This window comes from Macrotis lagotis, chromosome 4 (genome assembly GCF_037893015.1).
Source record: "Macrotis lagotis isolate mMagLag1 chromosome 4, bilby.v1.9.chrom.fasta, whole genome shotgun sequence".
Taxonomy (NCBI): Eukaryota; Metazoa; Chordata; class Mammalia; order Peramelemorphia; family Peramelidae; genus Macrotis; species Macrotis lagotis.
The window spans coordinates 91990612-92062700 of record NC_133661.1 but is presented as its reverse complement, the minus strand read 5'-3'; positions in this window follow the sequence as shown (position 1 = coordinate 92062700).

The following is a 72089-nucleotide window of genomic DNA, read 5'->3' as shown; positions in this document are numbered from 1 at the left end:
GTCAACAGATGGATAATGGTAACACCTGAAGCACTTCAAGAACGAGAGGGAGGCTGATATCTTTCCAGAGGGATTTTCTTTGGGTATTAATCAACCAAAAACATTATTAAGAGTTTATTATATTCCAGGAACCAGATTGGAATTATAAGGTAAAGCCAGCTTTGCTCTTGGGGTGCTTACATACTAATTGAAAAGAAAAATAAAAAAGTAGATATATACAAGAAACTTTAAAATGGAGGTTAATCTTACAAAGTAAATCTCTAGCAACTGGGGAATCTGAGAAAGACTTCATTTAAGGGATGAGATTTGAATGTAGTATTGAAAGATGCCAGAAATTTCAAGAAATGAAGATGAAGAGCAAGAATATGTGGAACATCCACTCATGGAAACGAAGATGGAATGGAAGGCACAAGCCAGGGTAAACTGGAACCTTTTCATACTGACCTTGAACTGATTGTTAAATGCCTCAGAAACCAGCAAATGCAACAAATTAGGGTTCATTTTCTTGTTCATCTAGTTTTAAGAAAGCTGATGAATTAATAACAGATTAAACCAAATATATGTTATGCACACTTTTTTTTAGAGAGCTGGTTGTTAAATGTTTATTACCATACCATTGTGTACAAGGAACAAAAGCAAGTCAAATTGGAAGTATTGTAGAATGTGTGGAAGAAATTATAGTGTAAGTAGACAAAAGGAAGAAAGGAACAGGCAATAGAGATAAGGAAGTGTTAAGGCTTTACAAAATGCAAATAAATGTCTTTCTTTCTTTGGCCTATTGTAAAACTTAAAGACTTGATCTAATTGGTTCTGTTTTGCCCATTTTATATTATTTTGTGGAGCTCCTACTGGATTTATTGACAAAATTTCATATCTAAATTATGAGTAAAATGTCAGCTTGGAGTCAATCTGGAGTATCATTTCCCCTGACCTGGCCTCCTATATGATGGAAACTTCAGTTTGGGAGGGATTGTTTATACCTAGAAGTGCATACAGAACATCCTTTTTCTGACATACCTTTATTTTCTTACTATTACCAGAAGGTAGCTGGCAAAGTTGCACACCGTAAAAGTACAGAGAGATTAGACAAATTTCTTATAATCAGCCTCTGTTTAAATTGTGGCTACTTCAAGCCAAGATTTTTGCAATGGTCCCCTCCCTCAAATTCATTCCTCTCTTTCCTCAAAGCACTATGTCCTGAATCTTAGTTTCTCTGCCTATAGCTCCACAGAAGGTTGGAACTGGAAGGGACTATAATATATCATGGAATCCAAACTCCTCATTTTTGCAAAGGCATGTCAGATGATAAACATTTATTAAACACTTACTATTGATAAGGTACTGACCTATATATTGGGAGTTTCAAAGAAAGGTGAAACCAATTCTTGCCCTCAAATAAAATGAAAAGGAAAAAGCTAAAGGGAGTCCAAGCACCTTAAATTATTTACTCATAATCATAAAACTAGTATGTGATAATATCAAGTTTGACTTCAAGTTTTTATAGATAGATGTTCTCTCCATTATACAATTTAACTTTCCTACATTTAGGGATTACTCATGTGTGTGTGTGTGTGTGTGTGTGTGTGTGTGTGTGTGTGTGTATGGGGGGTTATCTTGGTGGAGAGAATTCATCTGGATATTTGACTCTATAGATACATCCTCTCATCCTATCCCTCATTGCGGCCTAAAAAGCCAAACAACTCCTGAAAAAGTACAAAGAAAATCAAATCCCTTTGTTTCATGGTGTTTAAGATTTCATTACTGTACTCTGCCTGGAATTATCTCTGCAGCTATACTCCTTAGTTCAGAGAATTACTGTCATTCTGCAATCGAATTGTTCTTAGAGAAGCCCTTAATGCATTTCTTAACAGGTTACCTAGCGATGAAAATCTTATTTGGAAAATAATTTCAGTACAATATAAGGCTTAATGTTCATTGGAATTATCTATTGAGTTTTATTCTACACTGATCATATTTTCTGCAGGCTTTATAATCAAGCTAAAAGTGATTATTTAGCTAAATGTTCTCTTTCCTTCCCTTTAGTAGAAATATGATTTAAATTGTTTACTATTTGCATCTATATGGTTATTAGTTTTAAATGTTTCTTGATGTTCAGATAATTTACCAACTGCACACTTGAGTGCTGTTTCTCTGAAAGATAAAAAATGAATGTATTTTAGGCAGTTACCTGCTTTTTGTGGTGTGACAGTATCTTGTGTTCAGACTGGCCCAGGGCAAGTGTGTTCTTTGGGATCAATGTGACTATAGAGCTCAAAACACATTTAGGAGCCTGTACAACATAGCAGTAAGAACTCTCAATGTGGTGTCAAACACCTGGGCTCCTATGTAATGGGGGGGGTAATAAGATATTATTAAAAAATAAAGACCTGAGTTCAATTCCAGACTCTGTTCCTCATTTATTAACATCTCTTAACTAATAAAGAGTTTAATCTTCTTGAGGGCAGGAACTATTAAACTGTCTTGTAATTCTTTAGCATCTAGATGGTACAGTGGTTATGATGTCCATACAGGAGTTAGGAAGTTATTTAGTTGTTTTAGTTGTATCTGACTCTGTGACCCCATTTGGGATTTTCTTGGCAAAAGTATTGGGATGGTTTGACATTTCCTTCTCTAGTTCATTTTATAGTTAAGGAAACTGAGGCAAATAGGGTTAAGTGACTTGCCCAGGGTCACAGAACTAGTAAGTGTCTGAGGCTAGATTTGAACTTAGGAATATGAATCAGGAACACAAGTTCAAATCTGACTTCAGACACTTACTAGATGTATGACCCTGGGCAAATCAGTTAACCCTATTTGTCATTATTTTCTTGTGTGTCAAATGAGTTGGAGAAGAAAATGACAAAATCACTATAGTATCTTTTCCAAGAAAACCCTGAATTGGGATCATCTATAAGAATAAACATGAGTCTTCCATAGACACTTGCTGAAATTAAATGAATAAAGATAATGGTGTAAAAAGACTTAAGACTCTTTGGGAGTTTATAAAGAAGATCAAGTCAGTCAATACTTCAAGAATTTAATTCAGTCTATTCATTGGAAGGACAAATATTGAAACTGTCACTTCAATACTCTGATCATATAATGAGAGGATAATGCTGTTGTTAGAAAATGTTGAAGGCAAAAGGAAAAGGGGATGTCAGAGAATGAAATACATAGGTATTGCCATGGAAGCAATGAACATGAGCTTGAATAGGTCTCATAGAGATAGTAGAAGATAGAAAGACCTGATATGTTGTGGTCCCTGGGGTCATCAAGAGTCAGACATGACTGAATTCTTCATCATCATCATCATCATCATCATCATCACCACCACCACCCCCACAACCACTGATAATACCACCAACAACAGCAGCTCACATTTGCAGAGTGCTTTATCATTTTTAAAAGTATTTTTCACAACAAGCTTCTGAGATAAAGAGTCTAGTTATGTGGGTGAGTTGACTGACTTATGAATGTCATTTTCCTCATCTGTAAAATAATTAATCAATTAACAAGTATTTATTAAGGACCTATGGTGTTCAGTTACAAGTACAAAGTATGAAAAAATTAAACTCTAATCATAATGAGCAGGAGAGACAAGTGCATATAACATTTTGTGCAGAATGAATACAAAATTTATAAATACAGATGTATACAAAATAGTTAAAAGCAAGATAGTTTGGGAGGATAGCTGTAGGATCAGGAAAGGCTTTCATGCAGAAGAAGAAGAAGCTACCTAGGCGTCACCTTAAAGAAAAAGCGGGCCTTTAGGAGTGGAGATAAGAATAAGCAAATATTCTAGACAGGCGAGACAGACAGGGCAAAAATATGGAAACTGGAGCCAGTGGTTAAGTGGGAGGACTAGAGAGATGGCCAGTTCAGCTTTGTTGAAAGGGATGAGAGGAATAATGTCCACTAAGGCTGGAAAGATAACCTGGGATAAGTTGTACAGAACTTTAAAAAGTTCAGCAGAGGGGTTTGTATTTTATCTTCGAGGAAATAGAGAGCCATGGAAATTGGTTGAAGAGAGAGAGCTTCAGTGCAACATGAACTGCCTAAGGGTAGTAACGATTTCATTATTGGCCCCTAGAATGGTGTTTTGCACTTAGAATATACTTCACAGATGTTTGGTTGAATTAAATTAGTTTAGGCAACAAGCCAAAAACAAACTTGAAAAATTAAATTCAAAATCAATTTTCTTATAGGCTAAATTACTCTTTTTTTTATAAAACATTATCTGAGGTTTTTATAATTCATAGCCAGATTTCACTTCTGTTAAATTATCCCATTTTATGGTTATTACTGAATCATTATTACTTGTTTAAAATTATTTAAAAAATTATTTCAGTTCATTGTAGCTTTCATTACATTTTAAAAATTGATTTAGAATGTGTATGTCTGGCTCATATGGGAATTGAGCAATTATTCAGTTAACATGATGTTTGCAGAAACTGTCATATGAACAATCTTATATACTATGAGGTTTGATAGATTATGGCCTATATCACTGTAATGAGAACCTACAAAGTGTAAAGAGTGTTAGACCTAGTGCCAGAAAGATCTGTTTTCAAATTCTGTCTCTGAAACTTAATAGTCATGACTCTGGGCAAGTCATTTAAGCTCTTTGGTCTGAAAAAGGTTTTTCATTTATGAAAGGAAGATAATTAGAGCACCCACCTTTCAGGCTTATTGTGAGGTTCACATGAGATAATGGTTATAAAGTACTTTGTAAATCTCAAGGGTCTTTTAAACATCAGTTATTATTAATAAGAAAAGAGACAGAAATTGGTTTGGTACCTGTGCTAATTGGGGAGAATTTCATTCTGGGGTCCTCCTTCTTGCCACATTCCCTTAGGCTTGAGTTGGAGTTCTCTGGAACTGGCAGAATGAACATAAGGAGTTTCTTGGGTGACCCAGATGTCTGAAAATTAGTATCTTTAAGGAATGTTTTGAATTCTTTTAATCCTGATTCTGCTTTCTCAGTTTCTTTGACTCTCAAATTTCCCAATCTCCCACCTTGCTGAATTCTTTTTTTATTTGAGCCATCCTGGTCTTTATCTGTCTACCTACTCTCTTAACAACCACTTGCCAAGACCTTCAGTCCCTCTCCACCTCTTTGCTTCTGTTTGCACATTTTGACCCAATACTTTGCTCTGATCTTTTGTATCTATTCATTACTTAATTCAAAATCAATTATTAAGTGTCTGCTGTGTGCAAGACATCATGCCTACTCTCAAGGAGCATCACTGGTTGGGCTGAGTGAGGGTTGGCATCTTATGCCCGGTTGCTGATCTGTAGTCATGATATTGGTTACTCTCACTGTCCTGTCTTTATGTACCACTCACTCCTTCTGCCCTCAGATCTATAGTGAGACCAAGAGTGGGAGCCGAGCAGCCAGTTAAAGTTGCAATTCAAGACCTGTGCAGGGCTGGGTCATTGGAGTTGGAGTCAAGAAGACCTGAATTCAAATATTTCCTTAGATACCAGCTATCTGACCCTGGGCAAGTCACTTAAGATTTTTGCCTCAGTTTCCTTATCTGTTAAAAACATCACTCAGAAGACTGTGAGGATCAATGAAATAATATGTGTAAACAATAAAGTGCTATGTAAGTTTTGTTGGTTATTTTTCTATAGTATTTTTACTACTGCAGTTAAGGCTCCTTCAAGGCTGCAGTCTTTGTTTGCAGAACCTGTTCCTCTTCAGGTCTTTCCCCTTTTGCCTCTTGGATTTCATGAAGGGTACCCAGCTCTCTCTGGTTGCTTTCTTCCTGGTGACTTTATTACTTTAGATATAACCCACATTTAAATCCCTGAGTCCCACTATGTCCCCAAAGTGACACTGGCATGTCCTCATTCTGTCCAACACAAGACTAGAAGCCCTGAGCTTGTTTTTTCTTTGAGTATACATGCTTCATTTCTGCTCCAACTCAAACACTGTATGTTTTACAAACTCAAGCTTAATGGCAAATGCAAATCTGAACTTCAACTTTAAGAAAATGTGTGTTGTAACTCTTTCACAATTGATGGTTATGGAATACTTGCTGAATGCTAAATGCAAGAATGAATTGGAACATTTGTTGGGTCTGCTACAATAGCGCTGATTCAATTGAAGATAGATGAGATTTTTGTTAGACCCCAGAGAGACTCCTCTCCTCTACTAAGAACATTTTGAGGTGATTAAGAAGATATCAATCAATCAGTCAGACAGTCAACATTTTTTAACTGGGATCTTTGGAAAAGAATGAAGGACACATCAGTTTGATAATTTGCTAGTAGCAGGGAATGTGTGAAACTATTGTTTTTCATATTTTTTTTTAAAATTGGCAATCAGTGCCATTCATACTAGAGGTGTCATTCATTTCAAAAAAGTACCTCCTTGTTCAGGACCAGGTATAGAACTAAGTTCTAGGATACACCCTGTCCCCAAGAAGCTTACCACAAATTAAGAGTCCTGCACCTGAGACAAAATCAATTGTGTATGTATGCATGATGTGTGTGTTATACACATGTGTGCACATGTATGGGGGACCATCCCTTAGGCCAAATTGTGTTCCCTCAAGGATTGCATTTTGGAAAAGGGAAGTAGGATGTAGGAGAGTTTGTCAAACTAGAAGTGAGGCTATTATGGGAGAGGGATATCTGGCCCACTCCTATGACCTCTGCCAGCATATGACTTTGCTCCTTTGCCTTCTTCAAAAGTCTGTTTCTTCCCTCAGCTCCTTTAGGGGTGGAAGACTCCAAGGTTTGAAGATGCTTTTACTAGAATGCCTACTATGTGTCTGACATCTCTCTGGAAGCCACTCACTTTATTTGTTAAAAAAATGTAAATCAGGCTAAATGATCTCTTTTAGGTCTTTTCTAGCTTGAAGGTTCTATGAATCTACTCAACTGGAGGCTGGTGGATTAGATCAAATGGGTTTCAAACTAGATGTGGAGGGAGGAAAGTGGGGAACTGCACATACAAGCCTCTGAACTACATATTACAATATATATGTGATAGAAGCAGTAGATAAAGTAGATAGAGTATCAGATATGATAGAGTACCAGAAATTCCTGAGTTTGAATCCTGCCTCAGATACTTACTAGCTTTGTGACTCTGGGCAAGTCACTTAGCTCTATTTGCTTCAGTTTCCTCATTTGTAAAATGGAGATAATAAAGGTACCTGCTCCTCATAGAGGACATTGTGAGGATCAAATAAAATAATGAATATAAAGTGCTTTGCAAAATTAATGCTATATAAATACTAGCTATAATCATTGCCATTATTATAAAAGTGGTTATATCTAGTCATTAACAAAAATATTTAAGAAGAGAGTAATAATTATCATCATCATCATCATCAACTTGGCTTTAGATTTTTTTATTAATGCACAGAATATGGGAAACAAAGTTAACTAAAGATTTTTAGTTCAAGGAGATTGATATGACCTCATAAAGTGAAACCAGGACCTGGCAGAGGTGATATATGACTAGACTATGGCAATGGAAAAGTTCAAGAGGAATAGATTAGATAAAAGGGGTGTTGAAACGGCAGCTTCTATCAAGAAGATATATTCCTATAGAAAGCCCAGGAGTTGGGCTGCAGAGGGCAGAGTGGAGAGTGGGTGAAGACTAAGAAGAGGATAATCAGAATTGATTTTGTGGTGGGAGTACATCATAGCTATTCTGGTCACCAAGAGAAATTAAATGATGAGTTCAAGTTGCAGATCAAAAAGCTGGCTAAGAGACAGGATATAGCAGACAAAAGGAGCTCCATCTATCTAAGTGGGCACCTGCTGACATTTGTTCATGACTCCAAGGAGAGCAGCTGAGAAATTCTCAATTTAATGCAATTTCCTAATTCATAAGACAGAAAAAATAAAAAGAGGGCACTGTCTTTTTTCACAGAAGAGATTTTCATTATGCCAAGGTCAATGAGTATTTATGAAGTATTAATTAACATAGAGCCTGGCTCATAGTAGGTACAAATGTGTTAATAAAGTCTGGGGATACAAAAAAAGGCAAAATCAGGAAAGACTGACACTAAGGGAGGAATAATAGCCTTCTAACTAGCCTTTCTGCCTCAAATCTCCTCTCGCTCCAATCTCTCCTCCAATGAGTTGTGAAATGATTTCTCTAAAGTACGGTTCTGATCATGTCACCTTCCCCATTGCCTTCCTATTAATTGCACAGGCTATTTATTATTTCTGATCTAATAAAAGCCATTTTGTTTGGCATTATTTGGAGAAGAGATGGATTTTGAGCTAGGTTTTGTAGAAGGGGGTAGGATTTCAAAAGAAGGAGGAAGAAAGCATGGAAAGGACATCCTAGATGGGTCCTTGGAATCCGAATCGCAGGAGAAGTATACAGATGACAATTCATTGTCAAATTTATGATTTTATATATATATATAATATATTCATATGAGTGTGTGTGTGTGTGTGTTTGTGTGTGTGTTTGTGTGTGTGTATGTATGTGTTGGGGGGGTATTTAGTGTTTCAAGTTGTCTGGGCTCAGGGCCATCATGTACCTGTTCCTAGCCAGCACACTCATTTGAGTGCTGAATCAAATTTGAGTCCAATTTACTGGTTATGTGACTCTGGGCAAGTCACTTAACCCTATTTTCCTCAGTTTCCTAAACTGTAAAATGTAGATAATAATAACACTTATATCTTAGGGTTGTTATGAAGACCAAATGAGATATTTATAAATTACACATATTAGATACCTAATAATTGCTGTCCACCTTCATAACCAAAGTTCTTTCTGCCTTTCCAGTTCTCTTGCCATACCCCTCTCCATGTTCTTTATGATCAAATTGCACTGGTTTGTCTACATTTCCTAGAATATGATACTCCACTCCCCCATCTCTGGGTCTTTACTCTGGTTTTCCACCATGCCTAGAATAACTTGAAGCCTGGCCTCTTGTTTCCTTCAAGGCCCACAGATCCTACCTTCTATAGGAGGTCTTTTCCTAGGGTCATCAGTTGCTTTCAGATTGCCTTAATCTAGTCATTTTATATGTAACTATTTATTTACACATCTCTTCATTAGAATGGATGGTTCTTGAAGGTAAAACTTTTTTGAACTTTTTTTTGGGTATCTATAATCTCTAATATAATACTTTTAATATAAGATAATAAATTATTAATTAACCTTTATTGATTGATTAATGAAGTGACTATGCCATTTTAGAGTTTGTGATTAGAGAATGTGTATAGTTTGAATTATAAGACTGTGGAAAACTAGGTTTACAAGAAAGAATTTCATGGCCTAAGATCCTTTAGGGAAAGTTGGTTCAAGAGAGAGATAAGATATTTTAAGGAAGACATTGTAATAATTCAAAGGACCATAGTTTTAGAGCTGAAAAAGACCTTGGAGATCTCTAATTTACTTCCCTCCTTTTGGAGATGAGGAACTGAGACCTAGAGAGATCAAGAGACCTGTCCCATAGGCAATTAAGTAGCAAAGACAGGATTTGATTCAAAAACTCACCTTTGATACTCTTAGAGATTATCTGGGTCAACTCTTTCCTTACATAAATGAAGGAAATGAAGAGTGGAGAAGTGTAATGGCTGGTGATGATGATGCTGATGTTCATCCTTTGAAATTAAAGAGGACCATGTTGTCATATATATGATGACTTGATTTGTACAATTATGTTTATTATAGTGAAGGGAGTATTATGAAAAGACATTCTTCTCACTTCTCTTTATCAATTTTAGAGAAGACAGGATTTTGGTGAATTTTTTTGGGTAACATCATCCAGATAGAAGCTCCCAAAAACCAGGATTTCAATTTAATTCCTTTGACTCCAAATACTATTGTATTCTTTCTACCATAATTAATTTTTACTGATAAAAGAAACTATCTAGTGAGATAAATAGGTCTATGTAGGAATCACAGTCAGCTATATCATAGTATGGAGAGAGTATTGGGCTTTGGGCTCAAGAAGTACTGAGTTCAAATTTGGTTTCAGTCACATATTAACTGTGTGACCTTAGGCAAGTCACATAATGATCTCAGTTTCCTAATCATTAATAATAATAGAACCTACTTTTCAAGGTTTTGTGAGGATCAAATAAAAAGATAATTGTAAAGTGATTAAGGTAGTGCTTCATACTCATATTCATAGAAATGTATCATATCAATATACTATATCAATAGCCATTATTATTATTATTATTATTTACACATATATAAATATATATTTATATACATATAGTATTTTGTAAATCTTGAAGCTATTGTCATTAGTATATTTAAAAGGAATTTTTCAACAGATGGAAGCAAACAGCTATCTCAGAGTATAAGTAAGATAGTTGGACATTCTTGTAAGAATGTAAGGCTAATTGGGTGGCTAGGTGGTGGGGCGGCTAGGTGGCATAGTGGATAAAGCACTGGCCCTGGAGTCAGGAGTACCTGGGTTCAAATCTGGTCTCAGACACTTAATAATTACCTAGCTATGTGACCTTGGGCAAGCCACTTAACCCCATTTGCTTTGCAAAAACCTAAAAACAAAAACAAAACAAACAAACAAAAAGAATGTAAGGCTAAAACCCCAGACAATGTGAGTTATTCAATTAAATTAATTCAATTAAAAATGAACATTTTAAACCACATCATAGATAAGAAACTCAAAGAAAGGATGTCATGTCTGCTTAGAATAGTTATGATGGGTCAGCTAGATGGTGCATAGAGCACCAGTCCTGGAGTCAGGAGGACCTGAGTTCAAATTTGGTCTCAGGCATTTAATAATTACCTAGCTGTATGACTCTGGGCAAGTCACTTAACCCCATTGCCTTGCAAAAACCAAAAAGAAAAAAAAGACAAATAATAGATTGGATGAGGAAGGAGGCAGGAAGACTTAACCACAATTCAGTTTTTCATTTCTCTACCAAGGAAAGAGAGTTTTAAATTTAGCAGTATAGACCAAAATTGTTTAAAGTGGAATTGAAGCCCAAAATCAATAAGAAAGTGCCCAGATGTCCTTGGTGAGTACAAACTATCCATACCTGGACAAACTATCCATACCTTGCAAGTATCCCTATTGAGTTAGTATTGGAGACCAGTGAAAAACTGTGGAAAATGGAATTGATGTCACAGAAACTGGGATGGGCTCTGTTGTAGTTTTCACAGATGAGAAGAAGGCAATTTCTTTAAACTCCAGACAAGATAGTTTGACCTCTTCACAAATTTCTAGAACTCATTATTAAAAGAGGTTATTTGTGAATACTTTGAAAGGGAAGTAGCAATCACTAAAGTCATCATGAATTCCTTAAGCACAAATCCTTTGAGATTAATTTATAAGAATGGGATTATTGGTTTAGTAGATCAGAGGAATGATTTGGACATTTCAGAAAGGGATTGGATGGAATCTTTCATGAGATCTTTGTGGATAGAATGAATAGATGTGGATTGGATTTTATTATAGTTAGATAAATTCAGAACTAGTTGAATGACCAGAACCAAATTACTGATATTATCAAGGATCAATGATAAACTCCTGAGAAATCTTTAATAGTGACTGTTCTTAGCTCTGTTCTGCTCAACAGTTTTAATCAGTGACTCAGATGGAATTTAATAAACTTAGAACCTTTCAATGACACAAAACTGAAAGTAAGGGCTAATATGTTAGGTAACATTTTTTTTTCTCTGCTATCACTTTAATATTATAGTGTGACCCTTTGTGACTCTACAGAAACTTTTTTCATTAACATTTTATTTTATTTCCAATTATATACAATAGTATTTTCTACCTATCATTTTTTGTAAGGTTTTGAATTTTACAATTTTCCCCCTCTTCCCTCCCCACCACAGAAGGCTGTCTGATAGTCTTTACATTGTTCCCATGCTATACATTGATCAAAATTGAATGTGTTATAAGAATAAACATAAGAGTAAACATAATCCTCCCCCCCAAAAGATGAGAAACCTCAAGAATAGAGAGAGAGAGAAAGAGAGAGAGAGAGAGAGAGAGAGAGAGAGAGAGATACTTCAGTCTGTGTTCAGATTCCAGTGGCTCTGTCTCTGGGTGAATTGCTTTCTTTCTCATAAGTCCACCAGAGAAGTTACTTCAATATTTTCCCTTAGTTGCTATTACTAGCTGTACCACTCTATTCCTCCCCACTCTCATTTATTGTATTTTCTCTCTCCTTTTATTCTGGCCCTGTCCAAAAGTGTGTTGTATCTGAGTACCCTCTCCCTCAATCTTCCCTATCTTCTATCATCTATTCCCCCCCTTTCCTCCCCCCCATTCCCCCTTATCCCATCCCTTTCTTCTCATTTTTCTCTAGCTTAAGATAGATTTCCTCATTCTATTAAGTGTGTATGATATTTCCTCTCTGAGTCATTTCTGATGAGAATGAAGGCTTACTCATTCCCCCTTGCCTCCCCCCCTTTCCACTCCATTTAAAAAGCTTTTTCTTGACTCTTACATGAAATTTCTTAGCTTCTTCTTCATCTCTTTTCCCTTTCTCCCAGTACTTTCCTTTATCACCCAGTGACTCCATCTTTTTTACTATATTATACCATTATATTCTGCTCCTTCCTATGTCCTGTCTATATAAGCTCCTTCTAACAGCTCTTATAAATGAGAAAGTTCATATGAGTTATCAATATCTTCTTCCCATGCAGGAATACAAACAGTTCAATATCATTAAGTTCCTCATAGTTAGTCCTTCTCTTTCACCCCCCCCCCCCCACCATGGTTCACCAGAGTCCTGTACTTAGAAATCAAACTTTCTGTTCAGCTCTGGTTGTTTCAAGAGAAAAAGTTTAAAAGTCCCCCTTTTCATTGGAAACCTATCTTTTCCCCCTGAAAGAGGATATTCAATTTTGCTCTCAGTTGTAAACCAAGATCTTTTGCCTTCCAGAATATCATATTCCAATCTTTATGAGCCCTTAATGTAGATGCTGCCAGATCCTCTGTAATGCTGACTATGGAGCCTCAGTAGTTGAATTGTTTGTTTCTGGCAGCTTTTAGAATTTTCTCTTTGATTTGGGAGTTTCGGAATTTGGCTATAATATACCTGGAAGTTTGTCTTTTGGGATCTCTTTCAGAGAATGATTAATGAACTCCCTCAATTTCTATTTTACCCTCTGCTTCTAGGATCTCAGGGCAATTTTGCTGTATTATTTCTTGAAAAATGAAGTCTAGGTTCTTCTCCTGATCGTGGCTTTCAGTTAGCCCAATAATTTTTAATTTATTTCTTCTGGATCTTTCAAGGTTGGCTGCTTTTCCAATGAGATATTTCAATTTTCTTCTAAGTTTTGGTTTTTTGGGAAGAGTTTTATTTCTACCTGATTTCTTGCAGTCATCAGCTTCCTTTAGTTCTATTGTGTATTTGAAGGAGTTATTTTCTTCAGAGAGCTTTTTGATCCCTTTTCCCAGCTGGTCAATTCTGCTTTTTAAGGCATTCATCTCCTCATTTGCCTTTTGTGTTGCTTTTTCCATTTGGCCTCAACTGTTTTTTTTAATGATTCTTTTTTTTAGGTTTTTTTTTTTGTAAGGCAAATAGGGTTAAGTGGCTTGCCCAAGGCCACACAGCTAGGTAATTATTAAGTGTCTGAGACTGGATTTGAACCCAGGTAGTCCTGACTCTAGGGCTGGTGCTTTATCTACTACGCCACCTAGCCACCCCCTCAACCGGTTTTTAACATATTATTTTCTTCAGTTTTTTTTTTGTATTTTATTCACCAAGCTTTTGATTTGGATTTCATGTTTTTTCTGCATTACTGTCATTTCTCCTTCCAATTTTTCCTCCACCTCCCTTAATTGATTTTTAAAGTCTTTTTTAAGCTCATCCATAGTCTGAGCCCATTTTCTATTTCTCTTGGAGGTTTTGGATTTTGTCATCATCTGAGTATGTGTTTTGATCTTCTATGGGACTAAAATAATTCTCTATGGTCAGATTCTTCTTTTTCTGTTGTTTACTACTCATTTCTTCATCCCAAGACAGCACTTCCAAGACTTTGGGGGGTTTTTGGGACACCCCACTGGGACCTTTATTCCTCCAAGGTCTTATGCTCTCTTGCCTGTGCTTTGATATGTAGATGCCCACAGCACTTCTCTCTGCCCTGAAGCTGTAAGGAAGAGGTCCTGTTTGGCTATCTTAGGTCCGGCAACCTGGATCTGAGTGTGAGCAAACAGCAGAGTCCTACCCTGAGGTAGAGCAGAGAAATTTCTGCAGTTTTCCCTGACTCCCTTACTGTCTCTGGGGGTGTAGGCTGCTTCCTCCAGATTCTCGATGCAGGTTCTGTGGCTGGTGCTCCCTCACTACACACTCATTCTGGTGTGGCAGAATTCTCTCCCTGCCCCTTCAAGCTGTGCTGGGGCTGTGCTGAGACTGGGGTTTTTCCAACTCCGGGTCCTGGTGAAACACACCTTTCCTGTTGAACTTTTAAGTTATCTTGGACTGGGAAAATGTATTATTCAGTCTTTCTGTGGGCTCTGCCCTACTAAATTTTGGCTAGAGTCATAATCTTTTGGCTTTTGGAGTTTTGGTGGGGAGGAGTTCCTGGGAAATGCTGCCTTCAAGCTGCCATCTTGGCTCCACCCCCAGGTAACACCATTTGAATTCAGTGGGTGGTATAATGGACCAAGTTTAATAAAATGAAACTTAATAGACTTAAATATTACATGCTGTCTGTGAGTTTAAAAAAAGTCATCTCTACAAGTACAGGATGAAGGAAATTTTGGCTAGGCAGCAGTTCAGGTGCTAAAGGTACCTGGGAATATGAGTGGATCACAAGATGAATCAATTAATTGGGTGTGCCTTCAATAACACTCTTATAGACCCATAATTTCAATGATATGAATTCTCCCTTTGTTAACTGTCCATATAGCATATCTGTACCTTATCCTGTTTGGTTTTTATCCTTGAATTTTCATAAGGTTACTGCCCATTTTGTTAGGGAGATTCCTCATTCTATTATTTTGTGGATAATATTCAGGATGCTCATTGTTGGTACTTGTTTCTGACATATGATGAAGTATGACAAGACAGTTGAAAATCCTGATGCAATTTTAGGTTGTATTAATAGAAAAACAGTCCAGAACAAGAGAGGTAATCATTTTGTTTTAGATAACATCTAAAGCACTATATTCCATCATGGATACCATATTTTAGGCAAGACAAGGCAATGTGTATTTAATAAGTGTTTATTATCACTTTTTATAATTAGAATATAACAATACTTATTATTATATAATATGAAATAAATTATTATCACATAATGTGAAATAATGTGAAAGAGTAAAAATATAAACCAAAAGAGAATTCCTTCCTTCAAGGAGTTTATGTCTAAAGTAATAATGATGATGATAATAATAATAATAATAATAATAATAAAATATTTATATATACAAAATATTTAAAAGTGAACTGAAAGCAGAGGAATAGGGAGAAGTTTCCCCTTGGAGGACATAGGTGTTGAATTATAGAAAGTCAGAGAACAATCAGGAAGGAAATGAAGGAATGCCTCCCTCCCTAAAATGCACAAAAACAAACTAGACCATATCCAAGGGAGGGTGATCGGGATGGTGAAGGGGCTTGACATAAAAGGATTGCTTGAAGAAAATGTGAAAGTTTAATCTAGAGAAGAGCCTTAGAAGGGACCTGATCGATACCTTCAAGTATTTCAAGGGCTATATTGTGAAAGAAGGATGAGATCTGTTTTGGTTGGCCCTAGACTCTACAACTAGGAGTCATGTGTAGAAGTTCCAAAGATGCAGATTCAGGTAAAGAAAAGCAATTCTAACCATTAGAATTGTCCCAAAGTGGAATGGATTGACTTTGGAGATAGATCAGTATCAATGGGTGACTGCAAGCAGAGATTGGAAGACCATTTACTGGGACATAGAAGAGGGGACTTTTTTATTTCGGTTTGAGTTGAATTTACATTCCTAAGTCAGCTTAGGCCTAAACAATTGGGTGGTCTAGAGGGGCTTATTGGTAATGTTGAAGATAGTCTGACCTTGGATACAGTTGAACAAGGAAAAGGTGATCTAGCCCTCACTTTTAAAAAAATTAAATATTTTATATATTTATTTTTCTAAGTACATACAGTGGTAATTGTCAATAATCAATTTTTGGCAAGGTTTTGAGTTTATTATTTTTCTTCCTCCTATCCCCCTTCTTGAGAGAAAGCAATCTAATATAAGCTATACATATATAACCATGCTAAACATAGATGTCCAGCCCTCACTTTTGTGGAGGCTTGGTGAAACCTACCTTTCATGGAAAAGAAGAACAATAAAGCCAGGTGGAGGAGAAGAGGCTGATGGTGTTCCTTCCATATTCTATATCCCAACTCTGGGGGCAAAGGACAATGGCTTCTCTTATACTTGTTGATTTGTGACATACTAATTCAGATATTTCTTTGGTGTTTCAAAGTATATTTTCTCCTTGTATGCTCTCAACTACTAGTAATTTATATTCGATATGTTTTGTGAATCCCTATAAATCTTAAATTATATTCTTTAAATATATCTTTGAATGTAGGTTATTGCATTTATCCTATTCTCCCTCTATTCTTTTGGATGTTGGGAGGATAGGGGACCAGGGATTATGCTTCCCAGTTGCCTCCTCTCCATGTCTGAGTGCTTCCACTTGTTGTATGGGCATGAGATTGTTTCTAGCTTATCCCCATCAGCATTTATAGCCTTAGAAGAAGTAATCATCCATGTTAAGAGATTCTCAGGTAAAAATCTTCCCTTTTGAATGAATCATACACTTGCCTCTCTATGTAGTCTTTACCCTCATGAAATTTCCAGTCATCCTACCTATAATAAGTTAGATGGAGATTGGATATATGTATACCAGACTTGGTTATATCTATAGTCTTGCATTTCTGTAATTTTTTCTAATTGTGAATGGGTATCTGCCAAGTTCCATGCATAATAGCATGGATTATGCTAATTAGAACTGTGATCAAAATAATTCCTTTGACCTATCTCTCCACCCATTTGTAAGGCTGAGCAACAGAGAGGTGATATCATACAGTGGATGAAGAGCTAATCTTGAAGCCGGGAAGATCTGAGTTTAAGTGTTGGACTCTGGAACAAATTAGCTGTGTGACTGGGCAGTGCTCTAGGCAAGTATTTAATATTATAAGTTGCAGAGAAGGTGCCAGCTTGATTGGGAGAAAGTGTTTCCTCACCTAGAACTTCCTTATAGTAATGAAATTACCAGGCTAGTCCATATACTATTTCTTTCCCCTCTGGCTTGATGCAGTTTCCTTGAACTAAGAGTTGGATTTCCTTATAGTCTTTTCTTTCATACTTTATTGGATTTAGTTCTTTTCCTCCCACTTCTCTTTGCCAATTCCCACAGATCTTTCTCCTAAACTCCTTGGTAGTAAGAATCATTTCATTTTTTATATTTGGAACCCTACACCTAGAACAATACCTGATGTATCATAGCCACTTGTTTGTTCAGCAGATCTATCTTGGGCTAACTATGCAGAAGGAAGCAATGGTCATTTCTGTACTGTTTGGATCCATCACTATCTGATTACATTATATAAACCAGTATTCCAACACTTCCAATGGGTGCTCTCCTATAAATCTTTAAGGTAATAATTAAAGTACTTCTATCAATTCCTAGTTTACCCAAACAGCTTCATCATATTGTATAGAAAATTACAATTTTGGTTTTTCTGAATACTTGTAAGTTAAGAAAAGTTACAAAATATTCATTTAATAAAAGAAATGAGAGTACAATAGAACATAATTTCCTTTCCTTTGAAATAAAAAAATAGATCCTTGAATTTAATTTCTTTTGTGTGGCTATAGAATCAGTGAGGGAAAAATAAATGTTTTCATTAACTTGAGTCAACTTAATAACTAGAATGATAGATTCTTGCTACTTGTACCTAATTGCTTTTTCCTTAAAAAGCACAACTTCCCATAATCAGATAAATCACTAAATTCTAAAGTTCTAACTTTTGACATTTTTGAAGGTGACATAATTATCTTTATCCTAACTAACTTGACCTGATTGTCTTTCCCAGTGATTTTGGGAAAAAAAATCAGAAATGAGGCCCAAGCCAGATGTAAGGAAGTAAAGATGAAAAATGAATTTCAGAAAGTACAGCTTGACGGATGATGAGAAATTGGTTATTGCCATTTCCTTGTCTCCAAATTTAAAATGAATAATGAATGTACTTAATTCTCAGTTCCCAGTTTTGGTTAATTTGGAGCCTACTTCTTCCATGAGAAAAATCTTCACTTTCTTCCCTATCACCTTTTGTCAGATGTTTATTAATTATTTAATAAAGAGGCAAATAATTAGTAGAAGGCCCCAATAGTTGACAACTTTGATTAATTACTGTAGGATATGTTTGTGATGTACTAGTTGAAAAGAGATGCTTTGATTAATTGAAATTAGAATGTGTGTTTGTGTGTGTGTGTGTGTGTGTGTGTGTGTGTGTGTGAGAGAGAGAGAGAGAGAGAGAGAGAGAGACAGAGAGAGTATTCCCTTCCTCTACCCTCTCCTAATCTTACTGTTTTATAGCATTTTAAATCTAGAAGTGAATTTAGAGAACATTTAGTTTCCTCCCTCCTCTTTATAGAAGAGGAAACTGAGACCTGGAAAATTAGATAAATGTGGCTAAAGGTACACAGTTAATTGTGAGTACAGCCAAGACCCAGTGGTCTGGATATTTCAGACCTCACACTATGCCTTGTATAATTCTGATACCAGAAATACCTGTTCTGACAGATTTTCTCTGTGTATTGAATATGACTGACCACTGAAAATGAAAAGAGAGGCACATATTTCACAAAAAGGATTGCTTTTCCTGGAGGCATTTCTTGTTAGAAGAACAACACAGTCTTTCTACATTCTCTGTATAATGGGGGAAAAGGAGATTTTTTGTAACTATGGTTGTAACAGGAAGTGAAGATGATGCTTCTGATTAAGACATTAATATTATTACAGATTATTACGGAGCTTTTTTTTTTATAAAATTACACATTCATGGGATGAAGAGGTGCCTAACTTTATGTGAAGCACACTGCGACATGTCTTAAGCATGAAACTAAGAAAAGTGGAACTAGATTTCTGCCCCAGTAATTGGGGCATGGAAACACTGACTGCAGATGAACTAGACAAAATCAATTTTAATCTGTCAATTACATTGAATAATCTCTTCCTGCATATAGCACTGAGTATTATGAATCTTGACTAACAGAGAATAACTACACAATTCAAGGTTATTTTTATCTTCTTTCCCCCACTCCCTCCCCCTACCACATCCCTCCCCCTCTCTGCTCACTAGCACAAGATACTGAATATTTTTCCCTTTATTTTGGGTGGGATCTGGATGTGATTTTATTTTATCAATCTGGCAAACTCCTCCACACTGGGAGAGTAGGGTGGACTACTCTTGAGCAGACACTTCCCTAGAAAATAATGGGTTAAAGACCATAAAAGTAGCTTCACAATTATCTATTAAAACCCAATCATCATGAATCATGCCCACCTTTTAGGATCTCTCTACCCAGTATTGTGAAGAATGTGGAAGTTACTGGCTTGGGTTTTTCAGTGTCAATAAATACCTCATTCAGGTTTTGCCTGAAGCTCTCTAATGAGGAAGAACCCAGAATTTCCTAAGAGCCTGTATATAGCTTTAATTACTTGTACCGTTGTGCCTACATTAAACCTACATTTATTTCTTTGAACTTTTCATCCTTTGTTCCTATTTCTGCCTCCTAAGGTCAAACAGAATAAATCTACCTGTGAAAGCTTGACCATGGCATTCTCTTCTAATACCTCAGTTGATCCTCTGTAAGATGAGGGGATTGCACTAGATTGTCTTCAAGATACCATCTAGTTAAAATTCATAACTAGTGTTCTTCCCACAACTCTATATTATCTCTCATTTAATTTAACTGTGTGTAGTGTGCTCTATATCATCATTGTAAGAAACAATAGTAGAACATTTTGAAAAATCCATGCAAATAGTTATATTTCCCAAAGCTAAACATATTATTTATGTATTACAAAGTTCAAGTTCATGGAATCTATGGAAGCAAGGAAGGTGAGGACTACTAAGTGTTATTAGATTGCTGCTTACCATTTAAAAAAAGTCAAAGGAGCAAATAGGAGTTCTTACTCATTTTTTCCTTGGATCTAAGTATTCTTGGAAGTGATCCTTTTCAGATGAATTCACACCTAAACCAAAAAAAAGAGCAATGGACAGGCCACGAGGTATGACTGAATGGAATGAGACTCTATTTAACACTATCCAAAGCTCTAGTTTTTGACAGGAGTCAGTCTATAGTAGGGTTGTGGGAAGATAGTAGGAAAAGAAGAATCAGAAGCATAGATCAGTTTCAGAACTTTGCAATGAGGAATGGTATCAGTCCATAAGATTAAAGGTGTACCAAAGGAACATAGAGGAAGGTGCTAAGAAGACAAGGTGTGAGCTGATTATCTGAGCAGGAATCCTTACATAGATGAACAATGGAGAGAGGTAGTGGTGGTACCCTAGGGAGTTTATGAAGCTAGAAATACCTAGAAGACTTTAATTTGTCTTGTAATGTCCCAGTCCAATATTCCTATTGATCGTATCTCTCAGTAACAGCAAGAACTCCTAATTGTCTCTCAGAGAAAACCATAGTGAACAGAGTACTGGGTCTGGGTTAGGAAAACTCACTTTCCTGAGTTTGGCCTCAGACACTTCCAAGTATATCCTACCTATCTGTAGCTGATTTGTTCATAAAATAGTTTTGTATTAATATAAGTAAAACTGGAGCAGTGAGCACTGGGTATAGAGTCAAGAATTCAGATCTGACTTCAGACAGATTTGTGACCCTGAGCAAGTCATTTATCCTTGTTTCCTCAGTTTTCTCATCTGTAAAAAAGCAGCAGGAGGAGGAAATGGAAAGTCACTCTCTTTTCCAAGAAAATCCTAAATGGGGGCATGAAGAATTAGACACAAGTGAAAAATGACTGAGATAAAATTAAGAATCAGGAAGCATTTAGTCTTTCAAGCCTATAGTCTCTACTTCCTTCCTTTTTTAGTCTTTATTTCAAACCACTTCACTGACACTCCTCAAGCCATTAATCTCTATAATTGTTAAATCAGAATCACAATCTTAGAACTAAAAGAAACCTAATATGACCTTTAATATCCAACTCTTTTTTTTTTACAAATGAGAAAACTGAGATACAGAGAGCCATCAGTGGCTTTTTTTCCCTGAATTTTCATTCTTCTTCATCCTCTGTCTCACTTGACATTGATGACCACCCTCTCTATCTGGCTACTCTCTCCTGCCTGTGTTTTCATGACTGATTTTCCTTCCCTTCTGTTCACTACATCTGTCTTAAGATAGCCCAAGATGCATTAGCCATCTTATATCCTCTTGGAAATTAGTAGTTACATCTCTTTTGATAAATCTATGTGCCATTCCCTATATGTGAATGTTCCAGAGGATTCTATTCTAGTCCTTTTTTCCTCTCTGCACCCTCTATCTTGATGATTTCATTAACTCCTTTGGATTCAAAGTAAATATATCACCTTTCCCAAGAGTACTTGCATTTTAAATCTCATCTCTCATGTTGTAATGAAAGACTATTTTTATCCTGAGCACTCCCAGATCAAGGAACAAATGGGGGAAGATTTTTTGGGGCCCTCTAAACTAGTGGTGGCCTCTTCTACCAACAAAATCAGAGTAAAATGCAGATTTCCAAATGTCTTTGTATGTGCCCTTATAAGAAGACTCAAAATGCCTTTACTTATCTGTATGAGTTGTCACGTGAACTCCAATGGAATCCATTTACCTAATCATTAAATGATTTCTTCCTACCTTCCCCTTCCCTGAAGTAGATCTGAGTTCATTTTAGACTGATCATTTAGATCTTCTAGCATCTAATCAGTGCTTCTTGTGATACACACCTTAGACAATCCCTAGCAGTGGAAAGTATTTTTGGAGGGCTGATTGCCAGCAGCTGAGCTCTCATTCCCTTGCTTGTCCCCTTCATGGTGGTTGATCAGCATGGCTGCAAAAAAAAATGAAAATAGAACTGCCTTAAGAGTCAGCCAGTCAGCCACAAACTAGCTGTATGACTTTGTCTATGTCACTTTCCTTTTCTGTGAATCATTCCATTTTTGTGACCCATTTCCTCTTTCTGTGAATCAGTCTGTGACTCAGTCATTTTCTATGACTCATAAAAAATGAATAAAAATAATAGTAGTTGACACATAGTGCTTTGTTTATAAAGCACTTTATTCTTCTCCTAATACATCTAAAAAGAACACATTACAAGTTTTACTTACTCCTCATTTTATAGAAGAGGAAACTGAGAAATAGAGAGATTAAGTCACTTGCCCACATCATACAGTATCTAAGGGTGGATTCAATCTTGGGTCTCTCTTGCATCTCTAGGTCCAATATTCCTATTGATCATGTCTCTCAGTAACTGGAAGAACTCTTTATTGCCTCTCAGAGAAAACCATAGTGAACAGAGTACTGGGTCTGAGTTAGGAAAACTTATTTTCCCGAGTTTGGCCTCAGACACTTCCTAGCTATGTTACCCTGGGCAAATCAATCAGCCCTGCTTGCCTCAGTTTCCTCATCTGGTAATATGAGCTGGAGAAGGAAATAGCAAACCACTCCAGTACCCTTGCCAGGAAAACCCCACATGGGTCACAAAGAGTTGGATATGACTGAAATGACTTAACAACAATTTGGAATCCATTTCAATTTGGTCACAGTTTTATTATAAATATCTCTCATCTTCCATATGTCCAATATGACTTTCTTATTGTTCCTTATTCAGGATGCTTCATTTTCCTTCTACATGCCCTTTTATTGACCAGTTTTCATTTTCATTTTTATCTCTTAAATTTTTCAATTTTTTTCTCATGTTCATCTCAACTTCCACCTCATGCATGAAAAGTTTCTTAATTATTCCAGCTTCTATGGCTCTCCTTGTAAAATAATCTTGTACTGTATCTATTTTGTATATACCATATATAGGTATATTTATGTATGTATCTATATGTATATCTATCTATATTGATTTATCATTCTAATTATGTATATCCATATCTCTAGCAATCTATTTCTCAATTTCTCTCTGTGGAACAGTGCAAAGTCCAATTAAGTCAAAAGAGTATTTGACAGCCACTATGCTACATTCTGGAGATACAAAGAAAAAATAATCCTTGTCCTTGAGGAGCTCATTAGTCCACTGGAGGAGCCAACATGCAAATAAGTATGTATGTACAAGGCATACACAGGGTCAGTTGGAGATAATTAGCATTGAAGAAGACTGGAAAAGGTCTCTTAGAGACCTAGGGTGTTTTTTTTTTCTTTTTTTAAGGATTTTGCAAGGCAAATGGGGTTAAGTGGCTTACCCAAGGCCACACAGCTAGGTAATTATTAAGTGTCTGAGCCTGGATTTGAACCCAGGTACTCCTGACTCCAGGGCGGGTGCTTTATCCACTGCGCCACCTAGCCACCCGAGACCTAGGTTTTAAGGAAGTCAGGGGAGCAAGGACAGTCAGTGAAGAGACCTGGACTTGGAATCAGGACTTCTCTTTTAAAGTTTTTATTAATCACTTATAACTTGCCAGGCACTATGTTAAATACTAGAAATATAAACAGTCATAAGCAAAAAAAGAGACAGTCCCTATCCTCAATGGGTTTATAGTCTAATGTAAGGAGGGAACAACTTTTAACTAAGGTAGAAAAATTAGACTTTGTTTCATGTTCTAAATTTGTGCTGATGTGCTGATAACACAGTTCTTAGTGACTTGGAAACAACAGTATTTAGCATCTAGCTATTAAGAATAAATAATTAAAATAGATGCCCCTTATTGTAGTGTCTCCTCCATCCCCTTCCTTGCTAATCCCCTCCCCTTGTGGGGTTTCTCCTGTATTCTCCATCATTGATACCCAAGAATTGTGCCTGATTGTTGCACTGATGGAATGAGCAAGTCCGTTAAAGTTGACCATCACCCCCATGTCGCTGTTAGGGTGTACAGTGTTCTTCTGGTTCTACTCAACTAGCTCAGCATCAGCTCAAGCAAATCCTTCCAGGCTTCCTTGAAATCCTTCCAGGCTTCCTTGAATTCCCATCCCTCCTGGTTTCTAATAGAATAATAGTGTTCCATCACATACATATACCGCAGTTTATTAAGCCATTCCCCAATTGAAGGACATTCATTTAATTTCCAATTTTTTGCTACCACAAACAGGGCTGCTATGAACATTTTTTGTACAAGTGATGTTTTTACCCTTTTTCATAATCTCTTCAGGATAAACACCCAGTAGTGGTACTGCTGGATCAAAACATTTCTGTTGCCCTTCAGGCATAGTTCCAAACTGCTCAGCAGAAAGGTTGGATGAGTTCACAGCTCCACCAACAATACATTAGTGTCCCAGATTTCCCACATCCCTTCCAAAATTGATCATTGTCCTTTCTGGTCATATTGGCCAGTCTGAGAGGTGTGAGGTGGTATTTCAGAGATGCTTTAATTTACTTTTCTCTAATAAATAATGATTTAGAGCAGTTTTTCATGTGACTATGGATCACTTTGATTTCGTCAACTGTAAATTGCCTTTGCATATCCTTTGACAATTTGTCAATTGGGGAATGGTATGTTTTTTGAAAATTTGACTCAGTTCTCTATATATTTTAGAAATGAATCCTTTGTCAGAAATACTAGCTGTAAAAATTGTTTCCCATTGTACTACATTTTTTTTTGATCTTGGTTACAGTGGTTTGTCTGTACAAAAGCTTTTTAATTTAATGTAATCAAAATTTATCTAGTTTTTTTTTTAAATGATGTTCTACATCTCTTCCTTGGTCATAAACTGTTTCCCTTTCCATATATCTGACAGGTATACTACTCCTTGATTTTCTAGTTTCCTTATAATGTTGTATTTTATGTCTTAATCCTGTATCCATTTGGATCTTGTCTTGGTATAGGGTGTGAGGTGTTGGTCTAATCTCAGTTTCTCCCATACTAACTTCCAATTTTCCCAATAGTTTTTGTTGAAGAGAGAGTTTTTATCCCAGTAGCTGGGCTCTTTGGGTTTATCAAACAGCAGATTACTATAATCATTTCCTGCTATTGCACCTAGTCTATTCCATTGATCCACCACTCTATTTCTTAGCCAATACTAGTTTTGAAGACTGATGCTTTATAATATAATTTTAGCTCTGGTAGAGCTAAGACACTTTTTTTGCACTTTTTTCATTGAATCCTTGAAAATTCTTGACTTTTTATTTCTCCACATGAATTTACTTATAATTTTTTTCTAACTCATTAAAGTAATTTTTTGGAATTTTAATTGGTAGGACACTAAACAAATAGTTTAATTTTTGGCAGAATTGTTTGAGGTTTCTTTGAATGGGATTTCTCTTTCTGGCTCTTTCTGATGTATTTTGCTATTCATATATAGAAATGTTGAGCATTTATGAAGGTTTGTTTTATATCCTGTAACTTTGTTAAAGTTGCTAATTATTTCTAGTAGTTTTTTTAGATGATTTTTTGAGATTCTCTAGGTATACCATCATGTTATCTGCAAAGAGTGAAAGTTTTGTCTCTTCCTTTCTAATTCCTTCAACTTCTTTTTCTTCTCTTATTGTTCTCTTATTTCTAGTACAATATTGAATAGTAGTGGTGATAATAGGCATCCTTGTTTCACCACTCATCTTATTGGGAATGCCTCTAGCCTATCCCTGTTGCATATAATGCTTGTTGATGGTTTCAGATAGAGATTATTTATTATTCTAAGAAACAATCCATTTATTCTTCCACTCTCTAGTGTTTTTAGTAGGAATGGGTGTTGTATTTTGTCAAAAGCTTTTTCAGCATCTATTGATATAATCATATGATTTCTGATAGGTTGTTATTGATATAATTAATTATACTAACAGTTTTTCTAATATTGAACCAACTCTGCATTCCTGGGATAAATCCTACTTGATCATAATGTATTATCCTAGTGATAACTTGTAATTGTTTTGCTAAGATTTTATTTAAGCTTTTTGCATCTATTTTCATCAGGGAGATAGGTCTATAATTTTATTTCTCTGTTTTAACTCTTCCTGCTTTAGGTATCAGCACCATATTGGTGTCATAGAAAGAGTTAGGCAGAGTTCCATCTTCACCTATTTTTCCAAAGAGTTTATATAGAATTGGAACCAATTGTTCCTTAAATGTTTGATAGAATTCACTTGTGAATCCATCTGGCCCTGGAGATTTTTTCCTGGGGAGTTCAATAATGGTTTGTTGACTTTCTTTTTCTGAGATAGGGTTATTTAGATATTTAATTTCTTCATTTAATCTGGGCAATTTATATTTTTGAAAATATTCATTCATTTCGCTTAGATTGTCAAATTTATTGGCATAGAGTTGGGCAAAATAATTCTGAATTATTACTTTAATTTCCTCCTTATTGGTAGTAAGTTTACCTTTTTCATTTATGATAATAGCAATTTAGCTTTCTTATTTCTTTTTTATTCAAATTGACCAGAGGTTTATCAATTTTATTGTTTTTTTTTCATAAAACCAACTCTTGGGTTTATTTATTAGTTCAATTGTTGCTTTTGATTTTATTAATTTCTCCTTTAATTTTTAGAATTCTGAACTTGTTATTTAATTGTGGGTTTTTAATTTGTTCTTTCTCTAGTTTTTAGTTGCATATTTAATTCATTGATTTCCTTTTTCTCTAATTTATTCATTTAAGCATTTAAAGATATAATATATACCCTGACAGCTGCCTTGAGTGTATCCCATAGATTTTGGTATGTTGTTTCATTATTGTCATTATCTAGGATGAAATAACTAATTCTTTCTATAATTTGTTGTTTGATCCACTCATTTTTTAAAATGAGGTTATTTAGTTTCCAATTAGTTCTGGGTCTATATCTCCCTGGCCCAATATTGCATGTGATTTTTATTGCATTATGATCTGAGAAAGGTGTATTCACTATTTCTGCCTTTCTGCAATTGAACATTAGGTTTTTATGTCATAGTACGTGGTCAATTTTTATATAAGTGCCATGTACTGCAGAAAAAAAGTATATTCCTTTCTATCCCCATTCCAATTTCTCCATAAGTCTATCATATCTAGGTTTTCTAACAATCTATTTACCTCCTTAACTTCCTTCTTGTTTATTTTATGATTAGATTTATCTGAATCTGAGAGTAGAAGGTTGAGGACTCCCACTAGTAGAGTTTTGCTGTCTATGTCTTCTAATAACTCATTCAGTTTCTCCTCTAAGAATTTGGATGCTATACCATTGGGTGCATACATATTTAGTATTGAAATTGCTTTATTGTCCTTTTAAGAGGACGTAGTTTCCTTCCTGATCTATTTTTGTAGCTGCTTTGTCTGAGATAAGGATTGCTACCCCTGCTTTTTTCACTTCAGCTGAAGCAAAATATAATATGCTCCAACCTTTTACTTTTACTCTATATGTATCTCTCTGCTTCAATTGAGTTTCTTGTAAGCAGCATCTTGTAGGATTCCGTTTTTTAATCCTCTCAGCTATTCACTTATGTTTTAAAGGAGAGTTCATCCCATTCACATTCAAAGTTAAAATATTAATTCTTCATTGCCCTCCATGCTATCTTCCCTCTTTTTGTACTTTCCCCCCTTTTTCCCTTTATCCATAATCCCCAGAATTTTGTTTCTGAATATCACCACCTTCAGTGTTTGCCCTCCGATATCAACCCCTCACCCCTTTCTTTTCCTTTCCCTTTTCTCTTCCTCTTTCCCTTCCTTTTGTTAGTTCCCCTTTTTCTCCTCCTCCGCATCCCCCCTCCCTCTTTACCCTTTTAATACTTGAAAGATAAGATAAATTTCTTAACTTAACTGAGTGTAAGTTAACTTTAAGCCAAGTCTGATGAGATGAAGATTCAGGTGGTCCTCACCTCCTCTCTTCTTCCCCTCTATTATAATAAGCTTTTTGTACCTCTTAATGTAATGAGATTTACCCCATTCAATCTCTTCCATCCTCCCTTACTGTCCCCCTTTTTAAGGAAGTGTTGTTTTTAAATCATTCTATCTGAATGACAGAAAAGTCATGAATGCTCATCACTTCTGGTTAAGTATATTCTCTCTAATAGACTTACAATTTTTGAGAGTTATTAGAGTCTTTCTCCCAGGTAGGAATATAGCCAGTTTCATCTCATTGGATAGCAGTCTCACAGATAAGTCACTAGTGTCCATCACTTCTGGCTAAGTATATTCTTTCTAATAGAGTTACAATTCTTAAGAATTATGAGAAGGGCAGCTAGGTGGCCCAGTGGATAGAGCACCGACCCTGGAGTCAGGAGTACCTGAGTTCAAATCCGGCCTCAGACACTTAATAATTACCTAGCTGTGTGGCCTTGGGCAAGTCACTTAACCCCATTGCCTTGCAAAAATAAAAACTAAAAAAAAAAGTTATGAGGATCTTTCTCCCAGGTGGGGTTATAGCTAGTTTCATCTTTTTGGATAGCATTCTTTTTTTCTTTACCTCCCCCTCCATTTTTTTATCTTTTCATGTGTCTTTTGAACTTCCTTTTTGATGTGCAAATTTTCTATTTAGCTCTGGTTTTTTCATCAGGAAATTTTGGAAGTCTCCTATTTTGTTAAATGTCCATCTTTCCCCCTGGAAGAGAAGGCTCAGCTTTGCCTGATAATGGATTCTTGATCTTATTCCAAGTTCCTTTGCTCTTCACAATATGTCATACCAGGCCCTTCAATCCCTTTAATGTTGATGCAGTCAGTTTCTGCCTAATCCTTACTGTGGTTCCTTGGTATTTAAATTGTTTCTTTTTGGCAACTTGCAGGATTTTGTCTTTTATCTGATAGTTCTTGAATTTGGCCATAACATTCCTTGGTGTTTGCATTTTAGGATTTCTTTCAGGAGGGGATTGATATATTCTTTCAATAACTATTTTGCCCTCTGTTTCCATGATTTCAGGGCAATTTTCCATCACTAAATCCTGTAATATTATGTCCAGGCTTTTTTTCTCTTCAATGTTTTCAGGAAGTCCTATAATTCTCAGGTTGTCCCTTCTCATTCTATTCTCAAGGTCAGTGTTTTTGTTCATGAGATATTTTTCATTTTCTTTTATCTTTTTGATCTTTTAGTTTTGTTTAACAGAATCTTTTATTTTCATGAAACTGCTTCCAGTCACTCCCAAACTTTCATTGTTTGCTTTTTTTTTAGGTTTTTTTTGGTAAGGCAAATGGGGTTAAGTGGCTTGCCCAAGGCCACACAGCTAGGTAATTATTAAGTGTCTGAGACCGGATTTGAACCCAGGTATTCCTGACTCCAGGGCCAGTGCTTTATCCACTACGCCACCTAGCTGCCCCATGTTTAACAGAATCTTATTGTCTTATAAAGTCATTAGTTTCCACAGGTTCCATTCCTTATTTTAGAGAAGAATTTTCTTCATTTACTTTTTGCAATTCCTTTTCCAGTTGGTCAATTCTAGTTTTGGAGACTTTTCCATTTGCCCAAGTGTAGTTTTGAGAGAATCATTTTCTTTTAGCGTTTGCCCAATTGAGAATCTGAGAGAATTATTCACATTTTGTATTTGTCCAATTGTATTTTCCAAGGCTTTGTGTTCTTGCTGTGAGATGTTAATTGTCTCTTGCAATGTGTTAATTTTCTCCTGAGTTTCTTTTCCCAGTTTTTCCAATTGATTTATTTTTAGTTCTTTTTGCAAGGCAAATGGGTTTAAGTGGCTTGCCCAAGGCCACACAGCTAGGTAATTATTAAGTGTCTGAGACCGGATTTGAACTCAGGTACTCCTGACTCCAGGGTTGGTGCTTTATCCACTGCACCACCTAGCCGCCCCCTTTCCAATTGATTTTTAACTTCTTTCCTGATTTCTTCAAGGAATTCTTTCTGGGATGGAGACCAATTCATACTCTCCTCAGAAGTGCTTGATCTTTCTGGTTTAGAATCTAAGTATTTCTCCATGGGTTTCCCTTTTTGCTGGCCTTTTTTCATCTTCCTAGGATTTTGTGTTGGGGCTGGGACTCAGAGGTTTGCTTTTGGAAACCCTAGAGGTTTTGTTCACTTGGCTTAGTAATTCAAAGGGCTGGTCAGTAGGGAGTGCTGGTTGCTTTCTCTGGAGTGTTTGAGGCCCTCAGCAGCAGGGTCTGAGTTAACTTTATACAATGAGCTGGGCCCTGGTGGGGGGGGGAATATATCTCCCTTTCAGCTGAATAAACTCTGTTGCCAACACCTAAGCCTGAGGCGGTGGGGTTACATTTACCATTCCTCCTGGGAAGAGGGCTCTGCTGAAAGTATGGAGCTCAGGTCCCTTGCCTGGCTAGTCATTTTCTAGACTTGCTCTGAACTCTATGTTGGACCTCGTCCTTCTGTCAACTGGGGCTCACAAGACCTCTGCTCCCCCAGCCAAAGATTCCACTGCTAAAGTTGGTCTTCAGACCCCTCACTCACCAGTCTTTGCGGCTAAGGCCTGTCCTCTGGTTTCCTTCAGCTGCTGTCCCTGCCCCCTCTGGTCTCTGCTCCCAGTTCACCCATGGTCCCCTGAGACAGAACTTGTTGGTAGGTGTTCTTCTTCTAGCTTCTCTTTCTGGGTTTTGTCGATCTAATTTCTGTTAAGAGGTTTGTTTCATGTTATTTTTGAGGGGGAACCAGGAGCACTTAGAACAGTGCCTGTCTCCTCTCTGCCATCTTGTCCAGAAGTCCTCTTTTGCTTCCTTTTTAAAGAATGTGCAAGAATGCATGGTATCGTTGTTACTGATTTCATGTAAATGAGAGGAAGGATAGAAGGAATTAGGGAAGGAATGAAAAGACAAACAAAGGAATGAAGGGAAGATTATAATAATATATAATTATATATTATAATAATATGATATGATATAACATAACACAAGACAACATAACATACCATAACATACCATAACATAACACAACACAGCACAATACAATACAATATATAATGTAATATAATATAATATAATAAATACAATACAATATAACATAACATAACATAACATAGCATAGCATAGCATAACATAACAACATAACATAGCATAATATAATATAATATATGATACAATATATTATAATAATAATATAATTATAATAAAGTTCATTATATGTGGGATTGTATTCAGCTGTGAGTATCATAGTTCAGAAAGAACACTGATAAGTTGGAGAACAACCAAGATGGTAGACTTGAGTTCTTCTCTTATGATGATCACTGAAGGAAAGCAGGAGGTTTGTCCTAAAGAAAAGAAGATTGAAGAGAAAATGAAGGATTTTCATATGGAGATGGATTAGGCTTGTTTCATTTAAAGAGATTCTGAGAGGGACTGGCCAATCAGATGAAGAGGTTTTAAGGGTGAAGGATATTTCCAGTGTGAGAAGTCATCCAGGATGGAGCAGTCTCTATAGCATAGTAGACTAATCATGGGGAGATGTGTCAGGGGTGCAGCCTTACAGGAATATGTAAATTGGAATTGTTGTTATTGCTCTTATTCTTATTTTGAATTAACGGAGTTTGAACAAAGTAGAAAAATGATGTCTTTCTGAGATCTACTTCCTAAGACTTGGAATCAGGAGAAATAATAGGTTTGAATTCTGCTTGTGGGTAAATCATTTCAACTTTATCTGTGTCCTTATCTAGAGTACCTTGAACCTACCTCACTGAAGTTAATATATGTAAAGCATTTTACAAAGATTAACATGTAAATGTTAACTATTGTTAACTATTGAGGAAAACTAATGTTCAAAAAAATTAAGGGTCCTTGACAAATTTATTTGTCTTCTGATAACAAGTACCAGGTACTACTTACTACTACTCACACTACTATCTCTCATTCTGGAATGAGTAGAGGCAGGGGCTCTAAATATTTTATGGACCCTTTTTGGGAGACTGGCAAAGTGAATGGACCCTTTTGTAAGAAAAATGTTTTTAAATGTATAAAACAAAATATTTAGTATTTATAGGAGACCAATTTTATAGAAATTCAAGTATCATTTTTTTTAAAGTTCTTGGGTACAAAGTTAAGAAGTCTGGAAGTAGAAGTTTCAGATTATTTTTTGACTTACCATAAATTCACCAAGACAGTCCAAATCTAGTCATCCTTTCTTCATATCTTTTCTGGTGGAAGCATATACGTTTCCCTTTACTCTTTATGTTGACATTTACTATCTCAGTTCATGGTACCATTGCTCTCATTTTGAAAAGTCAGTGGAGTCTAGATACATTTATTATTTACTCCTCATTTTCATCCTTCTTTGGAGAAAAGGTACTCAAAGGTTGGGATGGGGGAATGGATCAGCAGAGTCTTCATTCCAGAAAGACTGCCAGAGATTTTTCAAGTGGGTTGTGTGGAATGTAAATTGTTTATTGATTTCTCCCTGTGGGTTGGCTAGGTGGTGCAGTGGATAAAACACCAGCCCTGGAGTCAGGAGTACCTGGGTTCAAATCTGGTCTCAGATGCTTAATAATTACCTAGCTGTGTGGCCTTGGGCAAGCCACTTAACCCCAATGCCTAGCAAAAACCTAAAAAAAATAGTTTGGGGTGGCTAGGTGGCACAGTGGATAGAGCACTGGCCTTGGAGTCAGGAGTACCTGTGTTCAAATTCGACCTCAGACACTTAATAATTACCTAGCTGTGTGGCCTTGGGCAAGCCACTTAACCCCATTGCCTTGAAAAAAATCTAAAAAAAAAAGAAAAAAAAAAGATTTCTCCCTGTGTACTGTACAATGTCTATCTCTGTGAGGCTGTGCTTCAAAACCCGATTGAAGCAGTTATTTTCTGGAAATACCTTCAGAGTGAGAGGGAAGTGGAGTGATATGACTTGGAGAATTAATGCACTTAGTTGGTGGCATCTCAGTAAATATAGGGTTGTTTAGAACTGATATATTATCTACTAGGGAAAAAGGAGCTAAAGGTCAAAAATAAGACATTAAATCCACTTTGGAAGTTACCATCAAAGAATCCCCCTTTAGGCAACTTGGTCACAAAGAATATTAGAAAAAAGCAATAGTTTTCCTTGGGAAAGAGTTGAAACATAAAATTATTTCCTCTATGGAGTGAGAACTGTTCTTTTTTTAATCTTGAGAACAAAGAGTCAAGAAAGGGACTGACCTAAAGAATAAAAACAGAAAGGGCATTTCTGCCAGGAGCAACATTGCTTGAACTAAATAGTGTTTCTATGCTCTGCACAAGAGTTGGACAAAAGAATAATCCTTTAGCAACTTCAAGAAAATGTTGAAAGCATTGCTAATGTCAGTCAAAAAGAACTCTGATAGATTTTGGTGTAAAATGAAGAGAAAAATAGCCGTTTGGAAGGACTGTTGAACAATAGTTATAAAGTGAAATTCTTCAAAATCATATGGAAACATATCAGACAATTCCAAAGATCCATCATAAAGTAAGGATAAAACAAAGTGGTGAATCATAAATTAATGTTTATTAACATATAGTTTTTTAAAATTTATTTATTTAAGGCAATGGGGTTAAGTGACTTGCACAAGGTCACATAGCTAGGTAATTATTGTCTGAGGCCAGATTTGAACTCAGGTCTTCCTGACTCCAGGGCCAGTGCTCTATCCACTGTAACATATAGTATTGAGATCCTGTAAGGTTGCTGATGTAAGATGATTTCTATGGGTCATCAGACTAATGGGGGGATCCCATGGAATCACAAATGCCATACTGTAAGACAAAAAATGTACTGAGACCAGGCAGAGTTTTCTTAGACAAAGGTAGAAGCATGGAGTGTAGAACTGCTAATGCTAATATTTAGTGGTGCTGTGGACAAATCACTGGTCTTAGAGACAGGAAGATCTGAGTTCAGATTTAGTCTCCAATGCTTACTATCTGACTGATGCTGTTCAAATCATTTAACCCCCCGTCTTAATTTCCTCAAATGGAAAATGAGGCTAATAATAACAACTGCCTCCTTGGGTTCTTGTGTAAATCAAATGAGATAATTTTGTAAAATGCTCAATATAGTGCCTGGCAAATAGTAATCACTTAATAAATGCTTCTCTCCTCCTCATTCATGAATGTCCATAAGGTCTGTCAATGACTGTTTTCTTGATACTGTCCTCTATATGGTATGAAAGAGAGACTCAGACTGACATGTCTTAGAAACATGTCAATCAACAATCAATGGTTCAATAAACACTTATTAATTGCCAACTATGTGCTTAGAAGAGTAAAATTCATTATTGTCTAAAAAAATGTGATTTGAGAAGATCAAGACTATACTACTTGCACCTACTACCTATGAAAAAAAGAAGACAAATATACCTCTGCCTTAGGAACTCTCTTGCCCTGAAAGAAGACTGACTCTGGACTATGCAGAAGTAAATCCCAAGGAGACAATCATATCAACTGGCACATGAGAATGAATAAGGATTGAACCCCCAGGAGTATAGGAGCTTCCCAGTTTCTGTATCTGTACCCTAATGTAATGCCCTGTTTCTGTAGTGTGCGCAGTTCTTTTGTCTTCTCTAGAGGGGACCAAGTTCCAGAGCACCACCATTAGAAAATGTTCTGTTGCTGACTGAATATCCCTTCTTTTATTTACTGTCTTTGAAAAGGAACTTAAAGCAGTTTTTCCCAGATGGATCTATTCCCATATCTGTGCCTGTGCCCTGATTATCCCTAGCTTCTTAATGAGATTGTATCATAATATTTGGTGAGTCAACCTCATTTCTTATGCTGACCTATATTGGATGCATTCTCCTTACTTTGGACTTAACATTCTATTCTGACTATAATGCTTCTCCTGAGTTTGCCTGCATTCATCATGTACTGTAGAAATCCTCCTCTCTCCAACTCCATCTTATCAAAATTTTCCTGTTTCCTGCTCTAAGTTGTCACTGTTTTCCAAAGTGAATTTTAAGTCTTTTGACTCTCACAAAGAACTATTTATAATCCCTATTTAATAGATGATGAAAATGAAGTTGAGAGATTAAGAAATTTGGCTAGAATCACATAATAAGTATCCAAAGAAGAATTTGAATGGGAGTTTAGGAAACTTTGATGAGAAAGAAGGCAAAATGGTAAGAATCAACTTGAGAAATAAGGATTTCTGGGGTTGCTAAGGAATCTCCAAGGCCAGGAAAGACTAGTGCACAAAAAAGAACATTTATAGGCTATAGGCATAGTCATGTTCAGTGATGAAACGACTCTCTTCTTGGAGCTTAGGAGAAAAATGGGACAATAATTTAGGATATCAACAGAAGAGATTAATCATCATTTGTGGTGCCTATTCAAAGGGAAGTACAGCCAATAATGATCAATACTGTACATTAAAAAAAGATGAAATGCCAGTTTGGAGGAGTTACTTTCCCAGGGTCTCCTGCTGAACGGATCCCTAAACAGGGAAAAATTGTAAGTCATTTATATTCCAATTGACAGTGCTTCTGACTATAATGCTTCTCCTGAAGTTGCCTGCATTCAACATGTACTGAACATTTCTAGAAATCCTCTCTCCAACTCCAACTTATCAAAATTTTCCTGTTTCCTGCCCTAAATTGTCACTGTTTTCCAAAATGAATTTTAGGAAATATGATAAAGCAACTTATGCTTATTTGTTAATGATTACTTATAAATGAATGAATGAGTAAATGAACAAATAAATGTCTCTTCTTTCAAATAATCCATGAATGTTAGTAGGGACCTTATGAAGAGAACAAAATCACATATTATATTTACATATAATATGATATACAGTTTACTTTTTCAAAACAACACTGTGAACGTTATAATTCAAGTATTATTTCCATTTTACAGGTGAGAAAACTGAGGAAACTAAAAGGATATGTAACTTATGCATGATCTAAAGGCAGGAATGAATTTTAAGTCTTTTGACTCCTAGTTCACTCCTTTTTTCTAGGAACAGAAAGAATGGTGAGAGTACTGTAATAGGGAGAAGCATATTTTTGGCTAGTTATGCATTGTTTCCCTCTTCTGGTCAGGCTTCCCTGAAGGGGCTTGGTAGGAGCCATGGGTCTAAATATTTATTTCCCCCCCTTCTTAGCATAAAAACTTTACTCAAGAACTGAGGAGAGTCCTGTTTTTTTTTTTTTTGAGTCAATGTCTCTAGCAAACAATATCCTGACTTCTTTTTTCGTCCATCTCATTAATGGTCTCCTGCCAGTAAATGTTCTGCTTTAAAATCCAACTCTATTTATGCTGTCCAAATGAGAGCAGCTTTGTAGCTCTAGTTAACAAGCCTCATGTCCTTCTTCCATTCATCTCTAAGCTTTTTAACTGAGTTACACTGTCTGGGATGTCTTAGATGTCACAATATAAACTGGACTGTGCCATAAATCAGCTGGAGCATAAGAACACACCGTACACTAATGGAACTGCTTTGATGTGGTCCTTAAATTATCTTTGCAGATGCTAAGAGATGGTGCAATTTTTTTTGCCATTTGTTGCTGGAAACTTCTGGCACGTTTGATGTGGGATTATCTAATTTAGTCTGGTTAGAATATATCAATGTCTTTGGTGTAGACATTTTTGACAGGGTTGATCTAGTGTTATTGATCTAGTTCTTGTCATTTTGCATGCTAATATCATTTTAATTATGTCATCAGAGGAGTCTACCTTGGATTTAACCATTAAAGTATGTATAGACATATAATAGTTTTCATTTCAAATTTACAAAGTACTTTACATAAATTCTCTCACAAAGAACTATTTATAATCCCCATTTAATAGATGATGAAAATGAAGTTGAGAGATTAAGAAATTTAGCCAGAATCACATAGTAAGTATCCAAGGAAGAATTTGAATTCAAGTTTCCTTGATTTCAGATACAGACCTCTTTCCCACTGTACCCCACAGCTGCCTAATGAATCTCATTCCCATAAAACAAAAAAAACAACAACTTTTACTTAGCTACTTAGAATAATGCCAGTTTAATTAGGAACCAGATTATATTGAAGGAGGAAGAAGGTGGTAGGAAAAGACAAAGAAAGTCAAAACATTTCCTTAAAGTATTCTTCTAAGGGATGAATATTTTCTCCTCCAGGATTTTATTTTAAATGAAGTCATTGAAGCTGAAATTTTCTTTTTTGGGGTGTGGTGAAGACAAGATAACTGAGTAAAGGCAGGGACTTACCTCAGTTTCTACCAAATTCCCTTCCAGACAATGTTAAAATGGATTCTGAGGCAGCAGAACCCTGACCCCCAAAAGTTTTGAATGGGATGATACAATTTTCCAGCCCATGATAACTTATAAGGTTGGAAGAAAATATCTCTTGCATGGGATGAAAGAAGAGGCAGTCTAGCATAGTTTAGAACTGGTAATGCCAAGAGTGGACCCTGGGGGGAAGTTGAGTTAGTCATGATGGTGACTTCTGGTATTTTCATCCCACAGACAGTTAAAGAGGATAGATGATTGGTCAGAAGGAGAAGAAGATGGACCATATGTGGTTCTGAGTTGTAGTCCCATGGTGTGGAGGAGCACTGGGAGGAGTAAGGATCCTAGACACAGTTCCAAGATAGAAAAGAGTGCTCACAAATTAGAGGACAGGATGAAAGAACAATGGTCCATAACTCTCTGAGTAATTCCACTTTTGAAGTAATGAAAACTTACTGATTCCTAGAATTTTTCTGAAAACAGCAGAAAAAAAAATCTGAAAGTTTGAGGAGTCCCTTCTTCATCTTGGGAGCAGAGTCTAATATAAAGACAAAGTTAAAAGTCAAGAAATACTATAAGAATATGAGCAAACAACAACAAAAAAAGATGCTCCTAGGAGAGGAAAGATCAAAACACAAACTCAGAAAGTTACAGTGTCAAAACAACTGTATGCAAAACCTTGAAGAAAAATGTAAATAGGTCTCAGACCCCAAAAGAATTCCTAGAAGAGTTTTTTAAATAATGAAAAAATAATATTTTAATACTTCAAAACTGTAACCTTATGGTATGCATATTTCCTCATGTAATACAAATCTTCTTTAAATTTTACTTTTTTATACAAATATTTTCTTTGTTTTCAATTAAGTAGGTTCTATCAACCTTTTTTTGCAAAGTTTTGAATTTTACAATTTTCCCCCTTCCTCCCTTCCTTTCCCCCAACAGAAGGCAATCTGATAGTCTTTACATATACATGATATGCATATATCACAATTGAATCTATTGAGAGAAAAAACATATCCCGAAGGAAGAAACTATTAGAGATAGCAAAATTATGTGTTAGATAAGATGAATTTTTCAAAATTGAAGATAATAATCTTTGGTCTTCATTTAAACTCCACAGTTCTTTCTCTGTATACAGATGGAATTGTCCACCACAGATAACCTAGAGTTGTCCTGATTATTGCACTGATGCAAGTCCATAAAGGTTGATAATCACCCCATATTGTTGTTAAGGAGTACAATATTGATTCTTCTGGTTCTGCTCATCTCACTCAGCATCAATTCAAGTTCTACCAGGCTTCTCTAAAGCCACATCCCTCCTAATTTCTAACAGAACAATAGTATTCTGTTACCTACATAAACCATAAGTTGTTCAGCCATTCCCCAATTGATGGACATAACCTTGATTTCCAATTCTTTGCCACTACAAAGGGAGCTGCTGTGAATATTTTTGTACATGTGGAATTTCTACCCTTGTTCATGTGCTCTTTAGATACACACCCAGTAGTGGTATTGCTGCATCAAAGGGTATGTTCATTTTTATTGCCCTTTGGGCATAATTCCAAATTGCTATCCAGAAAAAACAGACCACAGTTCCACCTACAATGCATTATTGTCCCAGATTTCCCATATCTTCTCCAACAGTGATCATTATCATTTCTGGTCATATCGATCAATTTGAAAGGTGTGAGATGCTTTAATTTTCTTTTCTCTAATCAGTAATGATTTAGAGCTATTTTTCATATGACTATAGATAGCTTTGGTTTCCTCATCTAAAAATTGCCTTTGCATATCCTTTCATCATTTGTAAACTGAAAATAACTTTTTTCCTAATAACTTTGACTCAGTTCTCTATATATTTTAGAAATAAATTCTTTATCAGAAACAGTAGTTGCAAAAATTATTTCCCAATTTACTATATTACTTTTGATATTGATTAGAGTGATTTTGTTTGTGCCAAAGCTTTTAAATGTAATGTAATCTAAATTATCCAGTTTGTTTTTCATAATGTACCCTGGGTAAACTATTCCTTGTCCTCCTAATTTACCTTTAACATTGTCTTTTATGTCCAAATTCTGTACCCATTTTGATCTTATCTTGGTATAGGGTGGGAAATGTAAGTCTAATTCTACCACACTATCTTCCAGTTTTCCCAGCAGTTTTTATCAAAGATTATTCTTATCCCAGAAGCTGGCCTCTTTGGGTTTATCAAAGAACAGATTACTATAATCATTCCTACTTTCTTTTTTTCACCTAGTCTATTCCACTGATCCACCATTCTATTTCTTAGCCAGTACAAGTCAGTTTTGATGACTGATGCTTAATAATATAATTTTAGATCTGATAGGGCTAGACCGTCTTTTTTTTTTGCATTTTCTTCCATTAAATTCTTTGACATTCTTGACTTTTTGTTTCTCCATATGAATTGTAACAATTTTTTACCAACTCACTAAAGTAATTTTTTGGAAGTTTGATTGGTATGACACTAAATAAGTAGTTTAATTTAGGTAGAATTGTCGTTTTTGTTATTAACTTGACCTATCCATGAGCAATTGACGTTTGCCCAGTTATTTAGATCTGATTTTATTTGTGTGAAAAATGTTTTGTAGTAGTTTTCATAGAGTTTCTGAGTCTTCCTTGGCAGGTAGACTCCCAAATATTTTATATTGTTTGAAGTTACTTTAAATGGGATTTCTCTTTCCAACTCTTACTGCTCAATCTTGTTGGTTATGTGTATAAATGCTGAAGATTTATGTGAGTTTATTTTCTATCCTGAAACTTTGCTAAAGTTGCTAATTGTTTCTAGGAGTTTTTTAGATGATTTTCTAGGGTTCTCTAGGTATACCATCATGTCATCTGCAAAGAGTGAGAGTTTTGTTTCTTCCTTTCCAATTCTAATTCCTTCAATTTCTTTTTCTTGTCTTATTGCTGAAGCTAGCATTTATAATACAATATTGAATAGTAGTGATAACTGGCATCCTTGTTTCACCTTATTGATGAAACAATAGCTTATCCCCATTACATATAATGCATGTTGATGGGATGGTTTCAGATAGGTACTGCTTATCATTCTAAGGAAAAATCCATTTATTCCTATGTTCTCTAGTGTTTTTAGTAGGAGTGGGTGTTGTATTTTGTCAGCGGCTTTTTCAGCATCTATTGAGATAATCATTTGATTTCTGTTAGGATTGTTATTGATATAGTCAATTAATCTGACAGTTTCCCCAATATTGAACCACTTTGCATTCCTGGAATAAATCTTGCTTTGTCATAGTGTATTATCCTAGTGGTAACCTGCTGTAATCACTTTGCTAATATTTTATTCAAGATTTTTGTTTCTATATTCATTAGGGAAATTGATCTATAATTTTCTTCCTCTGTTTTGACTCTTTCTGGTTTAGTTATCAGTACCATATTGGTATCATAGAAGAAATTAGGCAAAATTCCATCTTCACCTGTTTTTCCAAATAGTTTATATAGAATGAGAACCAATTTTTCCTTGAATTTCTTTGATAGAATCCACTTCTGAATCAGTCTGGCCCTGGATATTTTTTCTTAGGGAGTTCGTTGATGCTTGTTGGATTTCTTTTTTTCTGAGATAGGGGTTATTTAGGTATTTAATTTTATCTTCATCTAACTGGGCAATTTATATTTTTTGTAAATATTCATCCATTTAACTTAGATTATCAAATTTATTGGCATATAGTTGGGCAAAATAGTTCAAAATTATTATAATTTTCTTTTCATTGGTGGTGAGTTCACCTTTTTTCATTTTTGATACTGGTTATTTGGTTTTCTTCTTTTTTAAATCAAATTATCCAAAGATTTATCTATTTTATTGTTTTTTCATAAAAACTAACTCTTGGTTTTATTTATTAATTTAGTTGTTTTCTTGCTTTCGATTTTGTTAATTTCGCCTTTAACTTTTAGAATTTCTTATTTGGTATTTAAGTGGGAGTTTTAATTTGTTCTTTCTCTAACTTTTTTAGTTTTTAATCTCAGTTAATTGATTTCCTCTTTCTCTATTTTATTCATGTAAGTATTTAGAAGTATGATATATCCCCTAATGACTGCTTTGACTGTATCTGATAAGTTTTGATATATAGTCTCATTATTATCATTGTCTTAGATGAAATCATTAATTCTTTCTATAATTTATTGTTTGGTCCACTCATTCTTTAAAATGAAGTTATTTGGTTTCCAATTGGTTTTAGTTCTTTCTCCCAAGGCCCATTATTGCAAGTGATTTTTATTGCATCATGGTCAGAAAAAGATGCATTCAATATTTCTGTCTTTCTGCATTTGATTTTGAGATTTTTATGCCCTAGTACATGGTGAATTTTTGTGTAGGTGCCATATGCTGCAGGCAAAAAGTTATATTCCTTTCTATCCCTGTTCAGTTTTCTCCAAAGGTCTATCATGTCTAAGTTTTCTAACATTCTATTTACCTCCTTAACTTCCTTCTTGTTTATTTTGGTTAGATTTATCTAATTCTGAGAGAGGGAGGTTGAGGTCTCCCACAAGTAGAGTTTTGCTGACTCTGTCTTCCTATAATTCATTCAGTTTCTCCTCTAAGAATGTGAATACTATACCACTTGGTGCATATATATATATATATATATATATATATATATATATATATATATTTAGGAGATAGCAAGGGCAGCTGGAGTCAGGAGTACCTGAATTCAAATCCAGTCTCAGACACTTAATAATTACCTAGCTGTGTGGCCTTGGGCAAGCCATTTAACCTCATTTGCCTTGCAAAAACTTAAAAAAAAAGAGATAGCAAGATCAGACAATGATATCAGGTTTTTTCCCCCCTAAATTTAAAGTAATAGTCCTTGGTCTTTGTTCAAAATCCACAGTTGTTTCTCTGGATACAGATGGTATTCTTCATTGCAGAGAGGCCCAAATTGTCCCTGATTGTTGCACTGATGGAATGAGCAAGTCCATCAAGATTGATCATTGCCCCCATGTTGTTGTTAGAGTGTACAGTGTTTCTCTAGTTCTGCTCATCTCATTCAGCATCAGTTCATGCAAATCCCTCCAGGCTTCCCTGAATTCCCATCCCTCCTGGTTTCTAAGAGGACAATAGTGTTCTATGACATACATATACCACAGTTTGCTAAGCCATTCCCCAATTGAAGGACATTTACTTAATTTCCAATTCTTTGCCACCAGAAACATGAATATTTTTGTACAAGTGATGTTTTTACCCTTTTCCATCATCTCTTCAGGGTATAGACCCAGTACTGGTATTGCTGGATAAAAGGGTATGCACATTTTTGTTGCCCTTTGGGTATAATTCCAAATTTCTCTCCAGAAAGGTTGGATGAGTTCACAGCTCCACCAACAATGTAATAGTGTCTCAGATTTCCCACAACCCTTCCAACAATGATCATTATCCTTTCTGGCCATATTGGCCAGTCTGAGAGGTGTGAGGTGGTACCTCAGAGAAGCTTTAATTTTCATTTCTATAATAAGTAATGTTTTAGAGCAATTTTTCATATGAGTATGTATTGCTTTGATCTTCTCATCTGTAAATTGCCTTTGCATATCCTTTGACCATTTGTCTATTGGGTAATGGCTTTTTTAAAATATGACTCAGTTCTCTGTATATATATATTTTAGAAATGAGTCCTTTGTCAGAAACATTAGTTGTAAATATTGTTTCCCAGTTTACTACATTTCTTTTGTTCTTGTTTACAGTGGTTTTTGTATGTGAAAAAGCTTTGTAATTTAATATAATCAAAATTTAGCTGTTTTTAATGATGTTCTCCATCTCTTCCTTGGTCATAAAATGCTTCCCTTTCCATAGATCTGACAGGTATACTACTTCTTGATCTTCTAGTTTATTTGTAATATTGTTTTTTTAGTCTAAATCCTGTATCCATTTGGATCTTGTCTTGGTATAAGGTATGAGGTATTGGTCTAATCTAAGTTTCTTCCATACTAACTTCCATTTTCCCAATAGTTTTTGTTGAAGAGACTCTTTGGGATTATCAAACAGCAGTTTAGTATAATCATTTCCTACTATTGCACCTAATCTATTCCACTGATCCACCACTCTGTTTCTTAGCCAATACCAGACAGTTTTGATGATTGAGGTGCATACATATTTAATATTGAAATTGTTTCATTGTCTATGGTACCTTTTAGGAGAATATAGTTTCCTTCCTTATCTCTTTTAATGAGATCTATTTTTTGCAGCTGCTTTGTCTGAGATAAAGATTGCTACCCCTGCCTTTTTCATTTCAGCTGAAGCATAATATATTCTGCTCCAGTCTTTTACCTTTATTATGTATGTATCTCTCTGATTCAAATGTATTTCTTGTAGGCAGCATATTATAGGATTCTGTTTTTTAATCCACGCTGCTAATTGCTTACATTTTATAGGAGGGTTCATCCCATTCACATTCAAAGTTATAAAAACTAACTCTTTATTGCCCTCCATGTTATCTTCCCTCCATTTGTATTTCCCCCTTTCCCCCTTTGTCCTATCCCCCAATATTTTGCTTCTGAATACCACCTCCTTCAGTATATTTACCCCCTTTTATTCAAGCTCCTTTCACCTTTCTTTCCCCTTCCCCCTTTCCCTTTTCCCCTTCTTCCAGTCAGTTCCTCTTTTCCTCCCCCCTCCCCTTCCCCTCTTAATATTTCAAAGGTAAGATATATTTCTAAACTCAACTGAGTGGTGTGTGTGTGTGTGTATGTGTGCGTGTTAATCCCTCTTTGAGTCAAATCTGATGAGAGTAAGATGCTGGCAGTTCTCAACTCCTCCCTTCTTCCCCTCTATTGCAATAGGTCCTTTGCATCTCTTTTAATTTACTCCTTTCACTCTCCTTCCTCCCATCTTCCCTTTTTAAGGAGATATTGTTTTTAAATTTTTCTAACAGTGTGACATATAAGTCATGAGTGCCCATTACTTCTGGTTAAGTATATTTCCTCTACTAGAGTTACAATTCTCAAGAATTATTAGAATCTTTCTCCCAGGTGGGAATATATAGTCAGTTTCTGCTTATTGGAAAGCAGTTTTTTCTTTTTCCCATTTTTACCTTTTCATATATTTCTTGAGTCTTCTGTTTGAAGATCAAATTTTTTGTTTAACTCTGGTCTTTTCTGTTTTTTAAATTTTTAAAAATTTAAGGCAAGGAGGTTAAGTGACTTGTCCAAGGTCACACAGCTAGGCAATTATTAAGTGTCTGAGGCCACATTTGAACTCAGGTCCTCCTGACTCCAGGGCTAGTGGTCTATCCACTGTGCCACCTAGCTGTTTTGATGGATATTGAATTCTTGGCTTCAATTCCAAGCTCCCTTGCTCTCCAGAATATCATATTCCAGTTCCTTCAATCCCTTACTGTTGATGCAGCCAGGTCCTGTGTAATCCTGACTGTGGCTCCTTGGTATTTGAATTGTTTCTTTCTGACTGCTTGCAGGATTATCTCCTTGATCTGTTAGTTCTGGAGTTTGGCTATAAAATTTCTTGGAGTTTCCATTTTGGGATCCTTTTCAGAAGAGGACCAATGTATTCTTTAGATTACTATTTTGCCTTGGCTTCAGAATAGCAAGGCAATTCTCCTTCACTATATACTGAAATGTGGAGTCCAGGCTTTTTTTCCTTTTCAAGGTTTTCAGGAAGTCCTATGATTCTTAAATTGTCTCTCTTGCATCTATTTTCCAGGTCTGTTGTTTTGCTGATGTGGTATTTTACATTTTCTTCTTTTTTTTAAAAAATTTTGTTTAACAGATTCTTGGTGTCTCATGAAGCCATTAGTTTCCACAGATTCCAATCTGCTTTTTTTTAGAGAAGAGTTTTCTTCATTTACCTTTTGCATCTCCTTTCCCACTTGGTCAATTCTATTTTTGAAGGAGTTGGGTTTTTCCCATTTGCCCAGTTGTATTTTTGAAAGAATTATTTTCTTTTTGCACTTGTCCAATTGAATTTCAAAGGATGTTTTCTTGTTGTAAGATGTTAATTTTCTCTTGCCTTTCTCTTCCTGGTTTTTCCATTTGATTTTTAAACTCCTTTCTGATCTCTTCAAGATGTCTTTTTTGGGCTGAAGACCAATTCATATTTTCCTCTGAAGTTCTTGTCCTCTCTGAGTCAGGATCCTTGGTATCAAGGTAACATTCAATGTATCCCCCACTTTGCACTGGCCTTTCTTCATTTTGGGCCATTTCCCTAGGTTCTTGTTTTGAGGGAGGGGCTGGTTCACAGACCTTCAGTGTTGAGATCCCTAGAGGCCTTGCCCAGGTCTGGGGTTACACAGTGGGTTGTAGGGGATGCCAGAAGCTTTCTCTGGATTGTCTGTGATGTTGATTAGTGGCCCACTCCCTAGGCCTGGGGGTATAGCAGAATCTGGGCTGTCCTCACACAATGAGGGTTGGGATCTCAGGCTAGATATTAATCTACTTAATCTGTAATCAGTTCTGGGGGGAGATCTGTACCCATACCTGAGTCTTGGGGCAAGATACAAACAGCAGGGAGGGGTGCTGTTTGTTCTGGAGAAAGTCACCAGGTGGGGCGGCTAGGTGGCACAGTGGATAAAGCATTGGCCCTGGAGTCAGGAATACCTGGGTTCAAATCCAGTCTCAGACACTTAATAATTACCTAGCTGTGTGGCCTTGGGCAAGCCACTTAACCCATTTGCCTTGCAATAAACCTAAAAAACAAAAAGAAAGTCACCAGGTTCTCCTGCAGGAATGGGGGGTGGGGTGAGGGATCTCAGTTGGAAACACGGGGACTCCACTGAAAATACAGGGTCTTGCTATCCAGGTCTTCCAAACCAGCAGAGCTGATAGGATGGATCTCTGATGAACATAGCAAATACTTCTGCTGCTGTTCTCAGGCCAATCCCCTGGCCTCATCCTGGGGCCCCTGTGCTGGGTCTCTGTTCCTGGCTCGCCCACATTCCCCTGTAACAGACCTTGTTGGTAGATCTTTATCTCCTCTGTTCTTCTCTGGGTTCTGTAGTTACAAAATTGCTAAGAGGTTTGTTTCATGTAAGTTCTGAGGCATAGCCAGGAAGACTTAAAATAGTGCCTGGTGTCTCTCCACCATCTTGACTAGAAATCCCTAGAAGAGTTTTCAAAAAGATTTTACAAACCAGATAAGAGAGAGGAAAATTAGAAAAAGAATTGAGAATGATGCAAGAAAGTCATGAAAAAAGAATTATTAGCTTTATAAAGAAGACCCCAAAAGTAAAACTCAGAATAGATCAACTTGTAAAAGAGGTACAAAAATCCACTAAAGGGAAAAAAAAAACTCTTTAAGAAAAGATTGGCTAAATGGTAAAAGAAGAAAACAATTCCTTAACTATCAGAATCTGGCAAGTGGAAGCTATACTTATGTGGAAAATGCTCTTTAACTCTATTGATTAGAGAAATTCAAATTCAAATAACTGAGATGCCACTCACACCCACCAGAATGGCTAATGTGACAGAAAGAAATATAACAAATGTTGGAAGGGATTTGGGAAAGTTGAGACGCTCATGCACTGTGGTGGAGCTGTGAATTGATCCAATCATTTTATATTTATTTATTTTTTATTTTTTGCAAGGCAATGGGGTTAAGTGACTTGCCCAAGGCCACACAGCTAGGTAATTATTAAGTCTGAGGCCAGATTTGAACTCAGGTACTCCTGACTCCAGGGCCGGTGCTCTATCTACTGCACCACCTAGCTGACCCTGATTCAACCATTTTAGAGAACAATTTGGATCTGTGCCCAAAGTGCTAAAAAGTCGTACATGCTATGAATCAGTTATGACACTACTTTGTTAGTATCCTATAGAAATTTTTTAAAATGGAAAAGGACTTACATGTACACAACTATGTATAGTAGTTGTTTTTGTGGTGCAAAGAAGTGGAACTTGAAAGGATAACTGTGAATTGGGGAATAGTTGGAACAAGTTGTGATATCTGATTGTATTCTATTTTATTATAAGAAATGATAGTAGGATGCTTTCAGAAAAACCTGGAAAGACTTAAATGAACTGATGGAAACTGAAGTTCATAGAATCAAGAGAATGTTGAACAAAGTAATAGTATTATCATAATGATGATCAGCTGTGGAAGACTTTAGCAAAGATCCAAGAAAATTCTGAAGGATTTATGATGAAAAATATTACGTGCCTCCAGAAAATGAACTGATGGATTCTGAATGTAGATTAATGTACACTTTTACAAAAACTTTCTTACTTTGAGGCAAATTCAAATCTCAAAGTGCTAATAACAATAAAAAGAGAAAGAGCAGACCAATCAACTGGATATGCAATTAAAAAAAACTAGAAAAAGAACACATTAAAAATCCCCAATTATATATTAATTGGAAATCCTAAAGATAACAGTAAAATTATTAAGATTGACTGTAAAAATACTATTGAATTAATAAATAAGACTAGGAATTGGTATTACAAAAAACCCCAATAAAATACATAAGCCATTGATTAATATGATTAAAAAGAAGAGGGAAGAAAATAAAAAATGAAAAGTCTGAATATACCACTAAAGAAGATTAAATCAAATCAATTGTAATGAGTTATTTAACAATATAAACAAAATGAATAAATATTTGCAAAACTACAAACTGACTAGATTAGAAGAGGAAATAGAATATCTAAAGTGATCTATTTTAGAAGCAAAAATTGAATAAACTTTAAATAGACCAGATGGATTTATAAGTTTATTATAGCAAACACTGAAATACCAGCTAATTTCAATATTAAATTATTTGGAATAATAGAAAGGAAGGATAATACCAAACTACTTTTATGAAACAAATATGATATTGATACCTGAACCAGGAAAAGTAAAAACAGAGAAAGAATATTATAGACCAATCTCATAAATGAATATGGAGACAAAAGTCCTAAATAAAATCTAGCTAAAAGATTACAACAATATATTACAAAGATTATTCATTTATGACCAAATGGGATTCACATCAGACATGAAGGGATGGTTTAATATAATAGATAATATCAATAACAAAAAGAAACAATAATCATATGATAGCATCAATAGATGCAGAAAAAAACATTCGATAAAGTGCACTATTCATGTCTCTTAAAAACACTTCAAAGCATAGTCATAACTGGATTTTTCCTTAAATTGGTAAGAAGCATTATCCTAAAGCCATCAGCAAGCAATTATTTGTAAGGGGAATAATCTAGAAGCTTTCCTAGTAAGATCAGGTGTGAAACAAGGATATCCAATATCACCAATATTATTCAATATTCTATTGGAAACCCTAGTAGTAGCAATTAGAGAAGAAAAAGATACAGAAAGAATCAGAATAGAGAATGAGGTAAAAAAAACTATCTCTTTTGGCAGATGATATGATGATATTCTTGGAAAATCCTAGATTCAATTAAAAATTAATTTAAATAATAATGTCAGCAAAATAGCAGTATATAAAGTAATCTCACATGCATCATTATTATTTCTGTATATCATCAGGATCCTATAAGAAGAGATATCTAGAGATACCCCATTTAAAATAACTCTATATGGTATAAAATACACCTAACCAGAAGCTATATGAACAAAACCATAAAAAAACTTTGTATAAAAATAAAATCAGATTTAAATAAATAGAGAAATGTTTATAGTCCATGGGTAGGCAGGGTCAATGTAATAAAAATGACAATTTTACCAAAATTAACCTGTATATTCAAGACCATATCAATTAAATTTCTTTTTTAATATTAACATTTTTATTTATTTATACATTACTAAAATAGTCTTGTTGTAAGAGTAAATATACCCCCTCCCCAGACAAAAATAAAAAACTTCATGAGAAATGCAGTGAAAGAAAGAGAAAAAAATGTGCTTCAGTTTGTGTTTGGAGACAATCAGCTCTGTCTCCAGGGTGGATTGCATTCTTTATCATAAGTCCATCAAAGAAGTTATTTCTATATTTTTCCACAGTTGCTGTTGCTGATCGTAATTCCCTCCATGCTTTCCTTCCTTCTACCATTTATTCTATTTTAACTCTCCTTTCATTCTGTCCCTCTTCATAAGTGTGCTGTGGGGCAGCAAGAGGTCTCAAGCCTACATCTCACTCTCAAGACCCAAGACGTTCCCGCCCCACCCCGTGGTCCTGGACATGCCACCCAATCCTACCACCTTGCAAAAAGTAAAAAAAGAAAATGTGTTATATTTAACTATCCCCCATGATCTACCCTCTCCTCTATTACCCACATCCCCTCTCCCCTCCCCTGCCCCCTTTCTTTCCTTTTTCTTCTAGATTTCCACACCCTATTAAATATGTATGTTGTTTCCTCTTCTGAGTTATTTCTGATGAGAATGAAGGCTCTCTCATTCCCCTTCACTTTCCCTCCTTCAGTACCATTGCAAAAGCTATTTCTTAACTCTTTTACATGCTATATCTTAGTATATTCTACCTCTTCTTTCCCTTTCTCCCAGTACATTTCCTTTTTATCCATTGACTCCATTTTTATAATATATTATACCTTCAAATTCAGATTCATGGGACCAAAGTAATTGTCTATGGTCAGGTTCCTTTTTTCCTGTTTGCTCATTTCCCCAGCCTGTGCCTTGGTTTTGGGGTACTTCCTGAGCTTTTGCGTATTGTTGAAATACCCCCATAAGGACTTCAGTTTCTTCAATATCTTATGAGAGGCTTTGACTGCTCTCCTAACCTGTGCTTTGGTCTGTGGATGATCACAAGCACCCCACTGCCCTGGAGCTGTGAGGAGGGTCTGTGCTCTATGGAAATGGGCAGACTTCTACCAGGGTCTGAATATGGACAAAGCATCAGAGTCATATCCCAGGGACAGAGGAGAGACCTCAACAGTCTCCCCCTTACCTTCTGTGGGCTGAGTACTCTGGGAGCAGTTGCCCAGCAGCTCTGTGGACTTGCTTCTGTTTACTGGGATCTGGGATGCCCTGATGGCCATGCTGAGCCCCAACTCACTCTGGCAGAGGTTCCCCTGCTGGTCTTCCAAATTGTGCTTGGTGTTCCCTGGCAGGTCAGGAAACTGCTTCTACTTCTAGGAGCTGGGTCTCCCAGGTTCCCAGGTGCCCTGCAGGCTATTCCTGGAAGGCTGGAGCTTCTTTCTTCTGGCCTATTGATCCTGGCTGCACTGCTGCACTCTCCAACTCCATGGAACAGAGCCTTCCCATGATCTTCCAAGTTATCTTGGGCTGGAGAATTGCCTCACTGGATCTTTCTATGGGTCATGTCTTTCAAAAATTTAGTTAGAACCATAATTTTAAGGTTTTTGAAATATTTTGGAGGGAGCTCCTAGGAAAGGTTGTTTTCATGCTGCCATCTTGGCTGTCCCCCCAATTAATTTTTTTTTTAGTTTTTTGCAAGGCAATGGGGTTAAGTGGCCCGCCTAAGGCCACATAGCTAGGTAATTATTAAGTGTCTGAGGCTGGATTTGAACTCAGGTCCTCCTGACTCCAGGGCTGGTGCTCTATCCACTGCGCCACCTACTGCCCCCCCCAATTAAATTTCTAAAAATAAATTCCTGAGCTAGGAAAAATGATAACAAAATTCATTTGGAAGAGCAGAAAGTCAAAAATATCAAAGGAGCTAATGAAAAACAAAAACATAAAGGAAGGAAATTTAGCAGTACCAGATCTTAAACTATATTATAAGACAGTAATTATCAAAACTGTCTAGTACAGCTAAGAAATAGAAAGATAGACCAACAGTAAAGACTAGGCATATAATCTAATGTGATTCACCTATTGTTTGACAAGTATAAAGACAAAAGACTTAAGTTTTTGAGATGAGTTCATTATTTGGTACAAATTGTTGGGAAATTTGCAAAACAGTCTGGCAGAAATTGGGCATAGACCCATATACCAAGATAAGATCTAAATGGATACATGACCTAGATATAAAGGGAGATATTGCAAGAAAACTTGAATAATGGAATATCTTTCCTATCAGATTTATGGATTGGTGAACAATTTATGAGCAAATAAGAGGCAGAGAATATTATAAGATATAAAAAGATAATTTTGATATTAAATTTAAAATACAAATAAAAATGTGGCCTAACTCAGAAGGAAGACAGAAAACTGAGGGAAAAATTATAGATGAGTTTGAAATATATATAAAGAACTTTTTTCAAATTTATTAGAATTCCCCAGTTGATAGTCAAAGAATCTGAACAGTTTTCTGATGAAGAAATTAAAGCATTTTTTATAGTCATTTGAAAACATGTCTAAATCATTATTGATTAGAGAATACAATCAAAGGGGGAAGTGACAAATGTTGAAAGGGAATAGTCTTTGTAAATCTGTGAGCTGATCCAACCATTTCAGATAGAGATTTTGAATTATACCCAAAGAATTATTAAACTGCCTAAACTTTTTGACCCAGCAATATCACTATTAGATTTATTTTCCAAGACGATTAGGGAAAAAGGAAAAGAATAGTTCTAGAATATTTATAGCTATTTTCTTTGTGGTGGCAAAAAACTGGAAACTGCAGGGAATTTGGGAAATAATTAAACAAATTGTGGTATATGTTTTAATGGAATAAGAAATGATGACCCCAATGGTTTTAGAAAAGCATGGAGAGACCTCCATAAAATAATAAAGAACAAAATGAACATAACCAAAGAAACATTGTATACAGTAATAATAGAATTGTTTTGAGAACAACTTTGAAGGATAGCCATTCTGACTATCAAAATACCCAAATTAACTGCAAAGACTCTTTTAAACAAGATACTATTTGCCTTCAGAAAAAGAATCTCTCTCTCTCTCTCTCTCTCTCTCACACACACACACACACACACACACACACACACGTCCAAATTTGTGTTTAATAGTAACCAACACTAAGTTGGGGGGAGAGGAAGAAGGGAGAAAAAGAAAGTTCCATGGTAACTTGTATATTTGAAAGGAATAGCAAATTGGATGTACAACTTTAGCTGCAATTCTCTGTTTGTTATTCAATTTTGTTATGGAAATACTTGTTTTATTTCTTAAGTTCAGAATAAAATATATTTAAAAAATAAAAATTTTTAATATTTTTTTTATCTTTTCCCCTCCATAATATGGCTAATATGAAATATGTTTTGCAAGACTGCATATTTCTTGTCTCAGGGAGGCATTAAGAGAAAATTTGAAACTCAAAACAATCCCTATTGTTAAAATTATTTTTGCATATTAAAAATGTCTTCCAGTTCTTTGATTTCAATATTTTGGTTTATGAATTGAGCCAGAACCACAGAAGGGTTAATTAAGGTTTTGCTCCAGGATGGAAATTTCAAAGGTATTAATTTAATTTAATTTAAAAGTTGTAGATTAACTAACTAATGACTACTTCTGCTCTCCCCATTCCCTGAGAAGTAAGTGGGCAATCCTGGGGATGCTTTGTTCCCTGCTCTTTGTGGTGTTTCTTTCTTATTTAGCAATTTGCCTCACATAACTAGTAGAAACTGCTAGTCATATATCTACTCCTTGTTTATGGAAGAGTTAATATGCACATTTTATGTATTTGTATATGTATGTATTAACATATTGCAACTTTGACCTATTGGTGTATGTGAACTCATCTCCTGAAATAAAAAAGTATAAGAGCTGTATGTTTATCTTTGAGATCACTGTGCTCAATTAGTCATTTGACGATGAGAAAACTGAAGTATGATTTGCTCATGATCATATACAATACAAAATCACATGTCTTCTGGCCAATTTACTTTTTCTATTCTTGTGTGGTTTGGTTTTGAATGGTAGGTATAGAGGTGATTGGATGTCTAGTGGGTACCCTGGACATGGTTTGAGGAAGATAAGTTCAAATCTGCCTTCAGACACTCACTATCTATGTCATTTTAAGAAAGTCAATTAATTTCTATCTGCCTCAGTTTCCTCACTTATAAAATTAAGATAATAATAACACCTACCTTCCCAGGTAGGGGTTGTGAAGATAAAACAAAATAATATTTGTAAAATGCTTTGTAAACCTTAAGGCACTATAGAAATATTAACTAATATTCAATGCTAGCAATTAGGAATAGAACAAAATACAGAATTCCCATATAGACAAGGAGGATTCAGAAGCACAGAAAGGGTAACTCGAGTCATCAGAGATTCATTGTCTATTTTACAAATCTACTGAGGTTCAAAGATCAACTTTTACTTCTAAGCTCCTGTCTAGAAAAATATAAAATGTATTCCTGATATTCAGAACATAGTTAAGAACTCATATGGGATTTGAAACTAGAAGGACTCATAGAGATAGATGGTGTGATCCAATCCTCCTCATTTTACAAGTAAAGTATCTAAAACCCTACAAAATTAAGTGATTTACTGAAAGTCACACTGTTTGGAAGTAAAACTGATTTCCAGACCAAGGACTTGACTCAAAATCTAGAGTTCTTTCATTGTGATTATGGTCCTCAAATCCTAAAGCTTTGTTAAGTAAGACTACTTAAGAACATATTGCAAATGGAACTCAGAAAAGTTGACAAGAATTTTCTCTCTAATCTAATGCTGAACAGTTTTGGGGATCCCTTATTGTCTGTCTCCTTTCATCCAGGGTTGGCCCATTTTTACAGTAAACCTTTCAATTAGTACAGTTCCAGGTAATCTTTCCCCCTCCGGGAGTGGGAAGAAGCTATGTCACAGGGAATATTATGAGGTCCAGCCTCACACTCTTCCTTCAGTCTTGGCTCAGTCTTCCCAGGCTAATGTTTTAAAATTTTGGTATAAGGTGGGTCAGTGAATGAAAATGAGCAATTTAATTTAGCAAACATATGCCAAATGCTTACCCATTTGAAGAACACTGTGGAGATAAAAAGATTATATTACAAAAGATTCCTGTCCTCACAGACCTCACATTCTAGTGAGGATTTTCAACATATATACAAATAACATGCGATGTAAATCACCATGCATGGTCTAGAGGAAATCTAGGATTGTGTTTTAAGTGAATAAAAATAGCACATGAGATCCAGAATTTAAACTTTGGATATCAGCTGCTATAATTTCAAAAAATAATCTAGTAAAAAGCTATTAAAGTTACTAACTTGAATATATTTAACTATGTTCAAGAGATTGGAAGGAACTTAGATGTCATCTGGTTTAGTAATCAAACCAGTGAAGAAATCTCCTCTATGACACCCTCTATGATCTTGAAAACTTCTGGTGACAGTCTTCCTATCCATAAGTTAAACTCTTTCTGTTTTCAACAACTCAACTTAGAAAGTTCTTTCTCATAATGCACTGAAATCAGACTTCCTTTTCATGACTTCCATTTATTTGTTCTAGACTTGCCCTCTGCATGAGTGCAGAAAAAAAATCTTTTTCTTTATATGTCCTTAAATATTTTAAGAGAAAAATAATTATTTTGTCTTTCTTATTTATTTTGTTGTTCTTATTATTTTTGAAGTCTTTCTTTGTGTGGATGTAGCAGTGAATGACTTAAAAAACACATCTGTCAACTATGTCAAATGACCAAAATCTTGGTCCTCAAGAAGCTTATATTCTAGTGAGAAAGAACATATGTAGAACAGAGGTGACAGGAGATGGATATTTGTTCCAGTAGTTTCTGAGGATGTGAGTGGGGCCATAGCAGAGATCGACACATTTTGTCTAGATATGAATTGGTCTTCATTCATGGTAGCACAAATGGAGGGCTGTCAAGTTGGCAGACAAGTTTGAGGAAGAGATATCCAGAAAGTAAGGAGTGACTCTGGTAACAATCACTTTCCTAAGAAAGTCTGGAAAGGGAGTCACCAACCAGGACAACCTGGTCCTAGGGCAAAAACGTCTAAGGCAGCAAAAGAAAAGGCATCCAGACAGTAGGTAATGATTTATTTCAAATCTTACAATAAACAATAAAATACTATTCAATATTACTTTGCAACTATTTATAATTAAATAAATGAGTTTCAGTGCATAACATATAACTTTCCATTTATTTCTTCTAAGTCTCTTGGATTCTATATTCATTCACATTCATTTTTCCTTACCTTTTAAAAATATATGACTTTTTTCTTTCCTTGTTTTATTTAATAAATATATTTACATATTCCTTAATAGTCCTTCTTCTTGTTGGCATTATTAATATAGCTAGGTGATGCAGTGGACAGATTATTGGGTTTGGAATCAGAAAGACTCCTCTTTTTTGAGTTCAAATCTGGTCTCAGACACTAACTGTGTGATCCTGGGCAAATCATTTATCCCTGTTAGATTCAGTTCCTCATGTGTAAAATGAGATTGAAGGAAATGACAAACCACTTCAGTGTCTTTGCCAAGAAAACCCCAAAACTGGATCATGGAGAGTTGGACATAACTGAATAATACCAACATAAAATTAATGTGCCCAAATTAATTTAGCCACTTCCTTACCATTAAACATTCAGATTGCTTCCATTGTTTTGTAATACAAAACAATGCTATTACTTTAGACAGATAGTTTTTTTGGGGGAGGGAGTGTTTAAATTCTCATTAAAATTGCCAGCATTGGGTGTGATTATTTTCATAATTTTTACTTTGAGCCTAGTTTACTTTCCAAAGTTTCTACTACTCTGTAATTTTACCGGTAACAATGATATTCTGCTGGTTCTTGTGTGAATTCACTAATTCACATTAATGAATGTGAGAAGATAAATATTAAACCTGTAAGTTTTTAATATTTGCATACTTCTGATTATTGTTTTTAAATTTCATTTTATTTTCCCAATTACATGCAAAGGTAGTTTTCAACATTCATCCATTTGCAAATTTATGAGTTCCACATTTTTCTACCAACCCTCTCTTCTCTCCATCCCTCCCACAGAGGTGAACAAACTGATAAAAGTTGTACATGTCCAATCCTGTTTAACATATTTCCATATTAGTCATGTTCTGAAAGGTAAATTAGAACTAAAGGGGGAAAAACCCATAAGGAAAAAAATAAAAGAAGTTTAAGAAAATGAACATAGTATGTTTTACTAGGCATTCATAGTTTTTCCTCTGGATGTGGATGGCATTATCCATGACAGACCTCTGAGGATTGTCCTTCATCACTGAACTGCTGAGAGGAGTTTCATCCACCATAGTTGATCATCTCACAGTATTGTAGTCATTGTGTACAATGTTCTACTGGTTTTGTTCCCTTCACTCAGCATCAGATCATGAAAATATTTCTGTGTTTCTCTGAAGTCTGGCTGCTCCTGATTTCTCACAGAACAATGATACTCCATAGCATTCAAATATCATAACTTGTTCAGTCATTCCCCCATTGGTGGGCATCCCCTCAATTTCCAGTTCTTTGCCTCTACTAAAAGAGCTGCTATAAATATTTTTAAACATGGAGACTTTTCCCATTTTTATGATCTCTTTGGGATATAGACCTAATAGTGTTATTGCTGGAACAAAGGGTTTCCCATGATTTTATTGCCCTTTGAGAGTAATTGCAAATTGCTTTCCAGAATGGTTGGATCAGTTTACAACTCCACCAACAGTGCATCGTTGTTCCAGTTTTCCCATAGGTGTGAGATGGTATCCCATAGTTGTTTTAATTTTCATTTCTCTAAACAATAATGATTTGGAGCATTTTTCATATGATATAGGTAGCTTTTATATCTTCATTCTAAAAGTTTCTGTTCGTATCTTTTGTCATTTATCAATTTGAGAATGACATGTAATCTTATAATTTTGATTCATTCTCTATATATTTTAGAAATGAATCCTTTATCAGAAACACTATCTGTGAAAATTCTTTCCCAGCTTTCTGAATTCTTTCTAATTTTGGCCACATGGATTTTATATATATGCAAACCTGTTTTAATTTAATATAGTCAAAATCATCTACTTTGCATTTTATAATGTTCTTTATCTCTTATTTGGTTATAAACTTCTCTCCTCTCCATAGGCCCAACAGATGGAATATATCTTGTTCTCTTAATTACTGTGGTATGACCCTTTTTGTTTAAATACCCATTTAAACCTTATTTTGGTATAGGATATGAGATATGGGTCAATGCTTACTTTTTGCCATATTATTTTCTGTTTTTCTCAGCAGTTTTTGTCAGAGTTCTTATGCTAGAAGGTAGTATCAGTAGATTACTGTAGTAATTTACTGCTATTTCTTTTATACCTAATCTAATTCAATGATCTATTACTCTATTTCTTAGCCAGTACCACATAGTTTTGATGACTGCCACTTTATAATATAGTTTTAGAGCTATTATAGCTAAACCACCTTCCTTTTCATTTTTCATCAATTCCCTTGATATTCTTTTGTTGCTCCAGATGAATTTTGCTACTATTTTTTCTAGTTCTATAAAATGTTTTTATGATACTTTGATTAGTATGGCACTATACCTTTGATTATTAATGTTGTTGAGTCTATTTTTAAATTTTCCTTTTTTTAATAAAGTTCAGTGTCACTCTAATTTTTAAAAAAATTTATCCCATCAATCATTTCCCAACAAACAATCCCCTACTCAGAACGTTTTAATAAAAAAAGCAAAAACAAGGCAAGTAGAACCATCCAATTATAATGGTTGCAACTTAGTATAAATTACTTTCTATTTTTTATAATTTATTGTTTCTTAGCAGATTGGAAGGACATGAATATGCTTTAACTTTAATATTTGGTAACAATTGCATTTGGCTGGAGTTTTACTATTATTTGTTGTATTTTCAATTGCAGTTTTTAGTCATTGTGATTTACTTTCTGTTAATTTGAAAAAATAATTTTCCTTCCTCCCCTTATGCTGGGACAATTTTTCCTTCATATTTGGAATTTTGTGATTTGAATAAATTATGAAGCTCAGGAAGTCATAGTTTGAATTTCACTTTGCTGGGATCCTTTGTATTCTTTGTAGTAAAGTTATTAGGGTCACAGGTTTAGAGCTGAAGGAGACTTAATGACTATCAAGTCTAATTCCTTGTTTTACCAATGAAGAACTTGAGGTCTAGAGAGGTTAAGAGATTTGTCTAACTCACTTAACATGTAAATTTACATGTAAATGCTAGGGTCAGGATTTTGACACAAGATTTTAAGGCATCTTTTGCTATCTCAGATTCCTTGTTTGAATGCCATTCCCCACCTCTTGGCTTTCCCATCAAATTCCTATGCACAGACTAGATGAAGTGACATTCCTTAGAGTCACAAAAGCACAAAGTTCATTTTTTAAAATTAAAAGCACCTATATTTAAAATTCATAGCTTATCAGTGAACTACCATTTAAAGAATAACCTGATTCCACTGCTTTAAACATAGGATAAGTCATCCAAGGGATAAATTCTTTGCTAGAATGGATGGTTTATTTGGATTTTTCATCCAAATACTAGTATCTTATGAGTTTTACAGTCATTATATGCTACAATTTTTTAACTTCACATATGGAGAATAAATGGTAGTTGTTCATTCTTCTAAAATATAAAGAGAGCAGGACTTTGTAGCAGAGAACCTTGATTCAGACTCATTCTCTGCCTCTGAATTACTTTGGACAAGTCTTGTAACCTCTAGCCTCACTTTCCTCTTCTGTAAAAAGAGGCTATTTGAAGTATATGACTTCCAAGGTCCCTTCTAGCTCTAAACCTATGATCTCATGAAGCATAAATGTCTTATTTATCTATGAATTCCAATTTAAAAAAATTAAGCCCCTACTTTCTAAAATAAAATATCATGGTGTAATGCTTTTAAAATGATTAAAATTAGCAAACATTTCTGTTATAATATATTTGCATAGAAAACAGAAAATAAGATAGACTTTTATTCTGATAAGAAAGATGAACTTGCATTTTTGAAAAAGGTTGAGAGGATGATAAAATTTTAGAATAGGGAGATTGGAAACATGATGATTCATTCATTTCATTTTCTAGGAAATTGTGTCATATGAGTCTGGCCTTCATGCTTCTTGCACTACTGCTTCTATAAAGATGATACTTAGATCTCTATTTAGCTTTCTCCACTGTCTGAATATCCAGGTCTACATTTCCAGCTGCTTAGTAGACATTTTCCTATGGCGGTTTTGCCATCAACCCAGACACTATTTGTTGTTGTTATTGAGTCATATCCCATTCTTCATGAACCCATTTGGGCTTTTCTAGGCAAAAGATAATGGAGTGGTTTGTCATTTTTTTCCTTCATCTCATTTTATAGATGAGGAAACTGAGGCAGAGAGGGTTAAGTGACTTGCCTAGGGTTACACAGCTAATAAATATCAGAAGCTAGTGGACTCACAAAGAAAAATCTTTGTGACACTGTGCACTGTGGCACCACTTAGCAGTCACTTTACTGATTTTTATTCTTATTTTCTATGCATTTTATCATAAATTGATTAAACCTCTTTAGGGTAGGTGCTGGGTTTGGAGTTTTTTGTTTTTTTAATTCTTCATGTCAATTATTCCTAGCACTTTACAGGTAGGGTATTATATTTGTTGGTTTTGGTTGAGTTTGTGTTTTATTGCTTCTTGTTGTTCTCTTCATTTGCATTTTTTGTTGTGGTAGTGCTCTGCTTTCTGTTTAATACACCTATAAAGCTCCAGCTGCTGCTCTAACATATCCTGGGAGCTAAACTGCCTCACATCAGTTGCCTTTTCTCAATCTGATCAGGACCAAAGATATATTTGGAAACAATGGGGAGCAGGCTCAGAAGAAATTCAAGCTTATAAAATACACACTGCATAATGAGATGTATGTTTCCAGGCATAATCAATGTGGGAATTTATTTTGTATGCCTATGTGTATATTTTTATAATGGATTTGTTTTGCTTTTCTTTTATTACAATGAGTATTGGAGAACAGGAAGGAAGACCAAAAAGCAGGCAAAGCAAGTAATTCAGCTTTGAAATCTAAAGGCTAATCTTATTATATACAAAAAAGTAAGTTGCATATAATAGAGATCTACAGTTGCACATCTTTTTCTGTTTTTTAGATACATGAAAATTTTCATTTTTTAAAGGTTTAAGTTCAGAATGAGCATAAATTAAGTGAATGGAGAAATAAATAGATATGGAACTAAGTAATGTTGCACTTGCAGTTCAAAACAAATCCCAAATCATCAATATTTGACCTGTTATGAATATTTGATTGATTAATTTGGTTTACAAGTGTAATTAACTTGTTTTGAATTGTCTTGACTGAATTGATCAGTTAGGTGAACAAAAGATACTATCAAACCAGTTGTAGCTGGCTAATTCAGAAAAATGATTGACTTTGTTATGTTAATACTGACATATTTTCAAATAGTAGAAATAGCTAATAATATCAAAATGTAAGTTCTAGTTTCTAAAGAAGCCTTAAGAAAATGGTTATTCTTTGTCTTCAAGTATTTAAGCTTTCATATTGTTTTTCAGATCAGATTGAGGTAGATGGATTTCACTTTGGGGTTTTCAGGGATGATTTCTGAGAACCTTCATTCCTTAACACTAGAAGGACCAGGCTTGACTAGTGACTAAAAAGCATCAGAAGCAAAAGATTTTGTGGATTCATTGGTTTTGCCAAATTCATGGACCCAGGAGTCCCAGGATAGCAGTCAGTATCCCTCAGATTCTGTGTGGTCAAGGGTTTTCATCACTCTTAACAAAATACCTCAATGTGATTTTAGTGGAGCCAAGTCTCTGAATTCTTTTTCCCAAGAGAAAGTTAAGTTGAAACATCCTGAGAAATGACCTGCCAGATTTATTCTCCAGAATGCCTTCAGAGCTGCAGCTTTGCTAGGTTCACTTCAGAAATTAATTCTTAGCCTGATTGACATGTCTAGCTTTTATATACAAAGGGGACATGAAAGTGCCTGTGGTGACTATGATTAATACTGAGTAAACTGTAGTTATGTTTTATCCAAAGCTTTCACTTTTTCAAAGGTATCTAGGTTATTGCTGCTTTTTTAAAGAAAGTCTAAGTTAGACTCTTTAACTTTGATTATAAAAGAGTTATTATTCAGTTCTATTCATACTTTGAACTGCTGTCCAAATTAAATTAATTAAAAAATTTAAGTATAATCGATATAATCATAATGGGGTAGAGTGACTAGGGCTTTGCTCTAGGGCACCAAGTTTAGAAGGCACAGATTTTAGACAACTCCATGGGTCTTTAGCTCATGATTAGCACCCAGATGGCAAGAATTATCAGGTCAAATAGGCTGATATCTGGTAGTGGACTGACTTTTCTCTCATACCACCTTCTTCCCTGGTCCTCCACTGTCATGCCTTTTTAATTTTTTAATTTTTTTTTTTTGTTTTTTTTGCAAGGCAATGGGATTAAATGACTTGCCCAAGTTCACACAGCTAAGTAATTATTAAGTGTCTGAGGTCAAATTTGAACTCAAGTCCTTCTGACTCCAGGGTCGGTAAACATAACTGCCCCAGTTATGTCTTTTTTTAAAACAATTTTTTCCTATTGTTATGTCTTTGTGTTGGTTTCCTGGAGACATCAGTTTTGTGTGTATCTGTGTTAATGAAATCTCCATAAAGGTAGAGGGATACAATTTTGTTAATGTTCTGGGTTCCTGTAGAGGAGGATTATTCCCTCATCCTTTCAATTGCTTCTGACCATACCCATAACCTGCCCCACTTGTTTTTCCCTTCTATATATTTCCCTCCCTGCCCTCTAGTCCTTTATTTGACAGAGAATGGAAGTTAGAATTGAAAGGGACTTCAATAATATCAACTCATTGTACACATGATATCTAGTGAGATCAAGTGCTTTGTTCAAGGTCACACAAGAAACAAGAGAACAAAGGCAGAATTTAAGTCCTCTTTTTTCTACCTAATACTGCTAAACTCTAACTTCAGGAAAAGAAAAGAAGAAATGAAATAAGCATTTATTAAACACCTGTTGTTTATAAATATTGACTTGTTTGATCTTAACAATAATCCCCATTTTGCAGTTGAAGAAATTGAGCTAGGCACAGGGTAAGAGACTTGGCCTCTGGGTCATGTAGCTAGCAAATGTCTGAGGTTGGATGCCTCAAATATTCCTGACTTTTGCTCAGAGTTGTATCTACTATGCTACTAGTTGCCTCCCTAATGAATGGGACTATTTATCATCAGCCCAGAACTATGTAGGCAGTACTTTGAACACAGTAGGTAACTTGCTAAATGTTTATTAAGTTGAATTAAATTATATTATGTGGAACTATAACATTTCTGATTTAGACATAGCCTTATAGGTCATCTAGTTTAACTTTCAGCTGAAAAATATTGCATTTTTCAGAGACAGGAAATTGTAAGAAAAAAGGTCCATAAAATCCTTTTAGATATGTGTAATGAAAAAAATGATCTTTTTGAAAAAATTCAAAACACATTAGAAAGTGCTTTAGCACTAAGACTTGCCCATCAGCAAGGCTGGCATTTCTAATCTCATGATGAGACTTTAATGGATTTCTTTCATGACACCTCCATTAATACTTTCAAAAACAGAAAAACATTCCTCCTAAATTTAGGATGCTTTCTTATTGGAGTGTATATTGTGGGATTATCACCTTATTTACTTTGACTCAGCTGTCCTATCTCAGGGAATAATGATTATTTTATCATATGGTCCAGAGAAGAAAATGTCACTTGAGTCCAGTGGAATGATGATTTAGAATCAGGTCTTGATGGACATGACTGAGGGGAGTGGTCTGGGGAATTGGAGGTGAGAAGGGGGTTGTGCTGAATATTGGCAGTCAAAAGACAAGTTCTAAATTTTACCAGTCTTAGAAATAGAGACCAATTTCCCATCTGACAGCTGGCTTATTGTCCCCCCTAGTTCTAGCCTGGTTAGGATGCCATCTGTAGTGAAAGAAAATGAACAATGAGGACCAGCATACAAAAAAGCAGTTGGTCTTTTATGGCTACTTAGTTCTCCTGCATGATTAGTACCAATAGTCTTTTATTGTTGAACTGGGTCGATCTTCACATATATTGAAAGAAAAGGGATTACAGATTTAGGATTGGAAAGAACCTCCAAAACCATCTAGTCAAGCTCCCTCGTTTTACAGATAAGGAAATGAAAACTCAGAGATGTTGGGTGATTTGTGTTGTATTATATTAGAGACATAGTTGGATTTGAGGCTAGGTCACAGTTTGATTAGTTTGAAAAAAGGACCCCCCCCCCCTGAAGTGACTGAATACCTATATTTGTAATTATGGTAACTAGTTCTAGCCCAGTGGAAATATTTGGAGTAAACTTAAAATTGGGAACACTTCAGTGGATGGGTTACATGTACTAATAGGGATATATGTGTAGTGAAAAAATGCTAGTCTTAATGACAGACGTCTTAGTTCAGATGTGGACTCTGTCATGGCTATATTTCCTCCTGTAAAATGACTATCTTTATTTTTACACCCAAACTGAGTCATTTTTAATTTCATCATACACAATATACAATAACATATTTTAAACACATTTAAAATATTTTAAAATTAACACAATTAAGTTTTTTGGCATTGAATAAATGGTATATCATAAGGGATGGAGATCATAAGAGACCAAACATGCTGTTTGAAAATCCTGATATTGAACTAGTTGGTTGAGGGTTTATTTTTCCCCAGATCTAAGCCATATGATTTCAGTAATTGCATAAACTGATAGAGTTAAAAAATTCTTTAGGATTCTAGATTCTAGGATTCTAAATTCTATAGGATTCTATAAAAAGCATTAAAGGCCATGTAGGCCAATCCAATCATTTTATAGGTGAAAGAGAGGTTTAACTTTCCAGGGTAAGTGCAATGTCAATGGTATCATCAACACCTATCTTTGGTGTCATCCTTGTCTTTTCACTCTTCACCTCTATATAAAGTCTGTTGTTACATCTTGCTGTTTCTATCCTTACAATAGTTCTTATATATTTCCCCTTCTCTCTATTCACATAGTCACTGTTCTTGTTCTGTCCCTCAACACTCCTAGACCGACTCTCAAAAATAGTCTTCTCAATGGTCTCTGCTCCCTACTCTTACTCCAATTCATCTTTCACTCAACTGCCAAGGTAATGTTTATCTAGCAAAGATCTGACTCTATCTCTTCACTTACTTTCTCCCAGGAGTTGAAGAAAAGTTATTATTACCTCGAGGATCAAATATTTCATCTCTTTGGTTTTTAAAGCTCTTGAGCCCTTACTACTTTTATAATCTTCTGACCCTTTGTTTCCACACTTGGAATTTTCTTGTCTGAGATACTGTAGTGGTTTTCAATTTCCTTTTCCAGCTCATTTTATAGATAAAGAAGCAGAAGCAAAGAGGGTTAAGTCACTTGCCCAGGGTCATCCAGTTATTAAGCAACTGAGGCAGAATTTGAACTTATGAAGATGAGTCTTCCTGATTCCAAATCTCAGTCTCCTATCCACACTCATTAAAATCAATCATCTATGGCCTATTTGCTATTCCTAAAATAGAATATTGCATCTCTTGATTCCATGCCTTCCATACTGACTATCTACTTTGCCTGGAATGTTCTCCTCCTTCATCTCTCCTTCAGTTTCCCTAGCTGCTTTTAAGACTCAACTCCAACGATAATGATGTTTGTCCTTCATTCTTGAAGAAGACCATGACATCAGGGAGGTGATGCCATGACAAGCTCATGAATTGGATTTGAGTGAGGAGGTGCTGTGCTAAAGTCATCTGCCTCACTTTCTCTTCTAGAGCCATCTGGATCCAATGGTCAAATAAGGAATCAGGATGACTGGAGGTGGCACTGGATATGAGGCATCGGAGTTAAGTGACTTTCCCAAGGTCAGACAGCTAGTAAGTCATAAATGTCAGAGGTTGGATTCAAATTCCTGTCTTTCTGACTCCAGGGCCAGTGCTCTATCCATTGAACCACCTAACTACACTTAACTAAGCAGTAAACCTCAGACACATGATACTTTCTATGGGACCTTGGGCAAGTCTATTGCCCATTGCCCACAAAAACAAAAACAACAGAAAAAGCACCCTATTTCATTGAATGTCAACTCCAATATAATTTCTGTGGCCTTTGGTGCCTTTCCCTCAGAGATTACCTTCCTTCTGTTATTTTCACATTGTCTCTTTTATTAAAATATAAAAGCCATGAGGGTAGAGAGCATGGTTTTGTCTTTCTTTGTCTTTTCCAAAAACAAAGGATGACAAACAACAACATACTATGTTTGTCATGGGTCTTGGACATAATAAACATTTAATTAATATTGACTTAACATTGACTATTGATTATTGATTAGCTGACTGACTAATTAGAAACTATTCTAACTTTCTTCCTTAGAATCATTGACTTTGTGAGCTCCATATTGTTCAGTATTAATCTCCTTAGGACTTGTCCTTGTGGTTTTCTTATACTAACCCATTAGTAATAATTAGTTAATCAACTGGGGCAGCTAGGTGGTACAGTGGTGCTGGACCTGGAGTCAAGAAGATACCAACTTTAAATACAACCTTAGACATTCCCTGGGTGACCCTTAGCAAGTCACTTGACCATATTTGACTCAGTCTCCTCATTAAGAAATTGAGTTACAGAAGGAAATGGCAAATTACGGTATCTTTGCTAAGAAAAACCCCAAAGGGGTCATGACTGAAAACCGACTAATTAAAAAAATAAAATGAACAATTAATTCCACCAACATTTATCAGAAACCTACTTCAGTAGATAACTTCATGGGTACTATGGGAGATCCAGTGATAAATAAAACATTACCCTATCCACTGAGAGGTGACAATATGGTAAGAATAATGATTCTTATATACAGGAAACATATAATAACTTAGAAAATAAGTACATAAGAGGAGCAAAACGTTCAAAGATGAGAGGTCATTATAAGCAGGGAAGGCTTCACAGAGGAAGTATATTTGACCTAGGTCTTATGGAATCTAAACAGAGATTGGTGGGGTAAGGAGTAGGAAGGGCATTCAAGATATAGGTGTGATTCTTAAAAAGCTCAAGAGACATGATTCCTGGGTAATTAATCATTTTATTAATAAAGTTAACATTTGGTTAATAAAAGAGGTCAGTAGTACTTTTTTTCTTTTTTCTTTTTAGGTTTTTGCAAGGCAAATGGGGTTAAGTGGCTTGCCCAAGGCCACACAGCTAGGTAATTATTAAGTGTCTGAGGGTGGATTTGAACTCAGGTATTCCTGACTCCAGGGCTGGTGCTCTAGCCACCCCAATCAGTAGTACTCTTGAATGTCAAAGACTCTCATTGTAGTGGACTTATGGTTTATGTGCTCTTGGAAAGTGGGTATTTCTAAAGATGGCAATCAACTGATTGGTTAACAATTAATAAGAGAATGAATATTATAATAAAAGTGTAAAAGTGGGTTCACTCCAGGGAAAGACTGAGAGAATGACATGACATCTTGTCACTCTTGAACAAAGAGGCTTTTTCTACACCCAAACCACTTGGGCAATCTAAACAAAGCATCTATGTCAATTCAAACTTGCTTAAGTAGAACACAATGGGCAGGAATTCATCTTATATAAGATTTCTTATAAGCTTGGGTTGGTTTGAACTTCAGAGATAGAGCTTTGAAAAGAGACTTTAGAAAAAAGGGGAAACTGGATCCCTCTATATAAGTGATTATTAATAATCCTTTCTGTCATTGGCAACTATGTGAGAAAAGTTGTGGAGATGAAAAACTGTAAGATATATCCAAAGTAATTGTTGAATACATTGGGGGAACCAAGAACAATTAGGTTAGTAGGTATTTATTACATATTTCTTGTATATTGAGTCCATCTACTGATTTTCTCTGATATATAGATATGGTCAAAATATGTATATATATATCTGCATTTTCTTCCTTCTTAATTGAATTATAAGCATTGAATTATAATACAATTGAATTATAATACCAATTTTTTTGTTCATTAGCACATAGGGAAAAAACCCAACTATCTTTTACTTGTCTTTTGCATCCTTTAACCAATGTATCTTATGTTATCAGGAGCTATGAAGAGAAAAGGCAATTAACTCTGTGGTAGAGTTTATAAGAGTAAATCCAGATATATCCAAGATACCTGTTTAATTACTAGACACTGAGGAGATTTTAGGAATCAAGCAAAACATTACACTTTTCCAATTATAATTAAAGTGGAATTGTGCAGTAAAATTATTTTCTCTTAATATATGAAAGACTTAACCCAATGTATCTATTTGGTAGCAACATATGTTGTAAGGCTTTGTCTGGATATTACTTGCAAAGTAATATCCTAAACTAATGGTCATTGTTAAATTTTCTAAAAATATGGTGTCCAATTGATAGAAGTCTTTCAGACTTCTTTAAAGAAAAAATCTTTATCCACTGACTGTGGAAACAGTACCATTGACCTGAAATCAGGAGACCTATCTGAGAAATTCTTTTAAAACTGGGCTATAGCATAAGAGATCGTCTGTAGACTGGCAAGATGATAAAATTTCAATTTTATAGAAAAGAAGCTAAGGTTCAGAAAGGTTGTGATTTTCCTGGGTCATACAGGGATACACTTGTGATGTAGAAAGAGCAGTAGATTTGAATTCTGAAGGCTCTGTCATTTACTAGCTATTGTGACCTTGAGCAAATCATTCTTGGACAAATCACTTCTTTGGGCATTACTTTAATCAGCAAAATGAAGGTTAAAAATATATTATTTCTTTCCCTAGATTGCTGGGAGGCTTAAATGATATAATCTAAGTGAAGTATTTTTTTTTAACCATGAAATATCATGAATGTAAAACTATTGTGGTTCTATAACTTTGGGTGTAGAAAAGGACTTGAACCTAGAAGTGAAAATTATTATTCTTATTGGCTGACGCATAGATAAGAATATTATTCTTATTGCTATTTTTTTGTTCACAGCTGTGGCCTCATTGATTCAGGTTCCATCTGAGCGATGGAAATTTCTTTCATTAATATCCATGTGAAATTTGTCTATAACTTGTGTCTTAGAGAATCATATGGAATATTAAGAAGTTAAATGATTTACTCATGGTTTCACAACTAGTAAGTGTCAGAACTTGAACCTAGATCCATCTGTCTCCAAGACCTAAAAATTATTACTGTATAAGAGGTTTTTGTTTTTTATTAAGAAATAATGTTGACTGTCTTGACCATGGTCTGTATTTATAATACATAGATATTAGACATATCAACCTATTCTTCTAGTTCAGTTTTTTATTTTATTTTATTTTTTTAGGCTCTTGCAAGGCAAATGGGGTCAAGTGACTTGACCAAGGCCACACAGCTAGGTAATTATTAAGAGTCTGAGGCCGGATTTGAACTCAGGTACTCCTGACTCCAGGGCCAGTACTCTGTCCACTGCATCACCTAACCACCCCTTCTAGTTCAGTTTTTCTGGTAACTGATCTTTGGTTAGTGCTCCAAATGAATTGCCTTTAAGGTTTAAACAAGGAGACCCTCTCAGAAGTTCTTTTATCTGCTTTCACCAAGGACCAGTTTAGCTTTTAATAAGCAGTAGTACCAATGGATCTTTTTCTCCCTTTTGATATTTTTGGGCTGCAAACCTAGTAGTGGTATTGCTGGATCACAGTCCAGGCACGTTTTTATTGCTTTTTTGAGAGTAATTCCAAATTGCTCTACAGAATTGTTGGATTAGTTCACTACTCTACCAATATTGCATTAGTGTTCTAGTTTTCACACATCCCCTCCAACATGGGTCATTTTCCATTTTTGGTCATTTTAGTCATTCTGATAGGTGTGATGTTATATCTCAGAGTTGTTTTAATTTGTATTTTTCTAATCAATACTGATTTAGAACTTTTTTCACATGACTATAGATAATCTTAATTTCTTCATCTAAAAACTACCTGTTATATCTTTTGACCATTTATTAATGGGAATGAAATACTAGTTGTGAAAATTGTTTCCCAACTTTCTGCATTGCTTTTGATCTTGGTTGCACTGGTTTTATTTGTTCAAAAGCTTTTAAATTTAATGTAATCAAAATCATTCATTTGCATTTTATAATGTTCTCTATTGCTTGTTTGGTTAAAAACTCCTTCCCTCTCCATAAAATTGATAAACTATTTCTTATTTTCCTAATTGGTTTATGGTGTCATCCTGTAACCATTTTGACTTTACCTTGATTCAGGGTATGAGGTATTGGTCTAGGTTTAGTTTCTGTCATACTATTTTCCAGTTTTCCCTGCAGTTTTTGTCAAATTGTGAATTCTAAGCCTAGAAACTAGAGTGTTTGGGGATTATCAAACAATAGCTTCTTATAGTCATTTACCACTGTTCCTTTTTTATCTGCTCTATTCCACTGATCCATCTATTTCTTTGCCAAATTCAAACTGTTTTGAAGGTTGATGATATAATTTGATGATAACATATAGTAATAATTTAATTTTAGATCTAGTATGAGGCATTTCAGATCTTTAGGAAGATCTGAGGTCTATGTCCCTAAGGTCACTCAGGTAGTCAATTCATAGGATAAAAGAGCTAGAGGTAGATCTCAGATGTCAGTCCAAACCCAAGAAACAGAGGTGAGCATGGGAAAGGGAAGGTGTTAAATGGATGGTCCTTGGCAGCAAATACTCTTTTTATCTTTCTTTTTTATACCATGATGTTTAGCACAGTGCCTTTAACATAGCTACTTCATGATTCATTTATTTCCTTCCTAAATTTTAATGATTTTTTTCAATTAATAAATTCTTATTTTATGTATGTCCCCCTGTCCCATCCTTACTGAATAAATTGTCAGAGGTGAGTCTTGATTCCAAGTGCTCACCTGCCAAACCAATACTCTTTTGATTGTGCTACACTTGTCAGATGGGCAAGAACCTGGTATAGTGGATAGAGTTCCAGGTCTGGAGTCAGGCAAGTTTTTCTTCCTGATTTCAAATTCGGCCTCAGACACTTAGAAGCTGTGTAACCCTGGACAAGTCACTCAATCCCTGTTTGCCTCACTTTTCTCATTTGTAAAATAAATTGGAGAAGGAAATGGCAAAATACTCCAGTATCTTCACCAAGAAAAACCCCAAAAGGAATCATGAAGAATTGGACACAACTAAAACAATCAAACAATAGCAGCGTATGTCAGAAGACAATTCTTTCTGACTCTAAGAGAACTCTTCTATCCACTGGAGTACTTGCCTTTCTTATCATTGTCATTTTGTTCTTCATTCTTCTTCTTAACTAGATGATCTTTAAGGTTCACTCCAATTTTAGAATCTTGTGATCCCTGAATTTCTTACTTTATCATAAAAAACCTTAGATAAAAGAAACTTCTTTGAAAGCATGGATGTAATGTGGTGACAGACAAGCACACATAGAAACAACAAAATCTTGACCTCATAGGTGATGCAAAATGACATATTCCATATACTTCTTGAAGGGTTCATGGAGTAGCAAAATTACAGTGTCTGTTTCTAGAAATAAATGTACCTCAATGGCCATGGAACTAATGGAACTGAAACAAATTTTGAAAATTGCACATTTGAGAAATATGCCATTTATTTTTGGGGACATCTAAAGGACTCCTATTACTGTATTGTGAATTGATACTCAAATGGAAGAATTATTCTCATTGTAAAATCCATCAAGGGACAGTTTCCTAAGATATGGTCCCAGAAAAGTTCTTATAAAATTGTTTAGGTCTTGATAACCTGTGGCTTAGAAAATGGGAATAGTTGCAACTGTGGACTTTGTCTCTGTTGTCATTTATGCTGCATAATCATCTTTCCCAGGGGAAAAAATGACTCAAGGTTTATTATTGGTGTCCTTACAGACTTTTCTTGTAATTATTTTTGTCTCTTACTCTAATTTATTTCAAATAATGCTACACCCGTCACTCTATCATACTTTATGTAAAGCATGGTCATAATTTTTGATAATGCCTCAGTACTAATGAAATCACAAGATATAGAAAGATATTTGCATCCTAAAAATTATTTTCAATACATTAGAGTTCTCTATTGATAACAAACCTATTTGGGAAGGAACTTCCTAAAATGGAAAACAAACAAAGCAAGGTGATCTTTTATAATTTAAAAATATTATATTTTTTCTTTGCATGACCTTCATTTTCAAATATATCCTTTTCTCTTCCCCCTCTACAATGATCTGAATTATCCCTTGTAACTAAGATTAAGAATGAAAGATGAAAAAATTAATTCTGTAAAACTAGCCCATGAATTAATGGTTTCTGAAATTATTATGCAATACATCATACTATCATTTCTGAAAAGAGGAGAGGGAAGCAAGGGAGGGAGGGAATATTTTACAATTCTTCTCTGGAATCCATGTTAATAATTATTATGTGCTCAATTAGAACTTGTCAATTTCAGAATAAAAGAAGTGAATAATGACTGGTGACAAAAATATTGATTCTTTACATTTTCCCTATTCTTTTATTCTTCCTTGGACAATTAAAACTCCTCTTAATTCAGTTTTCAAGTCCCACTTTAGAGATTAGGACCTAGGACATTTTTATAACTTCTCTGATCTTCAATTTGAACTTCAATTAATTTCTTTTTGAATATTTATTTAGCATTTGTTGTGTGTACTGGAACTTTAAAATCATGACTTAGTTTTCTTTAAAAATGTCCATAATTTAGAGTCAGAGTACTTTAGATTTAGGAGAACCTGCTTTGAAGACTTACTTCAGTGAACTGATGATTGAATTAGGGCATTGATTTTGTGTACACATTAATAATTATGTACATAAATCATAAATGCCTTTCTGTCCTCCATACTGGTGAGAGCTTGAAATCTTGCCATATTAAGAAAAGTGGCCCTGGGGATATTTATCATAAATCAGGTTATTACCTTTCTCTTCAAATATCTGAAAAGCTCTGAATATTCCAGAGGATTAGGCTTATTCTATGTAGCTCAAGATAATTGAACAGTGGGAAGAAGTTTAGAGAAGTTGGATTCAATTCACTGAAAGGGCAAATTTTGAGTTGTACAAAAATAGAACTGGTTGCTTAGTCTTAATGTAGGTAGTGGATTTCCATTACTGGAGGGTTTTAAGCAAAGGTTTTTGATTGCTGTTGGGAATGTTTCTTCAGGTAGGAGTTAGACTAGTCAGTATTTTCCCAAACTCAGACTTTCATTAAATTATCACTTATTTGCAAATCTTTATTTCTTAAAAGTTAGAAACTTAAAAATA